This window comes from Mizuhopecten yessoensis, unplaced genomic scaffold (genome assembly GCF_002113885.1).
Source record: "Mizuhopecten yessoensis strain PY_sf001 unplaced genomic scaffold, ASM211388v2 scaffold6625, whole genome shotgun sequence".
In the NCBI taxonomy this organism is placed as follows: domain Eukaryota; kingdom Metazoa; phylum Mollusca; class Bivalvia; order Pectinida; family Pectinidae; genus Mizuhopecten; species Mizuhopecten yessoensis.
This window is the reverse complement of record NW_018406643.1, coordinates 178,587-250,675: the sequence shown is the minus strand read 5'-3', so window position 1 is coordinate 250,675 and position 72,089 is coordinate 178,587. Positions and strand designations below refer to the sequence as shown.

At 36.4% G+C, this 72,089-nt stretch overlaps 3 protein-coding genes across 5 annotated transcripts in view; 2 read left to right on the top strand and 1 right to left on the bottom strand.

Annotated features, from left to right (window-relative positions):
- Positions 1-26,196, top strand: part of LOC110452344 (transmembrane and TPR repeat-containing protein 2-like) — a 71,969-nt gene extending 45,773 nt beyond the window's left edge. The window contains exons 5-13 of the mRNA XM_021500802.1: positions 1,166-1,251; positions 12,179-12,240; positions 12,565-12,687; positions 16,955-17,033; positions 17,624-17,745; positions 18,229-18,310; positions 18,990-19,104; positions 19,594-19,657; positions 20,237-26,196. Of these exons, the coding sequence (XP_021356477.1) occupies positions 1,166-1,251; positions 12,179-12,240; positions 12,565-12,687; positions 16,955-17,033; positions 17,624-17,745; positions 18,229-18,310; positions 18,990-19,104; positions 19,594-19,657; positions 20,237-20,419 (916 nt within the window). The 3' untranslated portion in view covers positions 20,420-26,196. The remainder of the gene's footprint in view (positions 1-1,165; positions 1,252-12,178; positions 12,241-12,564; positions 12,688-16,954; positions 17,034-17,623; positions 17,746-18,228; positions 18,311-18,989; positions 19,105-19,593; positions 19,658-20,236) is intronic.
- A 4,678-nt stretch (positions 26,197-30,874) lies between these two features.
- LOC110452334 (glutamic acid-rich protein-like) lies at positions 30,875-40,439 on the top strand. Of its 2 annotated transcripts, XM_021500782.1 has the most exons (14): positions 30,875-30,978; positions 32,175-32,221; positions 32,394-32,460; positions 32,886-32,923; positions 33,481-33,553; positions 34,051-34,082; positions 34,414-34,486; positions 35,055-35,089; positions 35,340-35,412; positions 35,985-36,016; positions 36,261-36,303; positions 36,509-37,345; positions 37,582-37,624; positions 38,759-40,439. In XM_021500782.1, the coding sequence occupies exons 1-14, from the start codon at positions 30,924-30,926 to the stop codon at positions 38,859-38,861; spliced, it is 1,551 nt and encodes a 516-aa protein (XP_021356457.1). In that variant the 5' UTR covers positions 30,875-30,923; the 3' UTR covers positions 38,862-40,439. The 2 variants fall into 2 exon arrangements, with proteins under 2 accessions (XP_021356457.1, XP_021356458.1); XM_021500783.1 differs by lacking the exon at positions 32,394-32,460 and having other exon boundaries at positions 30,939-30,978.
- Positions 40,440-41,432: 993 nt separating this feature from the next.
- LOC110452343 lies at positions 41,433-70,293 on the bottom strand. 2 transcript variants are annotated; one of them, XM_021500800.1, is made up of 10 exons: positions 70,043-70,293; positions 63,567-63,632; positions 53,283-53,438; positions 51,155-51,267; positions 49,690-49,749; positions 44,813-45,712; positions 44,007-44,145; positions 43,281-43,414; positions 42,576-42,764; positions 41,433-42,178 (listed from the first exon to the last, which is right to left on the bottom strand). In XM_021500800.1, exons 1-10 carry the CDS (start codon positions 70,135-70,137, stop codon positions 41,721-41,723), a joined length of 2,310 nt encoding a protein of 769 aa, XP_021356475.1. In that variant the 5' UTR covers positions 70,138-70,293; the 3' UTR covers positions 41,433-41,720. The 2 variants fall into 2 exon arrangements, with proteins under 2 accessions (XP_021356475.1, XP_021356476.1); XM_021500801.1 differs by lacking the exon at positions 49,690-49,749.
- Positions 70,294-72,089: the final 1,796 nt, after the last annotated feature.

The following is a 72,089-nucleotide window of genomic DNA, read 5'->3' as shown; positions in this document are numbered from 1 at the left end:
TTTTGATTTAAAACTTGGTAATCTTGATACTTTATATTTAGTTAATGTAACAGAGTCTAGTACATATGTAGCTTATTTCGTGGATTCCTGCGATAAAACACTGAAGCCCATACAAGCCAATTGTGACTTTGTCCAGATTATACTGCTGAACAGATTATTACTTTTGAATTATAGCATTTCTGATACATTTATGCCTAGATCAGCAAATACTGGTACAACATTGCATATATAGAATTAATGTTCTGCTATTGTATGACCAATTAATTGTGTTCTTGATAATGATATTTAGTACATTTTAAAATGTTCACTCTTTTGTGTCGAGTTTAACCTCAACACTTGAATGACCTTCTGGCCATGACTTTCATAAATACAAAGGTTTTCTGATAGTATGGCTGAGATCTGTTAATGTACATTTTGAATTAAATTTCACATGAATTTTGATCTACTAGATCTTTATTCCATTCATAGCCAGTAAAGTCCAATTCAGAATTCCACTCGATGTTATTAAAGTGTAAAGTTAATTCTCCTTATTACGAACTTAATACCTTGAGGATTCAAGTACAGAAGGATTTTTACACCTTCTCAACCTCCACTGTTGTCCTTTGAGCAAATTAAGTTATAATATCAAAACGATACATCATAGATACAGTTAAAGAGATTTTATGTGAATATCCCTAAGCAGAATGAAAACTTAAACATTTTGAATTGAAAACGCAATACTTATCTGGTATCAAGTATGACCTTCAGTGACCTAGAGTGGTCCCAAGTAATGACCTTACCTTAGATAGGTCAACTAAGCAGACCCTTACCTTATATGAGCACAGGTATGTGAATTTACAGAGATCCTTATAAAAATATAAGACCACTTCTGTTTAAAGAACATCCTTGATATTTCAATGACATTGAATTTGATATGACGAAACATTGAGGTGGAACACTCGGATGTCATTCTAAGGCTACGGCCTCATTGTGCACCACTTATGTAGATACTCGGAACAAGTGTAAGAGCTCTGGACGTCGATCTACTCGCAAGGAAATATGATGTCAAACTTCAATTTACACCTGTTAGCGGTAACAGACAAAGGCACTCGAATTGTCACAACCAACGGAATCTTGTTTCATGTGAGACATGTTTTCATACTGCCATTTGTTCTAATGTTCGCAGGGGAATTTTATTACAAGACCAGAAGAGGTACGAAGAAGCCATTGAAAGTTACAAACGAGCAATACAGTGTCGCCCTAAACTCTCAAGTAAGTTTGCACACGATCACTGGTGGCCACTTGGGTTTCCAATAGATACATATAGCATGCCTTGCCGTCCAATGGTGGTCAACAAGGGCAAATTTGAATTTGACTTTTTTTTTTTTTTTTTTCTTCAATCTGTAGAATTTATAAGAGTATTTTGTTTCAATCTGTCTGGAAATGATATCATTTTGAATCCAAGGTGATTTTATTGTGAAATTTTCAAGTTTAAAAAAACTTTGAAGAACTGGTGATAGTGATAGTGATGTAACAAGACCATTGTTGTGAGGTTTGATGCGTTTTAGACGGCTTGTCCTAATTATAGCTTTGGGATGTGCGATCTATCACAGTAGGGAATGGGGAATACCAGGAACATTATTATATAGATAATAGGTGAGGTAAATTGAATAATGGTGTCTCCCTAATGACTATGGCCAGCTAATGATGGCGTAGAAAGTCGATGAGTATCACTGAAGATGTGATTCCAGTAAAATTCTGTAAAGAATAAAAATAATGGCATTATTCCAAGTTCAGCTATATTTCAAAATCAATGATATCCTAGCAATTCCGTCAGGAATTCATACAACTGAAATGATTGAGGCCCTAGGAAAATTATTTCCATGTACTTGAACTGAAGTCTAACCCATTCATCTATTGTTCAAGGGGTTTCCCCTGCAGATCGTAAAAAAACATCCAACAAAATTGAAACATTATATCCATCATCAATAGTTAATTTAACCGTAATTAACTGAAGCCAGTAACATTTAATGGCTGTATTATTTGTTGAGCAGGTTGGTGTGTATTTAATGCCTCCAGATTTTCTATATGTTATAATTAAATTGATGTCCTGATATCACACGTCATAGAATTATCATTAAAGTCAGTAAAATAATCACCATAATTAACATGTAAAACACCCATGCTTGGTATTTAGCCTACACTGTCTCCCAGTTTGACGATTATTTGTACCTTTTTGGTTCTATGTCCTGTTCCTCTAGGTATTAGAACAAAATAAAAGTATTGAAGCATGGAGATGACTATTAATTATTTGGAATGCGACAGTTATATTCATTTTTAAAATCAACTTTCTTTACTTTCCACTGCCTTCATTTGGTTTGAACTCGTTATAAGAACACTTCAAGAAATGGTGAAAGTATGATTTTTTGAGCAGTTTTATTTTGATAAGTATCCTATCAACAAGGACATATAAGCAGTTGAATCCAAGCAATAAATAAATAATGTTCAAGGAAGCATGAACATAGAATTAAAAAGATGATTAGAAGATCAATGATGGAGCATAGAATTCGTAAAACACTGTAATAATAAACATGATTGATATGAATTTGATTATTGTGACTTGAAGTGAAATAATGTATATCAGGTAATGTATTCATGATTCAAATCTTGCAAAAAATCTATTCAAAATCAAATTTGTGCATTTTAATTTTTAATTTTTTAACTCCAATTTACTTAATTTACTATAAATATGATTAAAAAGTTTAAGTACAAGCTAATTAAAACTTTATAGAATAGAATTAAAAATGTAATATGTTAAGTAATTAATAGATGAATTGCTTATGACACTTGAAGTAACACTCATTTCAGATATTACATAACTCTAAGCTTTGCCTCAATTTAATATGAAATCATTGATTTCAGTATGGGAACTAATATGTCTTCGGAATCATCTCAATCATATCCAGTACCACGCATGCGTGGTGCGTGGTCATAAAAAAGTGCTCAAACTCCAGATAAATATGCACTAATAAACTTACTTGTAACTGTCTGATTTCTTATGGTGGTATCAAAGAGCAATAATTCAACATGAATGTGTTTACTCGGCCATAAGTTAAACAAACACAAAATATGAAATGATGAGAATTTTTTTCAACGTATTAAGAGGTTCTTCTGGCTTGAATAGTGAACCAAGGTTGAGAATAAAATCTGTGTTTTAATGGAGACAGGCTTTATGAATATGGGTCCATTGAGTTTTGTCAGAAAATTACTGCCACATTCTGTCATAATGTTGCTTTCAGCTTCATTGAAATAATCCATAGCATTTAGTTTCTAGATAATTGAATATCGCTGTAAACAAACTATATGGTGGAACTCTTTTTGTCATTTCTATTTTCAACATGGTTTCGGAAATCGCTTTTGACAGTTTTAAGACTTTCATAGTATTTCCCCAGATTCAACCTTTTAGAGAGAAGAAAGGACTTTAAATCAGTTTCTGCTTTCTGGACGTTATTGAATCCATGTGGCTATAATCATGATTTCTAATTGTGTAATTACCTTGACAGGTCGCTGTGACCTGATAATTATTTTTTCGGATGTTTCAATTTCCCGTCGTTTCGTCTGCACACTGCACTCACGACGGCGGGATCCCAGGAGACAGCGGCAGTGATGCGCTGTGCGATGTCTGGGTCCCTACGCTACGCGTGCTATACGGGGTCGTCGTGTAGTGTTAACGGTGTTGTATCGTATTGATTCCTCATCAAACAAAATTGAGAATATGACAACCTTATAAATTTGATTTCCAGTGTGTGGGTATGCCAGACAGCCAGTGATCGTTTGACAAGCCTTTGTGCCAGGATTGGAATCATGTTGTTATACTGGGCTCAGATGTCACTGTCTAAAATCAATGTTCACCATCATACCCTGCTCCTGTCACTGGCTCCGAATCATAAACATTCTGGTAGAGGCTTTCAAATGTGATACAGAACTTTCAGCTCGATACATGGGTCTCTAACTCGCAACTGGAAATGATCAAAGATTCAAATATAACAATATATTCTGGTAGAGGCTTTAAACACAATACAGAATTTGCTACATTATACACAGTGTCTCCAACTTGCAACTAGAAGTGTTTGAAGATTTTTTTTGGTGGGGGAGGGGGTCGAGGATGGAGAAGGGAGATGATTATTAACTCATTCACCTCTCAAGTCACATTTGAACCTTACCAAATCAAAGGCTGGGCAAGTCCATTTTAAAAATTGTATTCACACATAGCATTTTACCATGATGCAGAAATTACCAGTACATCTAGTCACAAACTAGAATATTGTAGATAAATAGTTGAATAAGATTAAGAAATGATTTGCCATGTACTTTTTTAGCCACTTTCAAACTTTAAAGGGTAAAAGGAAGACAGGGAGGGCTGTCAAAATTAAGGTTCCTTGCTTAGTTGCTGCCAATTATAAAAGATATAAGACCATTACGAGGGTAAATGAGAATCACGACGCAGATCAAACGTCCATCTATCTTTAACTCAAACAAGGAATATTTTTAATATTTTAGAATTAAAAAGATAAAGCTACTGTACGGTTAATTTAGCAGTGTCAAACTCTTGAGAGTTTTGTTCTTGAGGCAAGTTTTTGGGTTTAGATTTTAGACAACATTATAATAGTGTACATGTTCAATAATGGTGCAACAAATTGATGTTGAAATTGTTTATCTATTTCCTGTTATTTACAGCGAATATAAAACCTGTGTGAAAATAAAGTTTTCTATGTGTAACACAGTAAATATAAGTGTTGTGCAGTATATATGTATATATATTGTATACTATAAATGCAGTATATATATATTGTATACTATAAATGCAGTATATATATATTGTATACTATAAATGCAGTATATATATATTGTATACTATAAATGCAGTATATATATATTGTATACTATAAATGCAGTATATATATATTGTATACTATAAATGCAGTATATATATATTGTATACTATAAATGCAGTATATATATATATTGTATACTATAAATTAAAGTAACCGTAAAATATTACCTGGTATGTGTGTTTTAGATTATATATACCTAGGTACATGTAATGTGGTAAATAGGCCTATATGAATATAAATCATTATATATATTACACCTTAAAGGAGATAATATTCTTATAAAGTGAACACATAAATACACTACAATAATAGTCTGCAAAATTTGCCTTTTCAATCTTGAACTTGAAATTGATTGTGTCAGGGTCTAGAATCAATGTTCATCCATTTCCTCACTGTCTCAGCTGATCATAAACATTGACAGCTGCTTTTAACAGGATACAGAACATTCCACTGCGTCATCTGAGTCTCGACTCACAGCCTGAAATATAACGATATATTGGAATCATGTAAGACTTTTTCTAGCAGTTTTGACTTTTCAGGCAAAAGGATAAAAAGTGTGTACTATGGTATGGCTTATGCAGCTTCTGGTATATGTTGACATGTAGACATCTTTTGCAAATGGTTTTTATTCAAGTCTGGTGATCGATATTTCATATCTTGATTCTAGTCGGCTTTTAATAAAATCTCCAGTCTATGGAGTGGGTTTGGCAGTTAACTTTACATTGGTACAGTATCTTGGGCAGATGATGATGGATATTGTCTTTTTAGTGAAATAATGATATCCTTATTTTTGGATGATCTTTAACAGAGTTGATATAGTGTATGCTTCACTATGGCAGTATGTGATAATAGTTTGGACAGCTGTTGCAGCAATGATGCTGAACTTTGACCTCATTGAAATGTTTGCATTGTGATGTCACCAGTAAAACTGTATCCATACCAGCTATAAAGGAATATGATTTCTCATACTGCTCATTTTAATTGAACTTTTTATGTACGTACATAATAATAGCGTTAGTTTTGTTCTTGTAAGCCAATTCCCCCATTACATGATAAACTAACCATGACAAAATGTTAATCTGATATGTTATTGAAAAACATGAAATCAAAGAAAATCTTTCTCTGAAGTGAAGGCTGCCAACATTTTGTATTTCCAGCCATTTTCCCAAGTTGTCTCCCTTTTATACCCCCCTCCCTGGCCTTTAAGGAAACATCTCCTTCAAGAAACATAGAAGTAATTACTTGTAGGGTACAATGAAATAAGTACTGCCATAAAGACATTGTGAAGTTAATAGAAAAACTTAGAAAGTTATCCTGCNCACCCCCTCCTTGGCCTTTAATGTCAATTAAAACTTGAAATTCATTAACAGATATTTTACTCACCGATATAATTCATAGGAGGTTTCGAAAGACAACAAAATGAAAAAATATTGTTCTTGTGATGCTGAGAAGTACATGTAGATCTCTTGAATCTTAGCATGTGGAATCCATTGTGACAAAAGAGTATGTTCTACATAATGCAGGTTTTAAAGTTTATCACAGGTATTAATTTTACTTTTTCATCTTCAAAGATAAAATCAAAGAAACGTTTCAGTAATATACAGGCCCCAAGAGGCTCTTTGTTTTTGTGCATTCTGTAAATATGAAAGGAATATGATTTCATAATTTACAAACATTTTTTGCAAATTGATTCATTCTCCTCCTTTGAAAACGTAACTGGACGTACAGTCGTGGTCTCTAATGTAGATTTATGTATGCGTGATCGTTGTCTATGTGGTCCTGGGGCTTTACTGGTGGGGTGTAGAAAGCATCAATCAGTGCTACAGGGCACGAAATGTGCTGCACATGAATATTGATCAAACACTGGGTATAGAACTTGGGACGCATTATCCCACAATTCGCATGCTAATTCATGTGTTGGACCGGTGGGTTACATGTTTAATAAGGTGTAGGAAGGCTGTGTACAATTTGTCACATAACTCGAAAGATAGGACATCTTAGTGATGTATCAGTTAATTTAACACAGGTCTGTGTGTTCGATAGATATTCAAATATATTTCAATGTTTACACTTACTATGGAACTACACTCTTTTAAAATCCATTTATGAATTTATTCGATTCATTGATGCATGGATAGGGTGCAAACGTTTTTTGCGGGCTGGAAATGTGATATAAATTGATTACGAGATGGGTGTGGACTTTTTGTCGCCGCCAACTATGACGATCAAACATTTAAACCCTGTAAAAGGTATATTACATAACGACATAATATCGGTTCTGTGGGTTTTAAACAGGTATGAATGTACACATGTATGTATATGTAAGGTAACCTAATCTTACGGAAGAAGATCAGAACAGAGCCAAGAGCTAATTAACTGTGGTATCATAGAGATTGCATGACTAGGGGCAGTTCCTGTAGTATGGACAATTATCGTGTGAAAAACCTGCTTATGTGAGATTTTTAGGAATATGTAGACAAGAAGCTAGGATATTCATAGGAGAATATCTAGAATGCAATATACTTAACATATAGTTGTACCTGTTATTACATGTGAATGGGCAGAGAGACACGTACATAGTGTATATTGTGATCTGGGCAGAAAGCACACATAAATGATACAGGGAAAGTGGGCAACGACACCAGTGGTAGACAAAAAAAATGGTAATGAGCACCTGTTACATAAAAACGTGTGCAGAGGCTATTTGTTTTACAGAGTTAATACGGGCACCTGTTTAACAGAGAGTTAATAGGGGGCATATGTTATACAGGGAAAATATGCAGGGGGGCATCTGTTATACAGACAGTTTATTGGGGGCACCTGTTATATAGAGAGTTAATAGGAGGCACCTGTTATGCAGAGAGTTAAAAAAGGGCATCTGTTTTACAGAGAGTTAATAGGGGCACTTGTTATACAGAGAAAGGGTACAGGGGGCACCTGTTACAGAGAGTTAATAGGGGGCAGATGTTGTACAGAGGGTTAATAGGGGGCATCTTTTATACAGAGAGTGAATAGGGGGAATCTGTTATACAGAGAGTTAATAGGGGGCATCTGTTATACAGAGAGTGAAAAGGGGGAATCTGTTATACAGAGAGTGAATATGGGCACCTGTTATACAGAGAGTTAATAGGGGGTATCTGGTATACAGAGAGTGAATAGGGGGCATCTGTTATACAGAGAGTGAAAAGGGGGAATCTGTTATACAGAGAGTTAATATGGGCACCTGTTATACAGAGAGTTAATAGGGGGCATCTGTTATACAGAGAGTGAATAGGGGGTATCTGGTATACATAGAGTGAATAGGGTACATCTGTTATACAGAGAGTGAATAGGGGGTATCTGGTATACAGAGAGTGAATAGTGGCATCTGTTACACGAAGAGTTAATAGGGGCACTTGTTCTACAGAGCGTTAATAGTGGGCATCTGTTATACAGAGAGTGAATAGGGGGCATCTGTTGTACAGTGAGTGAATAGGGGGCATCTGTTATACAGAGAGTTGTTAATAGTGGCATCTGTTACACGGAGAGTTAATAGTGGCATCTGTTACATGGAGAGTTAATAGGGGCACTTGTTCTACAGAGAGTTAATAGGGGGCATCTGTTATACAGAGTTAATAGATGGCATCTGTCTCTTTTACTAGAAAATGTGGGGCATTTCTTGTAGAAATAATAAATAGAGGGCTCGGGCACATCTTATACAGGGAAAGCGTTGCAGGGGGCATCTGTTATACAGATAGTTAATAGATCTAGAGGGGCACCTCTTACATAGAGAAAGCATGCAGGGGGCATTTACTATAGGAGGCACCTCTTATACAGAAAAAGTGTGTAGGGGCAATTGTTATACATAGCAGTTACCAGTTATATCTCTCCTATACTGCTGTTTCCACCAAGTCACCAGATGACTACTAAAGCCTTTATTTGACAGAGCTATGAAGGCTTGTATTGATGTATAACTGAACTTCAGATCCCAGGGACCATTTGAAGCGGAGAACAGTAAAAAGGACAAGCTCAATAAATTGATCTATGCATACCGCTTGCCTTACATGGTAGGGTATAGATTTGTAGAAGTTAACCAATTTGTATCCCAAACTGCTGGTTTATTATGTCCTGGGAGACTCCACGTCCTTATATACAGCTATTGTTGTCTGGATCCATAGCCTTTTTCCCTGGTGTAATTGACCTTTGAAGCTGGGCTTATGTTTATGTAATCATAACACCTACCAAAGAGAAGTCTACCCTCAAACAGAATTAATGATACAAGTCTGTGCTGTAACAAGTGTTTGACTGGCTTTCTTCTCTGCTGCAAAGGATCGTACACTATTATCCCGACATTTCTACCTTTAGCAAGAAGAGTTACATAACAAAATGCATTTAATTAGGTTCTCATGGAGAATTTGATCGAATGCCGGAGAGTACTGAATGTAGATAGATTGATGAATTCCTGCACATTTTAAAAGAATGAAAGTATTTGCTACATCTGAAAACCATGGTAATAATAGTACAGACAAATTCCATTCTTTTAGCTGTGTACTTCAGAAACAATGTAAAAGGAATTACTGATTCCATGTTGTAAGAGTACAGTATAATCTGTATAAACAGGCCCCTTTCTAATTCGGATCCCTGTCTATATCAGATTTGATATTTAGTCCAAGTGAGCTTTTTCCGATCTTTAATTATAGTGTCTATCTACCCTGTGTTAAATCAGGACCCTGTCTACTCGGGAAAAACTGGCATTGTTTTAATGATCATTATGCTTTAATCTTTATTAATACAAAAAATGCTATTTTACTGACATTAGATATGTTATATTTTTGTTTACATTGTTACACTAGAATGTTAAATGTTCTCCCGTACCAGTACCAAAAACTTGTACTACGTATTGGAAACTGTTTATTCCTGCATGACTTTAGCTTGGATAAATCATTTCTGAAAAGAAAGAAAAAAACATACCTTGTTGGAAATTGAGGGGAGGTAACTGTATATTTGAAAAATCGGAGTGCAGTGGGATAGGGATCCCTGTTTACATGTAATATCTGTTTCTAAAATGTTTTTGACATCACTTTAAAATCTGGACCCTGTTTAAAGCGGACAAATGTTTTAGTTCCGATCATGCTCCGTTAAAACACACACTGTACTAAGTAGTGAAGGATTACTTAGTAGTAATTAATAGCTGGTAATATGAAATCTTTATGAGATTCAGTCGTGTTTCTTTACTGCAAACAATTAAAATATGAAAAATTGAATTTTAGATTATCTATATTCTTGATGATTACAATTTCTAGAATTTCTGTTAATGAAACAGATAAGTTTGTGTTTATATTCATTTAGAATTAGGGCCCTCAGAAAATAAAAGGGGCCACACCCAGGAGTCAAAATTCAACATAAAAGTTCAATAGGTACATTATTGTGACCATGTAATTAAATAGCTGTCTGCCAGAAATCTATTTTCAACCTATCATTAAATATAATAATAAAAGTTATATATCTTTTAAATATATTCTGTGAAAAAACAGAAGCTGCATTTTTGTGTGGTTTTAACATTCACACTGCGATATTTTACTGTCGGACATGTTAACAATTAACTGGAAAATTGCAATATTTAAAGATAAAATCTCGACTGCATGCATTTGATATCAGGGGAATGAATCTAGAGATTGTATCAGCATGATATTTTGAATATCTTTACCAATATACCTGTATACCACAGTGAACTTAGACCTAGCCTTTTGTTGGTGAATATATTGGCATACTGGTAGTACAGGATTTCACATGTACAGGATTGAATATCAAACTGTAATGTGATATATCTGAAGATTTGGAACTTGGCTGGTGCCAAATTTTCTCAAAGTTATCATTTCAATTCATTTTTTTTTATTTGAATTTTCTTTAACATTAATGAATAAGAAATTCAAGTTTACACAAGACTATATATGAGAACAGGGAATATGAAAATTCTCATATAAACACTTAAATTCAAGAAAATACTTTTCCTTGGCAAACTGACTTCTGGTATAATATACAAATGTATAGTGGAGCTAATCTTGATAATCCAGTCAGATTTATCTTCAGCAACACTAGCTGGACTATGAGATGGAAGGAGATTTGTATAAAAATATACCATGTATGTCCCTATACTGGCTATGTTTCTCTACAATTATCACCTGTATTCCCTATAGAGTATCTATACGGTGTATAACGTTATGGAGATGGGCAGGTTTCCGGGCTCTTGACAAAAGATATATCATCAGCCAGTGATTGTTTTAAGGTGAATTTGGGGCCATCATAAGGCCCCTTCCCCAGGAAAATTTCTGCTGTATTTTCCCAGTGTCAATAAAAAAAATCACTCTATTTTCCAGAAATCAAGCTTTGTATGTATAGTAGTTTCCCAAAATTACATGCACAGGCCCCTGCAGAAAAGAGGTGGAAAAATCTCATATAAGATTGCATGTAAACTAAAATCCAGTCTTCTGTTTCCCCTAAACTAGCCTATACTTCTGGTTAGATGGTGAGACAAAACTTGATTAATGGTCACACGAGACAAAACATACACAGTAGTGGTGGCCGAATTAATTGGGCTCCACTGTACTGTGCCAGGCTGCTATGGGAATGGATCTCTGTCCTTCTGCATGCTGTCTGAGGCAGTTGTACAAGGATCCTTAAAATATAAATCACAATATGGACTAAGGGCATTCAGGGGCATTTCCGGCCTCATCAGGGATTTAGAATTAGTTATATTCGTAATATGGAATAAATGAAGTACGCAAATATGAAATTTTAAATTCATTTGACAACTGGCTTGGGAGATATATGGCATTTCAAAGAGAGACATAAACCCGTATTTTCATAATAAAATGTCTAAATATCGTCTGCTGTGCGCTATTTGGTTACAAATTGGTCCATTTTGAAGCAAATTCATTACTCTTCAATCTTTGAAAGCCTCTGCATGCACCAAGCAAATAAATATTTGACATTGTCATACCAGTATTCATTCGTAGAAAAGAATTTTTGTTTGTCACATGGGGAGGCTTTCAATTGTGCATGCTAACTTCCAAAAACACCATATTTCGGATATTTTTGCATGTCAATGCAAATTCATTGCCATGGTAGAGTATGATATGTATAATATAAATTGATAAATAAATTCAAGTTGAAATTTTTACTTTTTATCAGGCCAAAAATGACCCACAATGCCCCAGGCCCTTTATTACCGTAGGCTTATTGACTTGTTGATAGATACATGTATATGGATTTATTGTGCTAACTTTGAGAATAATCTAGTCCTAATTTAATTTTTGTTATTTCAGTGGCCCATCTAAACCTGGCTATCATCTATGCCCTGCAGTCGAGGTACGAAGAAGCAGAAAAGGTAATTATGTCTTTATGGCCGCTATTTGGAAAATATTTTATAGATAAATATTTAAATACTAAGGTCTGTTTGTCTAAAAAGCAAATAATATTATCATATATATAAATATACATCTGTGCTAGATATTTTGATGCTAAAAATTATGTCCTTGAAATGATTAATAACATAGTAATACAGTGAACCTGTAAAATATGACCCCTGATCATGAGTATTCCAACATCCTGTGTAAATCCTACATATTGCTGTACTCCCACTTTCTATAAAAAAAACCTGTATATAAATTATGCACCAATTCTAGTAAATGAAGTATCTGTCTCTTTGCAGGTGTACATGCACTGTGCAGACTTGGACACATCAGGTCTAAAGGACCCGCGTCTGCATGAAAACACCAAGATCTCAGCCTTGTATAACCTAGGTCGGCTCTATGCGGAGATGGACAGGAATCAGGTATGCAGAATATTTCTTTGATGTCTCGTGTTCTTTATAAACAGGTTAAATTCTTCCTAAACAACCGTTTACCATATAGAGGAGGTAAAACGTAAAAGAAACCAGTCAAAAGGTCACCCAGGAGGTCTATATTATTTTCCAGCTTTTTTGAGACCTGTTTAGCTGATAGCAATAGGGGCATAACTGGTGTTGGACCCCTTATCATGGTATGAAAACAATATTGATTTTGACCCAATTACAGATTTACTACAATAATAAATAATTGTTAAATGATAAACCAATTTGAAAATCTAGCAGTCAAAATTCTTCTTTAAAAATACAGCTTCATTATGAGTTATTGTCAGGTTAGCCATGTAATAGAAAAGAAATAGAAAATATGTCAATGTTAAAACAGGATACCAGGGCATGCTCGAGGGAGGTGGAGGAGAGATTACAGTTAGGTGTCAATATCAAAACAGGATACCAGGGCATGCTCGAGGGAGGTGGAGGAGAGATTACAGTGTCAGTGTTAAAACACTGCATTATGGTTGTATTATGGGGGAGGCGGGGCTCTGAATAAAAAATGTGGATTGCAATTTAATGTCTCAACATTTCCTCTGTAAGAGAAGAGAATTATATTTATTGAACCAGCATACTTGAAAACCTTCAAGCAACTGGAGAAATTGAATTTTAGTTGGATAAAAAAACCCATAAATAATAGCTTGGAAAAAACGATATATGTGTATGGTACTGAATAATGCTGTAAACCACTTGGTAACATGTAGTTAGCGAGAAATCTACCAGAGAAATCTGCGTTTGCTTGACTTAAAGAAGTTTCTTGTACAAAACTCAATTAATTGCACAAGTCTAGAAGGGAACGTCCTTCATACTGACATCCTTAAAATTAGAACATTAACCCACTCACCCCTAAAGTCACATTTGAGCCTTACCAAATAAAAGACTGGGCAAATCCAGTTGATACAGGCACAGTTCTGAAGTTTTCTATATAGGGAACTGTACAATAAGGTATTAGTAATTCAGTACTTGTCTAGTTAACATTCCCTGAGACTTAATTATATGTTAACGATACGAGACAGACATAAATAAATCATACAGAAAAGTACATATTACACCGTGGTGTGTATCAGATTTATACAAATTCTAAGTCTAGTTGTTCCAGATGTAAGTTATATTAATGAAGTGTACAGTGATATTGTTTCCCCAACGTCTCACCTGTGCATGTTTTACCTGTCGAGAATTCGTTCCCTCCTCATTCCACCAGCTGTATGGTTCACCTGTAGAGAAATTTGACTCTACATTTGTCGGATAGTATTATTCACACCTGTTCTGAATAACACCTCTGGATTAAAAAAAGAAAATTTGGCATGAATATATTTATATATTTTACCCAGTAATAACTTCAAATAAATTCAATTGTTTTTTTCAATTTAAATAAATGTAAATTAAAAACAAAAATTGTTTAACTTCAGATAAAATCATGTAAATTTAAAGAAAACGTATAAAAATTGTGCACATTTATGACTATTTTAGTTACGGTGGCATGCCATTGAAAGGGTAAAATACCTGTCACTCAGAATCTTGTTTGGTCTGGAAATCAACACTTGTAATCTATAAAATGTCCCGTCAGACAATTATACAGTTGTACCATGATGATGCTATTTAGTTGTCAAACATATGTGAAACACACAAAAAAAATTCTGATTCTCTACAACATGCACACAGCTTGATTTTTGAATGTCGTAAAACTAGTATTTCACAAACGCATGTGATACAAAGGAACAAAAAAGATGTTTGACTCTCGCTTGTGCACAAAGGAATGTTTTGAGTGTTGTTGAATTTGAAAGCTACACTAGGCAACATATCTAAAGTAAATAGTTTAATGCCTAAACTGTGGGTGATAATTATTTGCCTGTTGATACGTTAAATGAACGTTGTAAACATTTCGGGGTGAGATAATTAGCTAGTTACATCAAACGGCAAAGTCATCCTGCGTGTATATATAACCTGACTTTAGATGGCTTTTCTCATGATTTTAACAGCTCTCTTCAATTTATGAAATCAGAATTGAAAAATGAAATTAAGATGTTAAACTGTATCGCGAAACAGCAAAGGTAAAGACCAGCTTCATCCATCACCATCTACTCCCGAAAACTGTGATGTTAGGTTCCGTCAGATTAACATTATGTATGGTACAAATGTTGTAAAATCGCATAATACTTATTATTACTTATATTTAACAATCTGATTAAAACACATGATATTAATCTATCACCTATGGCTTTAACGTAGCTGTCAAACCTCCCTCCATTTGACCAAAATTTACCAATCTCCCTTGAAACTCCCTCATTCAAGTGCAAACTCACACAAACTCAAAATCTACATCCTGTGGTCAAATGATCTCCTAGCTACTGCAGGGTGTGTGTAATGATCATAACAGTTGTGTTTGAATCAACTTATTGCTTTTTGGGCTTATTTTGATACATAAAAAGGGAAAGATATATTGAGCAAAGCAGTTTCAGTCACGTTTTACACACTTACTTTAATTTCTCCCTGATCACAAATGAGGAATGAGGGTGATCAAACTCATTGGAGATGAGGAATGAGGGTGATCAAACTCATTGGAGATGAAGAATGAGTGAGATCAAACTCATTGGAGATGAGGAATGAGGGAGATCATACTCATTGGAGATGAGGAATGAGGGAGACCAAACTCATTGGAGAGGAGGAATGAGGGAGATCAAACTCATTGGAGATGATGAATGAGGGAGATCAAACTCATTGGAGATGATGAATGAGGGAGATCAAACTCATTGGAGATGATGAATGAGGGAGATCAAACTCATTGGAGATGATGAATGAGGGAGATCAAACTCATTGGAGATGATGAATGAGGGAGATCAAACTCATTGGAGATGAGGTATGAGGGAGATCAAACTCATTGGAGATGAGGTATGAGGGTGATCATACTCATTGGAGATGAGGAATGAGGGCGATCATACTCATTGGAGATGAGGAATGAGGGAGAGCATACTCATTGGAGATGAGGAATGAGGGAGAGCATACTCATTGGAGATGAGGAATGAGGGAGAGCATACTCATTGGAGATGAGGAATGAGGGAGAGCATACTCATTGGAGATGAGGAATGAGGGAGAGCATACTCATTGGAGATGAGGAATGAGGGAGATCATACTCATTGGAGATGAGGAATGAGGGCGATCAAACCCATTGGAGATGAGGAATGAGGGAGATCAAACTCATTGGAGATGAGGTATGAGGGAGATCAAACTCATTGGAGATGAGGTATGAGGGAGATCAAACTCATTGGAGATGAGGTATGAGGGTGATCATACTCATTGGAGATGAGGAATGAGGGAGATCATACTCATTGGAGATGAGGAATGAGGGAGACCAAACTCATTGGAGAGGAGGAATGAGGGAGATCAAACTCATTGGAGATGAGGGATGAGGGCGATGAAACTCATTGGAGATGAGGAATGAGGGAGATCAAACTCATTGGAGATGAGGTATGAGGGTGATCATACTCATTGGAGATGAGGAATGAGGGAGATCATACTCATTGGAGATGAGGAATGAGGGAGATCATACTCATTGGAGATGAGGAATGAGGGTGATCAAACTCATTGGAGATGAGGAATGAGGGAGATTATACTCATTGGAGATAAGGAATGAGGGAGATCAAACTCATTGGAGATGAGGAATGAGGGAGATCATACTCATTGGAGATGAGGAATGAGGGTGATCAAACTCATTGGAGATGAGGAATGAGGGTGATCAAACTCATTGGAGATGAGGAATGAGGGTGATCAAACTCATTGGAGGTTTCAGAGGTTGACACCTACGTGTAAAACAGAGTGTATAATAAAGATCTGTATTTCAATCAGATTACCCAGTAATATCTTAATGATTAGAACCCCCAAACATGGTAATTATTTACACATATTACTGTATGTCTTGTAAGTTTGTAATATCAAATGTAACCATGAAAATTAGACGAATAGTTTAAACATGATAAAACATTCAGCTCTGTAGCCCTCCAGTCCTAGATAATAAAGGCCAAGCATATTGGTTACCTTAGCATTTCATTTTTTAGGGATTTAGATTTAGATGTATCGAGATTTACAAGGGTGACTTCAACTTATATGTCATCTCACTAGAAAAAATATTGGAATATTGGCTTCTTGTTGTGTTTATATCCCAGATATCAATGTTATTCGTGTAACAGTATTGGCCTGATTTTATTGACAGGATTCTATTGCTATGTACAAGGAGGCGCTAAAGAGGCGGCCAAGTTACTACCAGCCACAGAGCATCTACAATATGATGGGTAAGAATCCAATACAAAGGTCTCAGGAAGGACAGGGGGCAATAAATGGCTGATCAAAATCGAAAAATATTCAGTTTGATTTGTTCGAACTAGTCCATTTAAATATTTATAAAACTGGGAAATGTCCCATGGTGAGGTTAGATGTCCAAACAACTAAATAAATCTAACAAATTGTTTGTACTATTGATGACACAGAAGAAAAAAACATCTGTCTTTTGTTAAATAATAATAGTGTTTTAATACAGATAATCAATCACAGATGATCTTTCATTCTATTGAACTAATCTTTAATTCTGTAACATGCTACATTTGTCTATGTTCATTATGTGTTTATTGTTAGAAGGCTTAGATTCACAGAGAGAACATCACTGAGATAGCCTTAGTTTTGGGCATCCATTCTTTTATCATTACCTCAATAAAAATAGGTGGGGAAGGGATCTACCCTTGATGATAGAAAAGTTGATTGTTTTGGATGTTGTGTTCTTACTAGCTCTAGATCATCATCTCACAAGAGCAGTATATAAAAACGTACCAGATTCTGTTTCTCACTCTCGCCAGTCTGTAAATTCATGGAATGTCGTGTTTTGCAGGGGAAGTGTACCTAAAACTCACTCAGTTTGATGAGGCTGAGTACTGGTACAAGGAGGCCCTAAGGGTCAAGACTGACCACATCCCTGCCCATCTGACCATGGCAAAACTCTTCCAGAAAAAGGTATCTTTTAACTTGATTATCACACAGCATTATGTGTCATTTACACAAGTGTATAAAAACTTTAACACCCAATCTGATCATGGCCAAACTTGACCTGAAAAAATATCAAGGACAACAAAATCTTATTCATTAAATCTATGGATCATTGAGTTATTATACTAACTAGAAAAGTATTGAAGTTAAAAAAACCACAAGAAATAAATCTTGTAATATTTAAATCCACATTTATTTAAAAACCTTTCCATTATAATTATAATGATAAAACATATATTCCAATATTCAAAAATCGATTTTGAAGACAGGAAAATAGCTAGTTCTATATATTCTATCTGAAAAACCTTGAAACTGCAGTTCAATTGTATCTTTTATGTACATATTCTATTGAAAGTTAAAAAAAACATTTTAAAATTGCAAACGCCTTATTCAGTTGAGTTGAAATCATTATGTTCAAAGTTAGATAATTTTTTTTTAAATTTTCTACAGAACATGGTACAGGTGGCTGAGGAATGGTACCAGAAAGCCCGGGATATAGACGCTGGGGACCTCAGTGTTCAGCATCACTATGGTAACACAATCTTAATACAGAATATCTAACCGTTTCCCATTGAACATCATTTATTTTCACTAGTATGACAAAATACTTCAATATCTTCCAGATTGTGCCAGCACAAGTGAAAATATTAAAGAATTTTGCCACAAGAGTAAAACATAGATGATATTCAATGGGAAATCATCTAATTTTCTGTTGATATTTTAAGAACTTATGTTTTAAGAATTTTTAAATCAAGAAAATAAAACTAAAATCAGTGGAAGTGCTTCAGAAAATCGAAAATTCTTTATTTTGTTGGGTGGAACCTCGAGTTTATTGGAACAAACATCTATAATGTCACACCTGACTGTCATCCCTGAACACGCGACATACAATCTCTCTTGATTTATTGGCTTCTAATTCTTATTTTCATTGCTTTAAATATGAGAGAGCGTGATATTTCAAAAGGGATTTTTTTTTTTTTGATACATGTTTTTTCACAGTAGTGAAAAAAACCATTTTCATTAAGTGAATAAGTTCTGTTTAATTTAATATTAACAAGCTTAAAAAGCAATTTACCTTAGACCATTTTTCCGATATCAGTGATAAATACCACAGATTAAATGTTTACTGGTAATGGCTATATTTAGAAACAAAATCATAGGGTAAATTGATAGAGTATAGTCTTACCTATATGTATTGTATATCCTTACAGCTCAGTTTATGGCAGAGACAGGCCGACTGGAGGAGGCCGCCCAGATGTATCTAGCCGCTGTGGAGAGAGCGCCAAATGACTTCGAGGTTGTCTTTAATGCAGCTAACATCCTTAGGTTGGTGACAATTTTATACAGCAGGGATTCTCCTACAAAGGCTGGCTCACTCAAATAAGTTTTTTTCAATACCATATGAAAGTAATTGAATATTATTTACTCTCATGAAAACTTGTAACAGTAACTGCTCAGCCTGTTTATAGCCTGTTGAATTCCTAGTTAAATATGCTCTTCCCAACGATTGAAAATCATATTTGATCAATCTTGACATGGAAGTTTTACATATATAAGTGCAAAGCAAAATAGTGCTATAGCTGTATTTTTACTGCAGTTGAAGTTTATTGTAAAAGGAATCTGAACCCCAAGGAATGCAGATAGTGGTTTGCTTTAGACTACATCTGACTGTGATAGTTCACTAGTGTCCAACAATTATTTGCCAGGATACACTTATATGATCAACAATTTTCAGCCTGTGTTTTGAGTAAGGGTGTTTGTAGTTTACTTACTTTAAAGTGGGTTTTTTCTTTCAACATTTTACATTCTTTGCAGACAAATTCAGGACAACAGTCGATCTGAGGACCTTTATCGACGGGCAGCTCATCTCAAACCCCATGTAAGTGAACTCATGTGTTGTTATCACAAAACAACAGTTCACAAAGCATTCTGTCGTCTGACATCTCTTTTTGTCATCATAACCATATGGTTTGGATTTATTTATTGAGATATGACAGATATGATACTCAGTGTTGATTCAAGATCCTTTTTTTGTTTTAATATAAAATAAGATTTGATGTATTTAACTCTCAAAGTACAGCCATGCTGTAAGCTGCAACATTTTGGGCACTGTCAGTTTTCTATCTCAGGTGCTTTTTAAAGGAAAGCTTGCCTATGTTAAAGTCATTCACCTATTAACACTTATTTACTGCCATATATATTATGCTGATGGTACATATTTTGCACCTCATGTTAAATTTACCTTTTTGCTCAGGGTTGAAAAAGTCAAAAAATGAAATGACAGAAATGTCCTGCCTTACAGTGTACTGTATATGACAATTAACATTCAACAAATGTTGTCAACATCCCACAAACATCCACCCTCCCCTCCAACCCACTTTATATGTTGTTTGTATTCTGTAAAGTTAAACATGGATTGTAAATTAATGAAAGTCAGGAATGATTTTGATTGTTACAGGTTGCGACAGCTCACATGAACCTGGGTGCTATGTTACACCTGAATGGTAAACTGGCTGAGGCGGAGCACAGTTACCTCGAGGCCCTCAGACTCAAACCTGATGACACCACAACCAAACAAAACCTTGTCAAGCTACGCAATCTCATGAAGAAAGATACGAGCAATGGAAAGGCAAAGCGATGACACTGGCCCCAAGTAAACTTTACAAGGGAAAAAACAAAAAGGGCCTTTGAGCATATTTATGAATATTCATGTTGCCAGCTTTAACAGAAAGTGAGAACCAATCAGTTCTTTCGATATATGTAACGTGACGGAAAGAAAACTTTGTCACTTTGCAACAGATTGGCCAAAACCTTTTATGGCAAGGACATAGTCATTGACATCTACAAGAGCCTTGCAGCAGGTGAACAATCCATTAAAACACTTCACACTGGTATACACTTTCATTAGAAGGTGTGATTTTGGATTAATATCGTTTATGAAGGATATTGGTGCCTTTCATTGTCCTATGTACATACTGTATACCAAGATGATTCATGTGGTTGGAGAGTATATCAGCTTGTGTTAGTATGACCATGACAGATATTAATTATTCTGTCATTAAATTTGTCACCTTGTTATCATGGCCTTGCCAAATGGCGGCCCAGCACTACATTCATTATGTTTCCTGTGGGAGCAATGTCGCACTTTTGAGAAAAGAGCTTTTGCTTTTACTTAGAAAAGTTTTTAAAAGCTGATTTTGAGAGAATGTGAGAGTGAGCTGGACAGAGTAAAAGTGTGTGCTGGAGAGAGACCGGCAGAGAGACCGGCAGAGAGTCCGACAGAGAGTCCGACAGAGAGTCTGACAGAGAGTCCGGCAGAGAGTCCGACAGAGATAGAGATACTGTGAGGGAATAACTGTGATGTACTGATGTGTCAGTTATTTTAACATAATATATTTTTAAAAGTCAGATAGACTGTTTTAGAGATGCGAAGTTGTGTCCATGCATCTGTACAGAGAAGGTTTCAGATGAGATGTCAAGTTTTCCTAATTGGTGATAAAATTCGGAAAATTGTACATTAAAGTGTTCAGACAGATCTACGCAGGAAGGGGAATAACTCATATAACCCATAGTAAAATGGTTTTACCCAGATGGTTCTGATAATCTACGGTTGTCTAGAAATATATAGGACACTCTGCTTTAGTGTAAAATTATAGAGCTTTATACCTTATAACAAGGTAAAGACAGCCACCCCTCCCAATCATTTTTTACGAGGGTGACTTTATGGGGACATATGTGCTGAGAATTCCTAGCCCCTATTGGATCTGACTTAAGTTTTCTAATATTGTGTTGTGGTATCAATTTAAGTGCACTAGCTACTACAGTGTGAATGTGTGTGTGTAACACTCGTGGACAAATTAGTCGCCGTGTATAGTCAAAGTCTTTACATGTTATATAGTCACAGCTAGTGAGATGTTGCCAAATTTCTATTCTCTTTAACTCATTCACCCCTAAAGACACATTTGAACTCTTCCAATTGAAAGATTGGAATAGTTCGTTGTGAAATTTCAGGGGTGAATGAGTTAAAATTTCTACCTAGTTGCTTTCAGATGTTTTCTTTCTTTATATATGATATATATATATATATAATTCTTTACTGTCTTTGTTCTTATGTAGAAATTGTCATGTTTATGTGTTACAGTTATTGTCATATTTCTTTGTCGTAGAGTTTTTCTATTATTTCTGTATTGTTTAATTTATTGATTTTGTCTTGTAAAGAAATAATATCGGTGAGATTACATGGGTGTACACTGTTGGCGAACAAATACTTAAAGGAATACTTTAAAATATCTTGGATGTGGACTGAAATTGGTAAAATGTAGGGCTCTTATATTTCCTAGTTGGCCTGCTGATAAGGACAATTGATTGTGAATCGTTTTGTGTAAAATTTAAACCCAGCACATTTTTTCCCTGAACAAAAAAATTTAAGTGAGGCCAATAATTTAATTCAGTTTTACTGTTTATGTTTATTGACATTTTTAGGGGAGGACTTGACACACTATATTGCAGAAAAGTTAATTTGCGTTTTTCATTTTGAAGGATAAATTGATTACAAAATTTGTCTTATGAACACTTACCTGCATGCATTAAGCTAATGCACAGGGAGCCGGAATTATTCTTGTTCTGGCTGAAGGGAAACCTATGTACTAGATATCTTAAGGATTTTCATAAAAAGTGTTATCAATAACGTTTGGAGAAGAAGGGGAGAACTTGAGGCATATCAGAAAAATGTAGGAGGCAATTTACTTTGACATTCCAGGACTTCTCAGGTTTAAATATAAGGTTTAAATATAGATAGCTTTTGACAGAAAATAGGGGGTCACATTATTGGTAGATACTGGGTACAAATGCCCGGGTGTCGGGTGTTATTGACAACGCCACATTTATACTACAAAATATGAAAAGTTTATAAAGGGAGATAACTCTACAAGTTTAAAGTGTAAGGAAGCATGTAAGTCCTAAACCCTAACATAAATAACAGGTACAATATCATACCTATATACAGGTAGAATTAAGTTTCAATTTCAGTTTCGACTTCATTTGTGGCATTTTATATTATCATTTTGTCAAATAGGATCAATGGAACTTAGTATGTGAGTACGTTCTACACATGTTAAAATTCTGCCATGCAGTTTCATTCCTTGTGAGAAATGTTAAAGGTTGGCAAGCAAGTGTAAGGCACTAGCAGATATTCTAAGACACACACACAAGGCTAATACAATATTACAGAAAATAACAGGAAAATGCCAAACTCTGACAATATTGCCAAATTAAAAAGTATTTTCTATGAGATTGTTGTCTCAAAGTGTTTTAGTACATTGGCTTGATACAATATATATTGCCCTCATGAAGAAATTCACTGAGATTAATTGTAATGTAAGAAGGATATTTGATTACAAACCTAAACATAGCTGTCATTGTTTGCATGGCTGTTATCTTCTTTTGAAGGAATTTGAAGTAATATATTACTGATGTGCAATTTTTTCTTATGGAACAAATGTTTAGAAAGGCAGTCATCTTAAGTACCAATGTGATAGGTTTTGATTGCTAATGGTTGAGAGATTGAGGTGAAAGTTAATGTTCAGTTATCGGCTGCATGCTCAAGTAATAGACTTGCTCTGACGTCAAGTCGTTAAGGTATCATTTTTGTATCAGCAGAGTAAACGAATCGTCCGATGTCCCATGTTTTTTCACACATGTAGGGCGGAACTGTGAAAGAAAGTCATTTGAAAAGGTCATTGATAGTGTCATTTTTGTTTGTTGAATAATAGAACATTGTACATTTGTCATTATTTATAAGTTCGTGTGTGATTATGGAATATTTTGATAAGAATCTTACGATTTTATACGCAAGTCTACAACAAGATGCTACATGTTTTGTCTAGTGGACTGTTTGTCCGTTAACTGTTTTTCTGTCCCTAAAATTTAAAATTTTAACGATGTATGTGTTAACACTAGACTAGTCAGAACCAGAGGTTAAATGAATGGTTTTTCCCCCTTTTTTATCGAGCCATAATAATATGTCAACTTATCTGTCCAAGCTGTCAGTTTGGATTCCTTAAAAATCATTGATTTCATTTGTGCACTGTGGAGATATGGTGCTTATACATTATAGGACATTGAGGTCAAGGTCAAACTAACAGGTCAACTGATCTATTTAATTTCAGATCCACTGTAAACTATGGAATAGTGTTGTGCGATAAAATGTTCAGGATTCAAGGTCAAACTAACAGGTCAACTGATGAACGTGTCATTCATTCATTGAAACTCCTGGATGATTGTATTATCACCAAATAGTGTGGCAAACACATTCAGAACTCATTTAGAGGATTTTCCCCCAAAAAATGTACAGTTCCAATACGTTTGAACATTATAATCCATCATGCTTTATAGAAGCAGTTTCCATATACAACTTTCAGGACTCGCATACAAACAAGAGGTCAAAGGTTGAAAAATGTTTTCTCCGTAACCCCAAAATTCTTATTCTTAAGGTTGTGCCTGATTTTGTTAAATATTTCTTGATCAATGGTATAGTGATTAGATTATGTTTTCCACTCCACTTGTAGAATGTTCACCATAAGGTCAAGGTCACAGTTACCTATTAGTAAGGGTAAAATTTTAATCAATGTCTTAATATTTTCATCTGCCCTATCCAAAGGACAAGCATGGGACCTTGGCAAGACACATCAAAACTATTATATATTTACACGACCATTTCCTGGTGTGTTTGGCCTCTGCGGTCTGTTACAAGTGCCATAGCTTTCAATTACATTGACCCTGCTGCAGATGGATCTAGAGGTCATCTACAATATTAAAGGTTAAGGCTAGTCACTTCAAAGCACTGAACATCGTAACAGAACACATTATATACATGCAAGTACCCAGAAGAAAATGTATTTTCTATTGGAACAGTTGTGGTTAGGACTTTATTATCTGTGCTACACAATTTTAAAATTGTTTCAAATTTTTATTGTATTTACCACTGGTTGTGAATTTTGCCTCTTGTGTTCATTAGATAAAAAGTACCGCTTTGAAACATGTACGCTGCACTAATTAAAGTTTTTACTTTAAAAAAGAATAAACAAATAGAAAGAGACGGTACAAGTTAAATTGTAGCACTTACAGGCATGGCACAGATCCAAAACCCTTGGTCAATACACACATATAAGGATCAGTTAAGTTGTGATCTACATGTGCCACACCCCTTTGAATTGTAGAAGTCTTAAATATTACTTTCTGACTTCATTTGGTGATGTCCAGAGTTGATATTGTAAACATGCATACTTTAGCAGTACTTGTATTTCCACAATTTTCAGATCAACTCTGTAGCACTGACTTTAGTCTGTTCCTCACTAGGATCTGTAGATAGTTTCTGTAGAAGTATCTAAAGGTACCAAGGTAATCAGGAAGGATCAGTATACACTGTGATTTGTTTAGACCTATATTTGTATACAACACCTGATCAGGTGGGAATCCGGTAAAGTTACACTTGATAACTTAAATACAACACACATGCAGCTTCAGAACAGGAAATAGAGCGGGGTAAATTTGTGCACCTTAATTGGCATAGTACATCTAAAGAAGTTAGAACAGCAATTGTAAAAATAGTTTTAACATCTGTACTTTGATCATGGTAAAAATGCGTACATCTGTACTTTGATCATGGTAAAATGAGTACATCTGTACTTTGATCATGGTAAAATGAGTACATCTGTACTTTGATCATGGTAAAAATGAGTACATCTGTACTTTGATAATGGTAAAATGAGTTCATCTGTACTTTGATTATGTTAAAAATGAGTTAAATGCTTTGGCTGAAATCCTGTGTTAGAAGAAAAAGCAATTAAGATTAAGTGTTAGCTATTTGATATTGTCATACTATCTTTGTTAAGTTCTTTTAACATTATATTTTTCTTTCAATGCCAAATATATATGCCATGTTAACGTTGCTAATGCATGGAAAGAACAACAATATTTTTCAGCCAGATTTTATAATATCATTCCTATATTTGTTTAAAAAAAATCCTGTTGTGTGGTCTGTTTTACTACTGTTTTACATTCATACATCATTCTACTGCTTTAATGTTATATAAATGATTCATGCTGTAACTTGTATTTATCAAATCTGACCAAATATGGACTAGGTCTGTTGGACCTTTGACCTGACCGAGCAAATCTTCCATTTGTTTAGCCTGATGACTTCATCAGACTGACCTATGTATACAGTGTAATGGCCTATTTGATAGATGACCTGTTTGACCTTTCACCTGTTGTCAGAATCTATCTTCAATACATTATGCAAATTTCAGCTCATCCAGCATTGTTAGTGAATATGTATATAATTGTTGTTATGAAATTTATTATTTTTCGACATTCCTGAAGTTATATTATTATAAGCAATAAAATTTTGCTTCCTTATGATTTGTGTCATGTTTTCACTCACCTGTGTATATAAATTTCACCTGTTAAATTTGTCATCAGCGGTGTTTACTGGTACAAGCACTATACCTATACTGGTACTCATTTACATAAAATCATATATATCCATTTATACCTAGTTAGTAAGTTTGTTATACAATGAAATACAGAATGGAGATCATCATAGGGGAATGCAAGAGGGCCAGGTGGGAGAAGTGACCATTGCTACCTAGTATATCTTGTAGTTGGTAAAGTTCCACTGGAATTGAGGCAAAGACAAAATCAGATTAAAATAGGTTAGAAGACTGAATGAAAGAAAAGTGAAAAGGAATTAGTTTTACACTTAGTGTTCAGAAGGTGTTGGCATATTTTGATGTAGCAATGAATTATAGATCTCAGATCTTTAACTGGCCAGGTGAGCTTTTAAAAGCCATGCAATTTTCACTCAAAATCAACAAAACTATAGCAAAATATGAACAAAACAAACATTAACATGGAGACTCTTTGAGAAGAACAAGAAGATTAAGACCAGGTGTTCTGACACACATAATGTAAATGTTAAATCAAATTCAAGTAATATCACCATTCTCAAAGTGAAAACCAATGAAGTTACCATGAAACCTTGAGGCACACTATAGTTAGTAAAACGAGGCCCATGGGCCTTAACGGTCACCTGAGTTATGTAACTCTTCAAAGTATCAAATGTCATCTCAAGGTTATAATTACAATCAAGTTTATAATATTTCCGATTGAAAATGAACCAAATATACCTAAAAGTATCAATTACTTATACAAACTGTAGTAAACTTAACCCCCTCCCCTCCCCCCCTTTCTATATAACTATAGTTAACTTTACCACATCCCCAGGGGATAAAGCGCTTTAAAACCCTTCCATCTATGTAGATTACTTGTTTCCAGCATATCTTGGTCTGGATAAGATTTTTTAATTTAAGCCAATTTGACCCATTTTAGCCCCGCCCCTCAGCCCTTGGGGGCGGGCCCGGGCCCGGGCCCAAACTGTCAAAGTATCAAATGGTCATTTCATAATTATAATGTCTGTCAAGTTAGAATTATTTCCAATTGAAAATGAACCAAACATACCAAAAAGTATCATATTCCTATATAAACTATAGTAAACCTTGCCCCCTCCCCAGGGGAAAACATGGAGTCTGGGGGTCATGAAATTCTCAATTTTGATAAAGCACCTCCAGACCCTTCCATCTATGACCAGTATTGGTTTCCAGCCTATCTCAGTCTGGAGAAGATGACTGTTGAAATTTCTGGTTATATGCCCCCATCTGGGCTCGGCCCCTTAGCCCCTTGGAGATGAGACAGGGTTAAAAATGTCAAAGTATCAAACTGTCATCTCATGGTTATAATGTTAATCAAGTTTGAATGATTTCCAGTAGAAAATGAACAAAATATACCCTAAAGTTGCATTTTCCTATATTAACTATAGTAAATTTCACCCCCTCCCCAGGGGCTAACGGGGGTCATGAAATTCACAATTTTGATAAAGTACCTTAAGACCCTTCCACCTATGAAAGGTATTGGTTTCCAGTATATCTGGGTCTGGAGAAAAAGATTTTTTAAATTAAAGCCAATTTGACTCTTTTAGCCCCGCCTCTCAGAGCCCCTGGGGGTGGGAACCATATAATTCACAACTTTGGTGCATATTTGACCAAGGAAGGTTCCTGCCAAATATTATTGAAATCGAATCAGCGGTTTCTGAGAAGAAGTCGAAAATGTAAATTGTTTAAGGACGCTGGACAAAAGGCCATGCAATAGGTCACTTGAGACTTTGTCACAGGTGACCTAAAAAGTTGATGTTCATATTGTAGGAAACAGAATATTTTTTAATGATATCATGATGCCATCTAGAAAACCTGATTCTCTCAAAGCATGGCAAGCTCCTGAAGATCACATTAACTGTGACATATTCGGATGTAAGATGTTTCTCATGTTGTAAGTAAAGACTGAGGAAACTTAACTGACGAGGAAGAGTCTGTAGCACGGCTAACTTTCAAGGTCACATGGGTCAAGTGTGTCCAATTTGTGCAAAGACTGCTTCTAAATAACCAAGATGCCCAGGGTTATGATATTTGGGCAGTACCATGCTCAGTTGAAGGGCTACCAAGCTTGTTCAAATGAATGACATTGATTAACCTCCAAGGTTACAGAGGTCAAATGTTAAAAAAAAGTCAATTTCATCAAAATAACTAAAAACCCTAGGGTGATGGCATTTGGTAGGTAGCACGCTGGGAGGAAAGGCTACCAACTTTGTTCAAATGAATAACCTTGACCTACTTTCAAAGTCTATTAAGGTAAAAAGTATTAAAATACTTTAACACCTCAATAACAGCTCTGGGTGATTACTTTTGGCTAGCTACTCAGTTTGTTTAAATGAATGAATTCGACCAAATTTCAAGGTCACCACGGTCAAATGTATTAAAATCTTTGAACAACTTTTGCTCAATATCCAGAAGGTCCCAGGTGATGATAATTGACCAGTAGCATGCTTGAATGAATGACCGTGTTCTATGTTTAAGGTCAAAGGTCAAGTGTATTAAAATCTGTTATCAACTTTTTTTAACTAGCAAAAAAGATATGGTGAAGATATTTGGGCAGTAGCATCACAGATGAAAAGCTACGATCTTTTCTCAGAAGAATGGTATTGACCTACATCAAGGTCACAAAGAACAAATGTTATCAATTACCAAAAGGCCCAGGATTATTATAATAAGCCAGTAGCATGCTGGAATGAAGGACTACTTTGTTCTAACAATGACCTTTATCAACTTTCAAGGTCATAGGGGTTAGCTGTCTATAAATCTTTTAATAACTTCTTCTCCTTAGCCAAGGCCCTTGGATGAAGATATTTGGATAGCAGGCTACAAAGTTTGTTCAAACGAATGTCCTTGATTCACTTCAAGGTCACATGGATCAAATATGTTAAAATCATTTGCAAGCTCTTCAAAATAGTAGAAAGTTATTTGGCCTGCAGTTTAATTTTGACTATTTGATTTGATTTTACTTTGGTTCCCTCACAGACTTGACATTAATTTCAGGTGAGCAATACAGGTCCATTGGGCCCCTTCTTTTGTAGTTTGAACACATGATATTTTTACAATGGAAATTAAAGCATTTGAGGGTACATTACGAATAGATATTTAGGACACAATGATTTAAAAATAGGTTTTGAATAAAGAATGTGTTAATGTTTAAATGAAAGTAAGTTAGACACCACACGGACAAAAATTACATTTTTCTTCTCTGGTAGTCGGGGCAATAACGTCTTCAATGGTAGAAGAGAGATAACTCGTTCTCATATTTAGAATTTGAGAACGTGATATTTAACTGCATGCCCATATATATATAAATTTGATTTTTATAGAAAATGTGTGATTGACCGCACATACATTTAGAAAATGTTACCCAACATTGGTTAAAAGGAAAATTGATAGTGGTAGGACAACGATGTCGGTACCACATGGCCGGGCTGAGCATTATATTTTTTAGACGAACTTGACGAATTCTGAAAAGATCTGGAGTTGAAAAATTGAAAGAAAAAAAAACATGAGAAAATTTCAGATATAGAGGTAATGGTCGACGAAGATCTCAGTTTTTCATCACACATAAAGCAAACCGTTAACAAGGCAAACAGTATACTTGGGCTTATCAGAAGATCCTTCATACATTTAGATGAAATAACATTCAAACAGATTTTCAAGGCACTGGTCAGGCCACACTTGGAATCATCAATCGAAAAAGTGCAGCGTTGAGCAACGAAACTGATACCTGGTCCGCTTTCGTTTATTGCGAACCAAGCAGTTGAACCGGTTGGACCAGGGATGTTCGTTTATAAAATAAGGTTGGACCTAGTAATCTGATGGTTCTTTCAGGTAAGAATTGACAAAGCTTTTCAATGCCTGCGTCAACATTTGCAGGTCCACTAGGATTTATACATGAAAACGTGAAATTAAAATCAGACAAACCGGTTGTTCCGCATAAACGAACAGGCCCCTGGGCTAAAGGACCTACCATACAGTGATCGTCTTAAAAGTGTAGGATTTCCATCACTAACATGTATAAATGTACACAAGCTGATGAACATCTTCTACGATGAACGTCATCAAGACCGCGAGGGCACACACAGAAATTAAAGAAAAAATACTGTAAGACTAGATGTTAGAAAATACTCATTTGGTTACAGAACTATCGATATTTGGAACGGTCTTCCCGAATATGTCACAAATTAAACAAATCTAAGAGGCTTCGAAATGAGTTTAGACAAACATTGGCAAAACCTAGAGCTTAAATACAACCATTTGGCTGGTTAAAAACAGATATCCGAAAGAGACAAATAATATTTTATGATATCCAGATACATTGTAATGTTATAAGATATTGATATAGAGGCATCCAGTGCCTGCGTCCATTACCTTTCCTATTAAATCCTGTTAAATCCTGATCACTACGTCAAAGTAACTGACGGATAACCTAATCCCTGACCCCGCACAAATTAAATATACATTGTATATCGATAATTGGTCTGATATATACTTTTTTAAATGGTTGTCTGAATCGAACTCGACCTCATATGTGTCTGGATAGAACTCGCCCGTCATGTGATCTTGCTAATCACGTGACGTAATTGTTTCTATATCACGTGAGTTTTCGCGGCGCTAAGTTACGAAGTTGGGCGGAAATGGCGAAACATCGACAAAATGAATAATACACGGCATAATTTAAGCGTTCCAAGCGTCTTGTCCTTTTCGGATGGTAAGTAGAACTTATGTTAATCTTAATATGTTAACTATACATTAACGGGAATTAAACAAACGTGTTCCAACAGGAAAGAGAGTAGTGTGCGGAGCCTTACTGCTTCAACCTTCGTAGTTTCAACACAGGGGTTCGTTACAAATGCTTACATGTTTACTTTAGAGCTTACTGAATCCCATATCAGCATATCAAATGTGTATCAATAGAGTAACGAACCCCTGTGGTTTCACAGAAATCATTGTAAATCTCAGTAATGTTTTCGGTGGGGTTTTTTTCATTCTGGAACATGTTCATATTAAAACCTGTCATAAAAATGTATAGGCCTTCCGGTATTTGCGACTTTGACCAGTACACGATGTGGCTGTGACCGATACGTGTGACTAATCATTACCTGTGACCAGCATATATCTGTGACTAGTGCATGTGACTAACCATTACCTGTGACCACCATAGACATGTGACTAGTACATGTAACTGACCATACCTTTGACCAGCATATTCATGTGACCGATACATGTGACTAACCATTACCTGTGACAAGCGGCATATACCTGTGACCGTTACATGTGACTAACCATTACCTGTGACCAGCATAGACATGTGACCGATACATGTGACTAACCATTACCTGTGACCAGCTTAGACTTGTGACCGTTACATATGACTAACTATTACCTGTGGCCATCATAGATATGTGACCGATACATGTGACTAAATATTACCTGTGACCAGCATAGACCTGTGACCGATACATGTGACTAATCATTCAGTACCTGTAATCAGCATAGACCTGTGACCGATACATGTGACTAACCATTATCTTTGACCAGCATAGCCCTGCGACTAATACATGTGACTAACCTTTATCTGTGACCAGCATAGACCTGTGACTATTACATGTGACTGACCATTATCTGTGACTAGCATAGACCTGTGACTAATACATGTGACTAACCATTACCTGTGACCGATACACGTATGTGACTATCCATTACCTGTGACCGATACACGTATGTGACTAACCATTACCTGTGAACGATACACGTATGTGAATAACCATTACCTGTGACCGATACACGTATGTGAATAACCATTACCTTTGGTCAGCATAAACCTGTGACTAGTAGATGTGACTGACCAGAAGCTGTGACTGATTGGTGTTATTTTTTTACCATTTACGCTCTTATTAATTCCAGATACCGTGAAGTTCGAGAAGAGTGTTACAGAGTACGATTGCACAAGGGTAAATATTGAATTATCCCCTTGTACTGAACTGAACATATCCTACAGACACACAAATATCCATACAATACTTATATATATAGCATGTAAACACACATATAATTAACTTTGAATATCTTAATGTTTGCCCACTGATAGAGTAGTAATTAATTAGTTTCTTATTATAATTCTAGGCTTACGTGCCCACTCCGGAAGTACAGAATGAATTGAAAAGAATCTCCGGCAAACTCGATGATTGCTGTAAGTTATGTTTAGTGTGTTAAGTTTTGTACTGGGTGTGTGCTGACTGTTATACTTCTATGTATGTTAAAATCACAGTTAACTTTCGTGTGGAAAACTTTACTGAAATTGATTGATTTTGCTCCAATAGATGTGATTCAATTGTATACCAATTAATGAAATTATTAACAAAAATATATATCACAGAAAAAAAACCCACGAAGTTGTAATTTTAAGATTTGTAACGACTTAGTGCTGTTATATTATAACACATGCGTAATTCTGCTATGTTAATTAAAATTACTGTTCAGCATATTTATAACTCAGTCTTACGAAAACAAAGAAGAAAATATCATCATTTTACATTTTTTTTATTGATAATGCTATCGGTTATTTGTTACTTTCTTTTTAAGCTATTTTATTGATTTTATATTTTGTATGTGTAGTGTATGATGACTACAGACGGGAGATCGACACTCTCAAGGTAAGAACTACTGTTTCTTATAAGAGGTGTTATGAATATCAAATGCAATTTTACAGTTCTTTGCCAAGTTCAACTAAGCTATCTCCATTAAAATGTTTACTCTAAATAAGCATGCTTAATTACATAGCACTGTTTCGAAATGGTAACAAAGTCAATACAAATTTGGCATGATAGAAATTATATGAGATTACGCCCATTCGCGATCGCATGTCATCGAATTTGGACAAAATGTTTTAGAGTTATGCCCCTTTTCATATCAATGTTTGTGAAAACATTGAAGTTCACTGAATACAATTTTGTCTGAAAACTCTAAGTTGTCCTTTATCATCCTATATGTAAGGATCATTTGTCTGCCTTTACACTATATATATATATATATATATATATATATATATATGAGTGTATAGGGGGTCCGTGCATTGATATGAATAATATTTGAAACATGTCAATGTGTCTCGACTTAAGATTAATAATACATGATATGAAGGGCCGTGTCGTTTTATTTCCCCCGATTGTTTTGTATAAACCGTCTTACATTCTGTTTTATTCCACTGCAGCCTAATGTAGAAATTGACAAGGAACTTGCAGCATTGATGACAGCCGAGGAGGATGTCAAACAGTCCAGACGAAGTAAGTTATACCTCGGACTGCATAGGAAAGATACTGAGAAGTTTATTTAAATAACTAATATATTGATAATTATCAGGAAGGACACAAAACAGGCAAAGTAAGTAATATACACGTAGTTGTGTAGGAAATGCACTAAAGCTTTATGATGAAACGTGAAAGTATCATGAAACTAGACTGAATCTAGAGTGTACCGGAACTATACATGGAAGCTGTACTGTAGCTACATGTACATAGGAGTGTATACTTGTATTACAGGCACGGATGCGCTTTTCACTTAAACGAGGCTGTACTATAACACGGAGAAAAAAAAATCCGTTTATTTTCGCGTTTGAACATAAATGTGATCTCAACACCGTGTCAATGTTATTTTTTTGAGAATAAATCATTAAAAAAAAGGGAAAATATTTTTTGGGTATTTAAATCAAAGCACTGTCATGTTTCCTCTGATTTATTTGCTTATTGTTGTTGATACACAGTTCATTTTCTCTCATTTGTAGATCTAAGAAGGAGGGCACAGAAAATTTGTCCTGTAAGTAAACTATTATGTCAAGATGCAAATAATGATTTTCTCTTTCAAAAAAGGGGTACTTTTTGAGTTAAGTTTTAAAGATCCAGTAATGACCTAATTTTGTTTAGAAATAAAAGCATGGTAAGTCCTTCATGGTAACAGGTGTCATTGTAAAACAATGTTAACATCAAAATGAAAATAACGAAAAATGTGTAGCAAAATTTCATTTGAAATTTACAACAACATAAAGCCAAAAAATAATAGAAGAGGTCAGAAGTCACGAGAATTGAATGCATCATTATTTTGTTTTCTTGTTTCTGGTTTCATATTTTATCTTGATTTTATATTCTAGGCAACTGGTCCCACTAAGGAAGAAGAATGTGAATTAAAAGAATTGAACAAAAACTCTATTAGGGAAATGTACGGTAAGTCTACTCAAGCGTACTCTTATAAATTATACATTTTTCTTCTCTTTGACTCCAAAGATGTTTTTGAAACAAACATTTATAAACGATTTCAGAGCTACTTCAGGATGACACAACATTTGTCAAAGAGCGAATGGAACCGTAATATTGAAATTAATAAATGAATTATNAATGAATTAATAAAACCATTGAAAAGAAATCTAGTAAAACCATTGAAAAGAACTCTAGTAAAACCATTGAAAAGAAATCTAGTAAAACCATTGGAAAGATATCTAGTAAAACCATTGAAAAGATATCTAGTTAAACCATTGAAAAGAAATCTAGAAAAACCATTGACAAAATATCTAGTAAAACAATTCAAAAGAAATCTAGTAAAACCATTGAAAAGATATCTAGTTAAACCATTGAAAAGATATCTAACAATCTGAAAATTGCATTAGAATGTCTTAAAAATAATTTGACACTTGATATTCGTTATTTATGGGTTGAGTATAAAGTATTACTCTATTTTGAAACGTAACAAAACTATATGTGCCCGAAATAAATATGTCTATTATTTCTTTTTCAGAATTGGAGGATTTTAAGCGAGATTTCAAAACAAAGGTAAATACTTTTAAGTTAAATTTAATCTAATTCGTCAATTGTATTGGAATCCCTAAAACAATTATAAGCAGGTATATGTTGTATTATGTGCAACCATTGTTTATTAACCACAAATTTGACTCCGTGGTTGGTTCTTGTTGCGGATTTACAGGAACATATTAATCCCACAAAAATATCTGAACTGATAACATGATTTCAAATCTCGATCTGACAGTCCATTATTGTATTTGTATTCTTCGTTTAATTCCAGCCTTTCGTTGCTACCGAGATGGTGGATATGAGTTTAGAAAGGATTGAAGACAACATTCGAAAGAGACAGCTTGGTAAGTTGATTCTGTAATGAGTAATGTGGTTATCTCCCCTTCTCAGTATGAGTGAGACCGTCGGCTTTTCTCTAAACGAGAAAATACCTCCTGGTTTACGGCAAGTGTCGACGGTTACCGATTGATGAAGGTACACAACGTGTAGAAGAGAGGATAATTAACTAAAACGAATTGGAATTTTCATTAGAAATTAACGTAATGGTAAAATATTTTGTGAACCGTGTACTTATATTTACTGAAATAACAGTAATCTCCATCTGTAAACATTTCTGTATTGTACTGGAATTGTACCGAAGCAGAAACTCGATCTTTATTCTCTATCCACTAAGATTGTATGACCTAGCCTAGTCTATTTTTCTCTCATTTATTTGGTAAAAACAAACACACAAACAACAATGTAAAAAATATCAAATCTCAAGTCTGTTATATAAAAGTTCTGCCTTCCTAGCACCCTACTTTTTGAGAACCGAAAGCGAAACAATCAGTACAAAAAAAAAAAATTCAATAAACGAACTGACAATATCTGAGTTTGTATCAATAGTTTTGAATAGTGTTTTCTTGATTATTTCCAGCTCTTCAGACTCTCCGAAGAGAGATCTATGAGGTAAGCAGATACTACAGGAAATATTTAGGATTTAGCGATGAAGATTTATTTTTTAACTTAAAATTTAAATTACGTCTGCATGAAAATATGTTAAACCTTTATTAAACACTGGGATGCTCTCACGAACGTTGTATTACCAGCCGACTACGTCGATGAACTTTAAATACAGAAATATAGCCGAGGTCCGCATGTGTTTGGTCATTACGATGCTGTTTGGTAATACCATATTTTTTCTCTATTGCAGGCTTCCGTACTCCGAGTAACGGGGTATTATATGAAAGACAAAGGTATGTATTAGTTTTAGTAATCCTTTATTATAATGATTGATAATGTAGTCACATTTTTCTGCAATACCGAAAAATTGTTATATGACTTGAAACTAAATATAAGACAATGATGACATCATATTTGTTGTTTTTATAGAACTGTCAGTGTCATCAAAGACAAGATAATGTTGGAACAAAATCGACACTTTTTTTTTTTTAATTTTAGTGTCGAAAAAGACGTCTACACAGAATTTGGTCAAGTCGTCCAAGCATGCCTCCAAGATTGCTTTACAAAAGTACAAACATGCATTCGAAAATGCTTTGGAAAATTCCAAGAATGCACTCGAAACTGCCATGGGAAAATCCAAGCATACATCCAAAACTGCAAGGGAAAAGGTCAAAAATTCCTCCGAGCATACATCTAGGGTCTACAGTGAACGTCACGCAGAAGAAGACGGTTCTTACGCCAAGGTAAAGGAGATATACCGAGCCGAGAGGCAGCGATTTAAGAACAATCTCGAAATGTTTAATGGACGGCTGCAAGAATTTCTGGACTCTCATCAAAACATTCAAACGGTCGAGAGAGTCTCTGGCAATACAATGAGGAAACGTTATTCCGGTGTCAAAAAGGTCAAACTCGATATCAAAACGGTCAAACCCGACATCAAAACAGCCAAACCTGATGTTAAAAGGGTCAGATGCAATCTCAACACTGTCGAATCCGATTACAAGACGGCCAAATCCGTTGTCGAAACTGATAAGCCCATTGAGAAAACAGTGAAGAAAAAGAGACCAAAAGAGTCTCGTCAGGAACGAAGACGACGAGAGTTTAGCGAGAAGAGTGGGCTTGTCTCCCAGCATGATTCTCAGGTGGAGGGTAAACCTCCGACTGGCAAGAAAGAAAGGCGGAGGAAGAGGAAGTCCCGTTCTACCAAAGAGGAGAATCAAACTTCCTGTGACCATGAACGGCCAATGAGTCTGGGCGGAAGTGACGTAGAGGTTACAAAGGAACCTGTGATACTGCCCCTGCCTACACTTGACCCTATGCCTGTGTATTATGACAGTAAGTAAGCCCTCTTTACCCCTTCCCCATCCCCATATCATACGGTACCCATGCATCCGAATGTAATATACAACTATTTGTAAAACTTACAAATAAAAAGTACGCAGGGACGAAAATGGTATATTATACTTGTAACCAAAAAGATGTATTAAACATCGCTTAATCAGATATCTACAGTTTCCGTGTAATAAAACGTATTTGTTCGTGTTTTCAAGACTAACCATCTTAATTTACAGATTTCCAAGCAAGCTGTGCACTGACTCATCTATTTTCCAGCAGGTATGTTGATTTCGACTTAAAGTACTAAACGCTTTACCGGATATTTATCTATTTTTACAACAACAAAACCCAGCTACATGTCTTTTAAAAAATCTTTCAGAATAACCTGAATTTGTTGACAAGTTTCTCCATCGTTACAGTTAAAAATAGTAACTGGGTCGATTGGTCTTCATTTCGTAAATTGATACCAACGAAGTTACACGTGGATTGCTGAAGGTGACAGAGTACGTACCGTCTTAGTCAGCAGACATTCACTCTTAAACTTCCACTAGCTTACTCCCATAACATGAGAGGCCGCTGGTCGGCCTTTTTTCTATCGGATATGATTTTGCCGACTGCGACCTCTCATTTCCGAAGCGCTTATTCTTTGATGCAGTTTCCGCCCGAAATCCGGGCGGAACAAAATCGGCTTGAAAAACTCACTTAAGTGGTTAACAGTTCATGACAACGATGTCTACTCACGGTTTATATAATAAAGATATCATATGTATGTCACAGACACAAATATATAGTATATTACCGAATAAAACACTCAAAATACATGTCCATGTCGTTGTAGCACATCTCTGACCTACATTTAAAACATGGCTTCCTGGATTAATACAAAATAGCAGGGGGATTTCAAACGGAACGAAATGATACGTAGTTTGTTTGTATTCCGCTTGTGAAACATTACATGTAATCCATTTTTGTGTTAACCGGAAAAATCATGGCAAATGCTGTCTGCTTCGCTTCGAATGAGGAAAAACTCCTTATTTATGTCTTTGACACGAATTTTTTTCAAATAATCATGGTTTATGGAAAGGAATATTTATTGGACCCTTTTGACCATTTAAATGTATGCAAACACGATAAACTCTTTCTAAATCCGAACTTTGAAAATGTGATCGTCAGCATCGGGAAAATCAGCTATGGGCAGTTAGAGGTTACGCGGCGCCTGTCAAAAGTTTTTCGCCGTGTAAAACCTCTAACTCTGTTGGAGTACCACTAGCTGTGTCGCTCTATGAGCCTGTATGTAAATCTTTCTCTGAGGGAAATGTATCAAAATATCTACCACGCCAAATAATTATACATTATACAATACATTTTATATACACATTGATGGTAATTAACCGTGTTTGTTGTTAATTACAGAGATGATTTTGATGAGGACTTTGAATCGGATTATGTGATTCTCCTTACGAAAGTGAGCGAACGGTTTACACCGGAAAGCAGCGGAAAGTCTACAGCCGTCTGAGCAAACATACCACCGGACGGAAAGAGCGCCGCTAACTATATATCAGGAGTTCAACAGTTCAGGAATCCTTCAACTAGTAAAACAAAGAACATTTCATTGGAAATTTGTTTTCAGAATGTTTACACTGGGAAAAAAATGGCATTTCGAAATTCAAAATTTAGATTTAAATTTGAAGCATATCTTTATTTTACACGAGTCATATATTTCGGAATTCAAAAGATTATCGTAAAGGTTAGATTTTAAAATTTAAGTAGACATAAATCTTTTTTTATATCTTTAAGTTATTGTATACTAGTACATCTCTTTTTAACAATGTGCCTCGAAAGCTCACTATCAGTCAGTATATTGATATTTCTGTCTTGGAAGAATTTCTCTTTGGTGATTATTGAGGCGAACGTTTTTAAGAAAACAGTATCGGTGAAGATTTTTACCAACTTTATTATATGACTTTAAGAATTTTTCATTTTGTAAGTTTCTTTTACAAATTTACAATTGTTATATGAATTTTTAAAGTATTAGATATCTGTTGATATTTGGAGTAATATTTGGTTGTTAACAGATAGTACATGGCGTGTACAATCTATTTACCTTTATGATATACATACAGGCCTGTAATTATGCAGAAGTCTAATTCACATTTACAATTGTTATATAATATTTTAAAGCATTTTAATTGTGTTTTATTGATAGTAACATTTATTGGTCAACAAGTATTACATATATTTTACATTTTGTACATAAACTGTTTTCATTTTCCGTCCAGGGCCATTTACGAAGTTAACAAATTCATTTCAATACAGGACACTATGTATTTTGATGTTGATAAATATTTAAACAAACGTATAAATAATGATGATGGAAGACAGAATATGATACTTTTTATATAATTGAATTATTCTTGGCCGGTAAATAGTCTATTTGAAATTTGCGATCTTTTGTGATGTCATGTATAATTCCGTATAGAAAATGCAAAATTGTTGGTCTAAATTATGTCATTCAAAAATACTTTCGGCAATTCATTTTATTATTTTTAATCTGATTTCCATGATGAGACAGATTCGATTGGGGGTCAGATTAATTTAAAGTTCATAACTTTAAATATCATACAAATTTCAGTCTGTAGGACCTAGAAGACAGATTCTATGGGAATGCAGACCGTGGGCTTTTTTGGAACCGTTATTAAAATTAGATAGACCATTTCTAAACTGAAAGAAGGACTCTTAAGGATAAAGGTAATTGTAGTTTAGAAAAGGAGAGTCCGGATTTTTAGTTTCTAAATTTAGGTTTAAATTTATATTCATTAACTTATTCGATGTATACAATTTTGCATAATTCTACCACGAAGATTCAGTAAATAATGACGGTGTTTATTTTACAACTACATGTACATGATAACCTACATTTATTGTTTTATTATACAATGTGTTATTTTCGGTCTGGTTTTCTGATAAGCGTTAGGCAAGAATATATGAACCAGAAAATGATTTTTTTTAGTCTACAATAACACTGACTGTAAGTTATTATTTTTAGATAAGTATTGTGTAAGATCATTTATACTAGGAACATGACGGTATACACAGCAATAAATTGATTGTGAATTTGTTTTCTTGGTTTATGTTGTTTTTCGTTTGATTGAAGTTGTCTTTTAGGTATATTGAATTATCATTCTATAATCAGTATTCTAGTGTGTTTAATTTTATTCTATTTTTCTGTGTAATAACAAGAGCGCGTGAGCTTATGTAGTGACGCGGCGCTCGTCAACTCCGTCTTAAAACAGCTGGTAGCGTCCTTGAAAGGAACCCAAACTGCAAAAATAACGACCATGACCTACAATTAATGCAACAGAGGTCAAATATATCAAAAACTTCAAATGACTTCACCTGATGAACCAAAATGCATTAAGTCGTGATATTTGGATTGTAGCTTCCTGTTCTGTCCAAAATGACATACTGTTATGATAACAGGCTAGTAGCTCCTTCATATGGAGTCAAGACAAAAAGCTACAAAAAATGACATTGACGTACTTTAAAGGTCATGGGTCAAATGCGTTAAAAACGTATTATGATATTTGGCTAGCACCTTCCTGGGATGGAGCCTTACACAGATTGCAAAGGAATAACCTTCACCAACAATCTTCGTCACAAGGGTTAGCAACTTCCTCTGAATAACCAAGTGGCCTATAGGTGGTGATGTGTTGCCAGTGACATGCTGAAATGAAGGGCTATCAATTTTGTTAAAATAAATTACACTAACCCATATTCAAAGTAACGAGTAATATCTGTTAAAATCTGACGAAGGGCTATCAAGTTTGCTGACATAAATTGCTTTTATTAAAATTTCAATGTCATTGCGGTCCAATGAAATGTTTAAACGATTTCTTCTTAATAACCAATGAACCTATATGAGGATGATGCTATTTGGCTTATAGCATGTTGTCGTGAAAGGTCTTGAGTCATGATATTGAAGTTCATGACATTGATTAACTTTCAAAGTCGTATGCGTTAAATGTTTTAAGTCTTGAAAATGTAGTTTTATCATCAACGTGAAAAATATATAAATAAAAACTACGTGTTTTTTTTTGTGAAATTTTATTCAGATGTAGTCGGTGACATGTACAAAACAAAAGTAGAAGAAGCTCTATAGTACAACTCTTTATGACGACGCTATATATAGCTTACAAAATACTAGTTTCCTACCTTAAACGTCCTGGGACGTACAACACACGTTACGGTCACGCCATGGCGTCAAGTGCTGGTAATCTGTACACTGCATAGTGAATAATGTCACGTATTATGGAGGAAGGGCCGACAAGCATCATTTTTAACATGTTAACTAAGTATAATTTTAGAAAGCAAGACTTTAGATGTCGGATACAACTCCCTTCCTGTTTGTTCCGTCAACCCGTTCGTACGCCTCGTTTTCGATATTGTGACGTCTGAGAGACGATGGACTTCCGGTAATTTTTTCACCCTTCGCTTCCTCGTATGAGATGTGAGGGATACCATGTGTAACCTCGTAAACGGGTGGAGGAACCCCTATTGTGTAGACACCGTCCAGCAGTTTTGGCTTCTCTGGTTGTCGCTCAATATAAACCTTTTTCTTTATTCTTCGTCTGCAGCAGATGCACAAGAGGGCGCTGAGGAGGAGGATGACAGAGGCAAGACCGATAGCCGTGCCTATGAGGACGGGAAGGTAATACTCGGGAGCGAGTTCCTCCATCTGTATGTCGTGTGTGTGGTGAAGAGTGTTCGGGTCAGTCGGATCTCTGGTGTCAATGGCACTGGCGGCATCAGGAGTGTCTTCCGGTTGGGCTTGATCTGAAAAACAGGAACCGGAAGTGCAAAAATAAAATGGCAATAATCTTGCTATTAAATGTGTTGTAACTGTATATGTGTAGTAGCAATGTACAAATATATATGAGCCCAAAATCAGGAATAATTTGGATAAACAGGAAAACACTCCCATTTGGAATCCCTTTCTCAATGCTTAGGCAATATCTTGATAATATATCGCCTTTTTTCTTGTCAGCTCATTTATTTAAGCACGCCTAGTAATGACCTTTTATCCCGTAATTAAAAGTCGCCCAGAGTTAGGCCTATGCCCCTTCCACTGATGATTAAAGCTAGAAAATAGAAAATGTGCAGTGTCGTGAAAAATTTGTCATGAGGTGTTTAAATGACTAACATTTTTATCATTTGTTAATTTAACTCTTACCATCATCATCATCAACATCATCAACTGGCGTCTTGGGTTCCTCGGTGGTGACCTCAGGTTTAGGTGTGGCGGTAGTGACGTCATCAGCAGGTGTAGGTTGTGGGAGGGGCTCTAGGAGCTCCAGTTTGTGATGTACAGAATCCGGGCCTGGTTGGATCTCACCCACAAGACGACTCTCAATGGACTCGACTGTAACAAAGAAATGCATCATCGTTATGTCGGCCTATAAAGCATTAAATTTCAGTTTGCTTAATTTGCTCAAATCTCTGAGGTAAACCTTCTCTTAAGCGGTAATACCACGGCGTTTTAGTTTTAAACATATTTTACTGCCAGGATACATAAAGCAAGTGGATTGGGCACAAGTTACACGAACATTTTGGACGCCCTTCCCTATGTAAAACAATAATATATAGCAAATTCTATTTATAATGTGAAATACAAGGAGACATACAATCAATCAACAAACTCCTGCCTTCAGACAGACAAGCAGACAGTTAGACCGACATGTCAGTCCCTATTCCTAGTACATCTATGAATAAAATGTGTTGAATTTACTACAGTGTATTGTGTTTTATTACAATTTGAATTAGATCCAATAATGTATTGTATTAAAGTGCCGTTTTCGACAAATCGAAGCAAGAAAAATATACGTTTCCCTAAAAACCGGAGTACCCCCCAACCCTCTACCACATTTTCCCGCCTTACGTTCGTGAAGGCGACAGTCCCGGTTCATTTCGGCTAAGGTTTCAGCCAATGTGCGCCTGACCAGGGCCTGCTCAGCGAAGCTTGAACAGGGGCGGAGGTTACCGACGATACACTCGGTTATCATCTGTTTCTTCCTGCAAATAGAGAACCACATTGCATGTTAATAATGTTATATTATATATCATTGTTGTTTGGGTCTCTGGGTTTCTGCGTCCACCTCTTGCTCTGTCCCGAAAGATTAGTGTGATATTTGGATGGTATAATATGAATCGTCATATTGAAAGAAAATTATTTCCTAGTTTCGATTTTCTCGCCAAAATGTATAAGTTGATATTGAATTGCACAGGGATCGGTGTTTATAAGGGCTATTTGTAATACCCATTTATTAAGCATACGGCTTTTTATCTGGATATAATAAATATAAACTATGGCCATAGATTTAGATGAGATATTCATTGCAAAGTATTTACCATGTTATAAGCCAACCATATTCAGTATAGTTATTGCGTTGATTTTGATTATTTTGTCATTTATTTACTGATGTCATCCAAACGCATATCACTATATGCATATATTAAAATCATTAGAAACTAATCCCCATAAACATAATTGCAAAATATAATACTTCATGCATGTGATTATGCTTGAAAAGTTATCGAGAACGATATATTTTTAAAGCCCGAGTTATCGCCCTTTATTCAAAAGTTTGAACCCGCCTTTACTTACTCGCAGACACCTCCTTGGTCGTAGCTGGATTTCCCAGGCAGGAAGTTCTGCGCAGCCGGAAGTTCTACATTGGCATCCTTCAGACATTTCTTCACAATTTTTACGTATTCTGAGAAGCAAGACTGTGGCGGCGTTGGGGCTAAAACAGGTAAATTATCATATGCTGTAACTGTAATTTGTAAAAAGCTTCGGACTAACAAGGGTAGTCTTTTATAATCTAGACGGCCGGACTAACATAACACGTTCTTTCTAACATAAGGGTTTTATCACACTCCGAACTTTGCAGTTGTCTTCTAGAAAACTGTTTATACCAATGTACTATACCTGAAGGTGACAAAAATGTGCTATCTTTTCCACTAATTTGAAAATACTATCCGACATAATGTGTGAAACACATAAAGTAAAACAGAGGGAGAATACATATAATCGTATCAACATACAACTCCAACTCGGCTAATAGGAACTGAGGGGACATCAAAACAAAGGGGAAGGCAACACTAGGAAATGCGGAGATGCTAAAACAAAAAGAAAGACAACATGGACCCTCTTTGAAACCTATGCGAACTAAGATAATCTATTTGTCAAATATTTTGAAATTTATGCCACTTCGAATTCCTTCCAAAATAGTTTCTTAGTAACAATTGTACTGTAAGGAAAGAGTATTTGACACAATTCAGTAACAACAGACCAGATAGCTAACTTCACTTGAAGGGATAGGTGTTAGATATTTTCTGTCCAGGAGTAATGACTTAGGTATATATCTATATCTTTGACTGGAGAGGTCGGGAGTCGCCTCCAATACTTACTGTGGAATGGTGAGTTGGGTCCAGGCTGTACTTGGACTGGTGGCATCTCTATTGGGAACCTGGGCAGTGTAGGGAAGCGGACAATGTCCAAGTTTGGTTTGGGACGAAGTTCGTTGGCCGATATATCGGGAATGGGTGTGGGTCCATCCCCTTTGGAGGACATCACACTGGGGAGGAATCCGCGGAGGAACATGCCAGGCGGCAGTCTACCCATAATTGTGTTTGTCTGTGGCAATCCAACTTCCGGTTCCCGTTTGGGGATTTCTGGGAATGGTTCAGGTGCTGCAGTGTTTTGTTCAAGGTTTTTGGTGATAATAATTCTAGGTTTTTCCGTCTTCTCCACTTTTGGTTTCACTGTTCTGATTATATGTAATAATTTAAGACCTTTGGGGATCATGATACTTCTGAATACGTTCGGCGGCGAGAATGACAGTCTCCCCAGCATCATTTGTCTGTTTAGATTCCTCATCATCATGGCTCTCCGCTGAATGAGTCTTTCGGCAGCCTTTAATCCCATTTGCATTTCACGAAGGTACATAGCACGAGGCGCCCATTGCGCCATAGAGTTACCGTACTTGGCGAGGGGAGACTTCCGGAATGTGGACATCATACGTAACCTGTTGTTCATCGCATTGGATGAGGGGTAGGGAGTCAAATCTTCCAGACGCTTTCGAACCATTCTCTGTTCAGGTTGTTGCATCATATCCTGGTTTCGAAGTATAGACATTCGGTCTGCCATCTGGGACGCTGTCATCTGCTGAGGCAGTATGGATGGTATCTGGGGTGGCATTTTGGGGGTTAAAGATGGCATCGGGGGCATGGTGATTGCGGAGGCACGAGACCGTGTCGATCCAATCTTCGGCTGTAACGACTTCTGTATAATTAGTTCGCCTTCATCGCCTATAAAAATGAGGAAGGAAATATGAGAAAAAAAATCAATGAACTGTTTGGTCAAAAGACCATTGCTCAAAATAGTGTTAACGTGTATGTATTAGTAGAAATCATTTTTAAAAGATTGTCGATTTACCACTTAAACGGGATTTTGTTTGTCTTATCAATTATCCCTTAGAAAACAGCATATGAGAAACAGCCGACTTTTCAGGAGTCTCGTATTAGTCTACTCTTTCGGTCATGCACTGAGAAAAACCGATCAATGGTCAATGTGTTACCCCTTAAACTTACAGAATACAGTTATGTACTTTTATAAAAGTTGTACGTGCTACGACATTGACTCTTGAGGGAAAACAACATCGCAGGGATTCAAGAAAACGAATCAGTCTGCTCCTTCCCACTACATGATTGTAAGAGGCGACACTTGTGTGGACAATGCTGCAGAATCGAATTTCTTTCATGTGTATGTTTCCTCTGTCCCTATGCAGGTTCTGGGAAATAAAAGATCTTCTTTATCCCGCAACATGTGTTGTACGAAGTGGCCAAATTAGTATGCAGTCCCAGTACACTGATAATAAGCTATTACAACGTATATCCATTTAGTTTTACTGTTTTTATCATTTCCATAATAGCTCTTTTGAAAACTATCGTCATATGCCGTTATTGCGACCATGTCTAAAAATGATCGGAACCATTCGGGCTTTTCCGACTAGCGGAAATGATCGAGTGTTTCCGGCTGATACTAAATAAAACTGTAAATGGTGATCCAAATAATTATATTTAAAATGATATATGTTCAAATGCATTTTATATACAGTGACATATATTTAAGATTTTTGTAAGACCCATGTCTTCCTTTGGGTGAGTTTAACACCCCATCGATCTGGAATACTGGCTATCCCGACATTGATGAGCAAAATATGTTTTTCGGTCATTATAATTCAGGAAATAAATGTGTCGACATAAAAGAGATTCCACTATCGACGATTTTCGACATACATATGTGCAGAATAAATGATTGTCCTGACTAAATCGTGTAACAATGTGCGCATCCCATGGTGTGGGTTAGCACTTCTATATCATGTTCAGGATGTGGTCGGGAACACTTTTGTCCAAATATTACATATAATGTAAGTTAAGCATTGTAAATACTCGTACGGACAACCCGTACATCGACCTTCGTGTACTCCCGACATGATTCAGGTAAAAAAACAGCTAATAGAACAAGCTTTATCAATTATACTTCTTATACAGTAAACAAGGGCGGTTTCTGTATACGCTGTTCTTAACATTGTCAGTATTGTTACTTATTTCTCATTGTATATCAAAGATCAGTAACGATAAAAATACGGTATAAAATATGATAAATTGGCCGTAACATTTCGTATAAAAAAGAAATCCCTAACGTCTGACGTCCAGTGTGGAAACTGAAAACTCAAACAAGTTGTTACAGTTCTTACGTCATTACAATAAACCTGTCGAGTCGTCGTTGGATTAGTAAAGATGAACAATAAATAGCAAGTTATTTAGTCTGTATATCATAAATAAAACGGAGAAAAGGCATAATAAGGAGATAAATTATAATTGGAGATAAATTATTGATAAATAGAGATAAATTGTAAAGAAATAGAGTAATACCATAGGTAAATTGATAAGTTATAAAATAGAGTTCAATAAATGCTTAAAAGCGATGAGCCATAAATATAATAGAGTTAAGTCATAAACATATAGACACAAATCATGAATCAGTTAAATTAAATAGTTAATAAATAAAGATAAATTGTAAACCACATAAATAGAGATCAATTCAGTATAAGTTAAAGAGATAGATATTATATAAATCATAGGAGGACAGACAGTGAAGCTGTTTAAAGGACGTGTTCCACGCTCCCGTATACGTGCTGTATGTAACTGTGACAGCCTATCCGCATCTAAGGAGCTGACCGACCTTAGGGCGTGACCTGAACGGGCAAGGGTATTTAAAATCACCGAGGGCCCGGTAAGCTGGCGTCTTACCCCCTCAAGACGACAGAACACGGGCTTCGCCCGTGAAAAGTAGTCTATAAACCCATCAACCAACCAACCAACCAACCAATTATATAAATACTGGAAGTAAAACAGCTTTATGGTTTTTTTACCGATTTAAATGAATAAATAGATAACGCTATAACTGCTCATTAGTATATCTTTAAACTCATTATCAACAGATAAGTGCTAAGGTACAATAAAATCCAGTCTTTAATTCACGTGAGCCCTCTGTATGTAGATTTCGTTAAATGTGTGGGCGAACACCTGTTTCGCTGTTAGATACAAATGCCATGCTTATGTAGTCTGATAAACACACAAAAAAACAGATGATTTTTATATCTGTAATAACGGCGCATCACAAGGTTCGGCAATCCGATTAAAATCATCTGTTACTGCCGCGGTCAGGGTCACGTTCAAGTGACCTTTAGATGAACCAATCAGAGGCGCGCTGGCAAAAGTTTGCCAGCGAATCGGAATATCATGGTTGATTGATAAATAGCGAGAGGTATCGAACAGATTAGTTTTCCAAAACAAATCTGGCGGCGGGAACTGACGTTTCTACGACGCCAAGGAAAACGTACCCATTGGGTAATAATTGCGTAGGCAACACCGCCATACAGTCTTTCTTCTCTAATACAGCTTTGAATATCTTTCTGTTCGGGTTTCAGACGATCAATCTCAAATAACTTCAGAACTTTCGCATCATTCTCATCAATGTCCGCCATATTTGTTACAACTCCGAGCGCCCTTTTGAAAGAGGGTCTGTGATTGGTCAAAATTTAATGAGTATTTATAAATATAAAGGTCACCTGAACGTGACCCTGACCGCGGCACACTCAGATGTTCAGTCGTAGTACGAAGTTAACGAAGCCATGTAACATATGATTTTAATCAGATTGAAGGTTCGGGTAATTTCTTGAACAAATTTAAAAGTAAGTCAATTATGTGAACATGCATAGAAACCGTATGACCCGGTGCATATTACTTGTAATTTCAAAATGTGTAGATATTGTCTCATATATTGTCCTCCCACTGTTTTATTCAATCATATTAAATTCATAGCAAACAAATTATTATACGCATATTCTAAGCAACTGCGATTTAAAAATACACATAAATCAGTGTACGATTGAATAAGATTTGTTTTAAAGTCCGGGAAATTAACTTGTCGGTACCTTCAACATCGGGGTTGAGATATGTAAATTGAATATATTGAACTGGACTTGCATGTGATGTAAGTTATTAAAATGATATTAAAAAATTAAGTTAAGTATGATATAAGGCATTGAGGCTGATGCATTGATTTGTTACCGATCTAAATGTTACGAAATGACACCTTTTCTGAAGTTCATTTTAATACCTGTGTCAATCGAAGCTTAATGTTACTTGTAACTAGATGTGGAAGGCATGCTGGCCTCTATTCAAGAAAACTGTTGCCAGTTAGATCCAAAAAGTGGTTATAAAATGTCTCGGTAACACATTTTAATAGCATGTAAATGTTAAAACGAGACTCATGTGACCTACAGATTAATTAAAGACCTCGAGACAATTTGTCATTTCATAACATTTGATGTTATAAATGATCTTGACATGGTATAAAATTAGTAAATTGAAAGCACTATGTAACGTTTGTAATATGTCAAGGTCATTTATGATAACACTGCTTTTATGAAAGGACACGTTTTACAACTTTAATTGAATAATCTAGGTCAAACGAGCCTCGGTTTCACAAACATCTACAGTTAAAATACATTTTCGGGACAATTTGACCAGATTTGTTTGTTTAACCTTAAAAGTTCATGGCTGAAAGAAAAAAAAATTATCTCTACAAGTTGTGAAACAAAACACAAACACACACACAACTAACAATCTTAATGAACACTTTATATTTCGAAATGATTACATTTCAAAATTGAAGTTTGAGCTAAATTGCTAACCGCACTGATACAAAACGTTACCTCGTGCAGCTAACTGTCGAATGCGCGTCCAGATTGACGACAGCACGTGATGCATGCATGCTGAGAAAGGAAGCAACACAAATCTATATATAAATATACAAAGTTACACACAAAATCAGGCAGAACTCTGTTATCTCGAATTTTTGTTGACATCTCGAGATCAATGTCGAATTTTTTATATGACGAGATTTAAATAAATTTAAGAAAATTGCATTAATCTGATTCCTGTTTTACGAAGATTTCTTAACTCGACAAAACTCCTTTACTTTACTTAAGATATTTCCCTTAACTTCAAAAACGTTTTCTTAGAGAAAAAAAGGTAGTTTTATCGTTACTTGGGCGAGTTTTTAACTTCAGTTGTTCAAATGAAATTTTAAACAAAATCAAAAAAATATGAAAAAGTTGTTTTATCTTTTTCATGACAGTAAGTCAAGGACATTTTCATCACCAAAACGAAAAAGAAAAATCAGAAATGAAAATTTATGAAAATGGTAAAAACACCAACTGTTTGTATTAATTTCAATATCAAAACATAACGTTTCTCCTCTAAATGACAACAGGGAAGCATCTTGATAAAAAAGATGTAATATATCAATCATAACAAGGGAGAAATTTTGTCAATGTATTGCCGTATGGTTGAAGATCATGGCAATAGTAATCGAAATACATGTAGCGTAACGAATTCGAGAAAACGACGAGGTCCAATTATACAACAAAAACATATAAAGACAATTAAATCATGAGCATGTGTAAATAGAACAGTATACAGATAAATATTTATATATAAAGCATTGTCGACGGATTCGTTATGTATGAATATATATATCGGATACAGTTGACGAACACAACCATTCAGAAAGAGCAACACCCATAAAAAAGCAACGTTGATATACTGATCACGAGCCAGACACAAACATATTTCGATTATGTTATCAAGTAAGGTGTATTTGTAAAGAACTGTTCAACATATTGACATGCTACCTCAAGAATTAAAAATATGTTATTTGTATATAGAATTATCTCCCTTAAATATGATAATTATCTCCCTTAAATATATGTTATTCATGGAAGCTTTGTGTACTTTCAACTAATGACAAGATTTTATCAAAAAAATTACAATGTATAAAAGTTAAAGAATTGTATTTAGTGGTAACGTTTTTGGTAAAGCTGATACTTTCAACTCGAGGGAATAAGGATTGTTTTTGGTGAAATTGTATTTCGTGATGACGGTTTATTGCGAAATGAAAGTGTCTTCGAAGAGGATAGTTTGCACTTTGCAGCAAAGAATACATAAGGTAAGTAAAATCCCTAAATATCATCTAAATTTTGATACATGAGTGATTGCAAACTCCGATGTTACATACATGTACATACACTTTCATACAAGACAGTGATCCACGTGCTTGCGTTTCTTGTGATCATGCTTTGTGCGTGCAATGTGATAAAATATAAGCTTAATACTTACGTTTTACGCATGCGCCAGAAGAACTTCGTTTCCAGCCGGGACAGCAAGTAGGAACACGCATATACTCGGCCCGTGGAGCGCGGACCAGCCCCTGACAGACCAGACCCATGGGACTGAAAAAGACACGGTGAATCATTAGAAAAGGAACGTTTTGATACATTTGGTTTAAAGGTTAAACTTCCACATCCGAGTTAAATGTCAAATTTTCAAATCGGCCAGAATTTAGTGGGACTCCGTATATGGATTAAACTGTATTTTGATTGCAATCATGACAGTGTATTGACATAATGAACAATTTTAGTTTACATTAAACTGTAAGACGTAAACACTCCCTTTAAGACACCCAACGTTTATTCACAATGGTTTAAATCAAAACAAAGATTATATTTTTATTAATATTAGGAGTGACCGCTTATGAAATATTTATGTTCACTCATGAAAAAAATGTCTCCCGATTGAGATGGTCATCATATAATATATCATGCAGGTGAAACATATATGGTCACAATGGAAACGTAAAGTAGCATCTCGTGTAAGGCAAGTATATTTGGAATAAACATTATAATTTTATGAACGGAAATTTTATAATCAGTTCATCATAAAGTTCCAGAATTGTGAACAATCGACGAGAAAAACCCGTTGAGGTGTTTTTTTGTAATCTGCTGAATGGAGAGCCCTACGGTATATTGATATTTACGACAGCATATCGGGATTATACTGTCGCAAATTGAGTTTCACTTGCAAAGCGGACATTTCTACAATAACACGCTAGCAACATATTCTAAATTTCGCTGAATAATATTTGTCAAAAATGTATGCATTCCTAACTGATAAAACTTATATAAGATAATCTGTATTTTGTGTGTGATCGACGGGATACCGCAACACAGTGTTAACAACAACTGAACTCGTCTTTCTACAGGGAAAACAATAGAAACAATCAACAGGGCCCACTGTGTATAGGTTTTTCCAGCAGCCTCGTTTCTGCAAAGCATTTCTATTTTAAGTATCCATTTATAGCGATATGATTTCCCCATAATATTAATTGTCCATGGTGTTTGGAACTATAAGATTTATTCATCAAAATCATTCTCAATGCATGAAGCACTATCAAAGTTTCTTACAACTTGATGAGAAGTGTGGTAATATTGTTTTACAAATAGTTCAAGTTTGTCGTGGGTTTTTTAATTGCGACCACGCAAGTGCTTCTGTTACCTATTGTATCACCGTGAAAACGTAAGGACAAAGGGAAATACATTCATGAATAAATCAGTCGAAATACCGCATCTGTATACTAAGCATGTACCACCAGTCACAAACCTTCCATTCTAAAAATGCTATGACCCTGAGCGATTCTATTTGCAGAGTTTTACTGATGACGTTACATAACACACGCTAAGACCGCGGAATCGTCATCGTCATGAAAGCGCTTCAATTAGAATAATTGTTAAATTTAAAGTCATCTTTGCATTTCCCTTTACATCAATATTTGTGTTCCTTTCAAATGTGTTGCCAACTTTTGGTCAACTCCAAACTACCAATCGTGAAAGAAATATTACATGTTTTCATAGAAACATTAACAATTATGGTATGGAAGTGATTCTGTCTTCCTTCTTTTGAAGATATTTTCATATTGAATATGGCGTTGTTGTATTCTATTCACTAAACATTGAAACCCGGTTTGACACGCGATAATAACTTGAAGAAAATGAATTGACTTGGCAAAACTCTTTGAATTCGCAATCGCCTGTGTGTTCAACACATCATAATGTGCAGAAGATATCATGTTTAAAAAATACTGAAAGTATCTAGTGAAATATCCTCGTGCCCGGCAGGGTTGGCGGGCGTACGGTTACCTCAATGAATTCGCCGAGGCAGTGTCTGTTTTCTCTCCAGTATTGTTTGCGTTTGTCACAGCCAAGGTCGTGTAGTCTCCCTTGCCAGGTGTCGCTCTGTATGTGTAGGATATATATACAGGGAGTAAGAAAATAGTAACCATAGCAACGATCTCCTAGCAACACCAGACAGTGCCTCGGTGTGAAGTGCGACAGGTTGAAGGTCGAGTGCTGGGTGTGTGCTTCAGTGAGTGAAAACTTGCATTGACCCTCAATCGTGCAACAGTACTTACCTTTGGCGCGCAAATTGTGGTACAACTCCTGGTATTGGCCGAAAGCATGGGTAGGTGACAGCTTGCTGTCCAACCACGGTCCTGCGAACAAGTGACGTACATATTCCTCGAAGACGGGACTGTGTGAACGAAAATGACGGCTCTTGTTGGAAAGACCTACGAAGCAAATAAAAAATACAAACTGTTGTATGAGCTTGATTGAAAATTCTCGTTCTGACGTCACACAACGGAACAAGAGAAATGAACAAGTCAAACTTTAATTTAGAGGCAATACAACATGCGTTCTACAACGCTCTTAAGACGATATACCAATGCAGTTGACATAATAATAAGACTACAGTGTATAAAGGTTGCTTGTGTGCGTGTGTATAGTCTTGGGATATCATAATATTTCACGGTATTATTTTTATTTTCGCTGTGTATTTAATTTTGCGCAATCTGTGATGATGAAAATATCGAAATTTAATCGCTCGCAAATAATACCATTTACACAGTACAACTGGATAAGGGTCTTTTCTTACAATATTTAGTAGTATACACTGACAAGATGGTATATGTTTATTGAATTTGAGAGAGGGTGACCTAGAACGCGAGTGAAAGAAAGTGAGAGAGAGGGGGAGGAGGGGGAGGGGCGGAAGTTATACTGCTAAACTATTTTCCTTGTTTGCAATATATAATATCCTATGCAAAGTTAGGCATCATCTCTCTCGGTCAGATGCATACGAGATTATATAGCAGTAGTTGGGTGAAAGAATGCAACAGGACATTGACCGAATCCAGTCATAATTTTGCGGTGTGGCTTCAAGCATTTATAAATTAAATTCTGTAATTTATTAATAAATTTCGCGGCGGTGTCAGTTTCATGTAAATGTAATACGTAGTTAAGCAACATTGCATACAAACAATTTCAATTAATTCAACAATACCCGAGGATGTTTTAACTTAAGATCCGAAAAAACCCACCGAGTAAAATATTTAACTATACCCTGCAATGCACTATACACACCCTTTGACGTATAATACATTTATTTTGTTTATTTACTTAATGAATCAAAGTTAAAACTGCTTGTGTAGATTCAGGTTTCCGGGCCTTCTAAAACTAGAAGTCCATTACACTGGTGAACTTGACCAGGTGTCCGGGCCTTCTGAAACTAAACGTCCATTACACTGGTGAACTTGACCAGGTGTCCGGGCCTTCTGAAACTAGACGTCCATTACACTGGCGAACTTGACCAGGTGTCCGGGCCTTCTAAAACTAGACGTCCATTACACTGGTGAACTTGACCAGGTGTCCGGGCCTTCTGAAACTAGACGTCCATAACACTGGCGAACTTGACCAGGTGTCCGGGCCTTCTAAAACTAGACGTCCATTACACTGGTGAACTTGACCAGGTGTCCGGGCCTTCTAAAACAAGACGTCCATTACACTGGTGAACTTGACCAGGTTTCCGGGCCTTCTGAAACTAGACTTCCATTACACTGGCGAACTTGACCAGGTGTCCGGGCCTTCTGAAACTAGACGTCCATTACACTGATGAACTTGACAAGGTTTTCGGGCCTTCTAAAACTAGCGGTCCATTACACTGGTGAACTTGACCAGGTGTCTGGGCCTTCTGAAACTAGACGTCCATTACACTGGCGAACTTGACCAGGTGTTCGGGCCTTCTGAAACTAGACGTCCATTACACTGGTGAACTTGACCAGGTTTCCAGGCTTTCTGAAACTAGCGAACCATTACACTGGTGAAGTTGACCAGGTGTCATGGGCCTTCTGAAACTAGCGGTCCATTACACTGGTGAACTTGACCAGGTGTCCGGGCCTTCTGAAAGAAGACGTCCATTACACTGGCGATCTTGACCAGGTGTCCGGGCCCTCTGAAACTAGACGTCCATTACACTGATGAACTTGACAAGGTTTTCGGGCCTTCTAAAACTAGCGGTCCATTACACTGGCGAACTTGACCAGGTTTCCGGGCCTTCTTAAACTAGCGGTCCATTACACTGGTGAACTTGACCAGGTGTCTAGGCCTTCTGAAACTATAAGTCCATTACACTGGTGAACTTGACCAGGTGTCCGGGTACTTCTGAAAGTAGACGTCCATTACACTGGCGATCTTGACCAGGTGTCCGGGCCCTCTGAAACTAGATGTCCTTTACACTGGCGAACTTGACCAGGTTTCCGGGCCTTCTGAAACTAGCGGTCCATTACACTGGTGAACTTGACCAGGGTTCCGCAGCATGAGTTCAATGAGTCATCTTTCATCCCTTTTTTAAGGTCCTTCGTTTTTCGCTGATTGCTTCCCAGTAAAGTATGTGCATCGGGCTGGAGTGCTTTGCTTTAATACACATCAGTAGTTAGTTCGAATCTACGCTCTCTCGATCAGTAGTTAGTTCGAATCTACGCTCCCTCGATCAGTAGTTAGTTCGAATCTACGCTCTCTCGATCAGTAGTTAGTTCGAATCGACGCTCCCTAGATCAGTAGTTAGTTCGAATCTACGCTCTCTCGATCAGTAGTTAGTTCGAATCTACGCTCCCTCGATCAGTAGTTAGTTCGAATCTACGCTCTCTCGATCAGTAGGAAGTTCGAATCTACGCTCTCTCGATCAGTAGTTAGTTCGAAACGACGCTCCCTAGATCAGTAGTTTGTTCGAATCGACGCTCCCTCGATCAGTAGTTAGTTCGAATCTACGCTCTCTCGAGCAGTAGTTAGTTCGAATCGACGCTCCCTAGATCAGTAGTTAGTTCGAATCGACGCTCTCTCGATCAGTAGTTAGTTCGAATCTACGCTCCCTCGATCAGTAGTTAGTTCGAATCGACGCTCTCGCGATCAGTAGTTAGTTCGAATCGACGTTCCCTAGATCAGTAGTTAGTTCGAATCGACGCTCTCGCGATCAGTAGTTAGTTCGAATCGACGCTCTCGCGATCAGTAGTTAGTTCGAATATACGCTCTCTCGAGCAGTAGTTAGTTCGAATCTACGCTCCTTCGATCAGTAGGTAGGTCGAATCTACGCGCGCTGGAGCAGTAGTTACTTCGAATCTACGCTCCCTTGATCAGTAGTTAGTTCGAATCGACGCTCTCGCGATCAGTAGTTAGTTCGAATCTACGCTCTCTCGATCAGTAGGAATCCTGCTGTCCCTGTGGGGTCATTTTAAAACAAACTTTTCTCAATCGGAGTATTAATATTTGTTGTGCTGTCATGCGGCCTCTGCATGTAGTGACGTTTTCCGACATTAATGGGCATACCGGTTTATATTACTGGGGCATCAGGGTCGACATTCTTATAGAAAAGAGTCCAACTTTATATGCTGCCGTTTGCGCAAAGCACCAAGTTTTGGGGAGGGGGTTTGGTCTCTTCTAATAGGTAAGGGGATTTTGGGGGTCCTCTCCAACATTTGGTTAAAAACACTTTGTGCTCTATGCTGCATTCTGTTCGTCTTACCAATTGTAGTTAGCTTAGCAAAACATCCACCATGAAAAAGAAGGTGTTTTCTGTATTCTAATTATATCGACGGATTGACGGATTAATGATAATTAAATGAAATTTGTTATGAACGAAAAAACTGCGAAATGATGTTGTAACGCCATGCTTTGAGAGAACATTAATTACAAGAGCACTGTATGTACTTTTATGTGCCTCGTAAGACAAGTATGACTCCATTTCAGTACTTGTAACATGTTGTAAATATCATTGTTTATTGTGATGTTGGATGTTCATAGACCGTTGAATATCATCAATGAATTGGTTGACATCGTCATTTCCCTGAAGCCAAAAACATCAATGGAACCAATATCCGAATACTGAAGGTTCCGTTCGCTTTGCTTCAATGAAAACGGTGTCCAGGACTTAACTTCGAGACTGAAGCTCGTGTGTGGGTATCGATATAATTGAACATACATATTCTAATTGATAACAGCAACCAGTCACGTGCCTTCACTGGTAACCAATGGCAGCCATTCTTGGTCGTGACGTAAAAGGACATTTCCCACCTACACCCCGACAGTAGCCTCTGGTACTTCCGTGTTATGAATGGGTAAAGCTGTGGTTTGTTTATGATCAAGCGTGTGTTCATCAATGGGGCGCTGACACCGACCTGACCGATTTAAATTAAGGATCCCTGTCGATCTCATTGCACTGTGGTTTTTCGTATATATACAGTAAACCTCATTCGTTGGTTTATATGATATGACTGTAGCATTTGGGCCAGTTCAACTTCATTGACCAGTAGCTAATTCGGTTGAGCGACAGTATAGCAATCTTGGAGTCCTTGGTTCATTTGGTCTAGTCCCGCTTTATTGTTTACAATGATTATATTTTGTTTATTTCACTCTATTTTTCAAAGTCCCGCTAGGTATGGTTTTCTTTTCAGAAATTAATCTATTGAAGAAATTGCAATACTATGGAAACAGTTTTTTGGCAGTGGTATGGGGACCCTTAAGCTGTGTACAACAGTTCTCCACATTTCATTTGATACGTATGTAAAGTAAATGTGTTGGTTTACTGCCGAACATTCGCTGTCGGCTTCCATAGAAAATTCGCCTTAAACGTTTTCATCCCTCACCGCGCATGTGTGTACCCTCAATTAACATCGCGTACGGCCGCTAAGAGTGTTTCCACACGGATTCGAGCCAAAATTTCTCCTTATAATATACAATCTTGTTTGAAAGGACGCAAGTCCATCATATTGTGTAGGTGACGAACACCGACCGATACATGCAGAAATACTAAACCAATACCGCCAAAAAAAACTTTTTGAATGTCGGAAGACACCGTATGCAAAAACGGTTCTGTAAAACCACTTCGACCGGCTCCCGAACACTATCAAATGTTGATCGATATCGTAGCCGAATCTAAGACGCAAAATTTGTCAAGCTGAGCTATCTTTCTGACAGAATACAGTTATTTATGTAATTGACAGATTTCTAATATATTCCACTTTTAGTGTAGCTTTGGAAGGATATGAGGTGCCACTTTTTCGGGAAGTCTAATATGTATGCTTCTGCATTCGGGCGTGGTTGCTTTTTGGCGGAGTCTTTCGGTTGTCGAGTCTTGGATGCGTTTTAGTTAACCCAGTCTGGTGTGTAAGGTTCAAGATGCAAGGTTGAAGATACAGGCCATTTTAATTGAATTTATTTGATTTTTTGCAAAGCCAGGTTAAGTTCTTATTTGTCCTTAACGTGGAGTGTCGGTACTGCCTTTTTCTGGTTTCTTATTCTCCCGTTGTCATTATTATGCTGAGTGTCACGTGTAACGGCATGCTACCATGATCACATTTTGACCTTTTAGTGAGATGACACTTTAAAAAATGGCTCTTTAGTGACGTCATCAACTAAGCTGTTACGAAGATAAAAGATTACCCACCATTCTGGACCGGAAATGACTGCTGTACAGTTATAGAATGCAACATTCCGTCTTGGCGGAAACCACTTTTTCGTGTCTTGGTTACCATTATTGCAGAATCTGGGATGTAGCTTTTCCGGATTTAGTAGACCGGAAAACCAGGAACTCACGCCCTGTGATTAGTGCAGCCTAATGAATCAGTCATTCGTGTTCATGAGGATAATTGTTCCCATACATCACGTGACATGTTGTCAAATTAATGCGTGCGCTTCCGGAATACAAATGAGATCAAATCTCGGGGAAAACTGTGAATAAACCGGTGACATTTACCGGCTGTTGAGAGAAAGAGCAGGATTCTAGAACTATTAAAACTTTTACCTTGCCAAAACTTTTAAGGGGCAGATTGATACATCTTTTATATGTATACGACAAAAGTTCACAGATTCTCAAGTAAAACTAAATTAAAAAAATGATCTTTAGTACTCCGTCTGCCACCTAAAACGAGTCGTTAATATGTCTGTAGTGAATAATTAGCCTACATGTATATATTAACATAAAACCTCGCCAACGGTGAGATTTGTACAACCTGCTACAAATTTATTTAAAATAGTTGCCATCCTTTTCATTAGTTTTTACTTTTACATGTTTAAGTTTTGGTAACAATTACAGCGTTGTTGTGGCACTCCGAAATGGACTCCGGACTCTCGTTTATGTACTTCCTAATATGCCGGTATCCAATTATACCGCTTGGTTGACTGAAACAAAGTAAACTGATAGATGCTAGTTGCTGTCAGCGCGGATCGAACGTATCGGTATTAGTTTATATAATGTGAAGGCCTAAATATAATTTTAACAATTCCAACGGCTGGAGCATTTCGTGTGTTGTGTTTGCGATTCGTCAATTCAACGATAAAACGTTATTGATGGAATAGCAATCCTACAATCGTAGTCATTTGAGCGATTGATCCAGTGCTATTCGATATATTATTTGAAGCGGAATACCAAGCGTCATATTGACAAGAATAAACCAGCGTCATCACCAAACCACGTGCTAATTTATTTTAAAAAAAATGTTTGTTTGATTATTTATTTATTTTTACCTTTAATGCTGCTTATATTTAAACCTTTACTTATTTGATAAAGTGACATGTTCATTTGACCTTTTGCAGGACTTGATGCTATTAGTTCATATAGTTCGCAAATCAACGCATATATAAATATAAGTTAATACACCGAATGCATGCCGTTTTGACATTAGTATCAATGATTTATAAATAGGGAAATAGTTTTTACGTGTGTTCGAACTTTGGCTAATCACACGGCTTCTTTTTAATGGCCACAAAATATGCTTTAGACGGAGTCATAGCGTTCACGGTAACTCATGTTCTATTTATATACAGTATGATGCAAATACATGACTTCCCTGCAAGACCTCAGAGGTTCATAGGATTACGGGCAAAAAAAACCTCAAAGTAATATTAGCAATTTGCATCAAAGATTATCCTTATTTGATTTATAACGTTATAATTAGTTACATAATAAGTCCTACATGTTCACTGGTGCATGAGAAAGAAACAAACTGTGGTCATTTTTTTTTTATAGCGTATCAAGGTCAGATTCTTTAAAGGAAATTTAATTAAAATATTCATAATATTGTTTCATTTTTTTTTATTATTCTGAGTAATAGCACTACACAAAGTCAACAGATCGTCACTCCTAAAAAACTCAAAATGGATTTCCTCATTCCTTCCGCAGTTTCTACAGATTCCCTCGCACTTCCAATAACTACAATAGGTTTCCTCATTCCTATCGCAGTTTCTACAGATTTCTTCCCTCTTCCCATAACTACAAAGGGTTTCTCATTCCTTCCGCAGTTTCTACAGATTTGCTCGCTCTTCCCTTAACTATACAGCGTTTCTTCAATCCTTCCGGAGTTTCTACAGATTGTCTCGCCCTGCCCATAACTACAAAGGGATTCTTCATTCCTTCCGCAGTTTCTTCAGATTCCCTCGCTCTTCTCATAACTACAATAGGTTTCCTCATTCCTATCGCAGTTTCCAATAACTACAATAGGTTTCCTCATTCTTCCCTCAGTTTCTACAGATTCCCTCGCTCTTCCCATAACTACAATAGGTTTCCTCATTCCTATCGCAGTTTCTACAGATTTCCTCGCTCTTCCCTTAACTATACAGGGTTTCTTCAATCCTTCCGGAGTTTCTACAGATTCTCTCGCCCTTCCCATAACTACAAAGGGTTTCTTCATTCCTTCCGCAGTTTCTACAGATTTCCTCGCTCTTCCCATAACTACAATTGAATTCCTCATTCCTCCCTCAGTTTCCACAGATTCCCTCGCTCTTCCCATAATTACAATAGGTTTTGTCATTCCTTTCGCAGTTTCTACAGATTCCCTCGCTCTTCTCATAACTACAATAGGTTTCCTCATTCTTCCCTCAGTTTCTACAGATTCCCTCGCTCTTCCCATACCTACAAAGGGTTTCTTCATTCCTTCCGCAGTTTCTTGAGATTCCCGCGCTCCTCCCATAACTACAATAGGTTTCTTCATTCCTTCCGCAGTTTCTACAGATTTCCTCGCTCTTCCCATAACTACAATTGAGTTCCTCATTCCTCCCTCAGTTTCTACAGATTCCCTCACTCTTCCCATAATTACAATAGGTTTTGTCAGTCCTTCCGCAGTTTCTACAGATTCCCTCGCTCTTCCCATAACTATAAAGGGTTTCTTCATTCCTTCCACAGTTTCTACAGATTTCCTCGCTCTTCCCATAACTACAATAGGTTTCCTCATTCCTTCCGCAGTTTCTACAGATTTCCTCGCACTTCCCATAACTATAAAGGGTTTCTTCATTCCTTCCGCAGTTTCTTGAGATTCCCTCGCTCTTCCCATAACTACAATAGGTTTCCTCATTCCTTCCGCAGTTTCTACAGATTTCCTCGCACTTCCCATAACTATAAAGGGTTTCTTCATTCCTTCCCCAGTTTCTACAGATTTCCTCGCTCTTCCCATAACTACAATAGGTTTCTTCATTCCTTCCGCAGTTTTTTGGGGGGAGATCCCCCACACCCCCCTTACAGGATGGGGAAGACACCCTCCCGTACCCTCCCCCTACTCGCGCTACGCGCTCGGCAGCACACCGTTGACTTTTGAGAAAAATTTCTCGGCCCCCCCCCCCCTTTTAGGAAATCCTGGATCCGCCCCTGTATTCCCCCTCTCATAGGCAAACCCCAGTCTAGACAACAACACATTACTTGTCTCACAAGCCATATTCAGAAGCATAACTTGAAGCCGGCAATGAAAGTGTTTCATTTAGCCATTTACAATTCATAACAACAAAAGATATATGATATCTATGTTTAAATACTTCTCGTAAGCAGGAAAACCTCATTTAATTAAAATATAACGCGTAATAATGGTAGATAAAACAACTTATGATGTATGTTTATCATTGTTCGTGATGGAAAATGCTTTCAGGTGTCTGACAAAATTATGTACGATCTGTTTCCTGTTGGCAGTAAGTTATGTTTGAAACTAAATTATGCACGTTTCGGTGACATAAGAGCCGACATTAAATTAGAGAAAACTTAATTATTTCAAAACAAACGCTTAAATTTCTTTTGTTACTTTATAATTTACACATTCTATCGTAGTTTTTTTGTAATACTTATCCCTCTTTATTTTAATAAGCAGCACATGTGCGTGTATCATGATATTGTATACATGGTATAGTATATATTGAATATGTAACGAGGATATCGACGGTAAGAAAACGGGGGCGGGGGGGATATGTTTATTATCCGTCCTGGGGGGCAACGTAACCTAGATAATACAATGCCTTATTTCAATCGTCAAAAGAAAATTATATTACTTTTTTTGTGCATTTGGATTATATAGAAAGAAAGAACGAACGAAAGAAAGACTACCTTTTTATGTTTAAAACAATGTCAGTAGTTTGACCAAGTCTGAACCTTTCGCAGCAAAGAAAGTATTCTATATCAGAATAGACAGTTCTACAGTCGACTATCGGGTGTCAGTCAACAGTGCAACGAATTAACTCCTGATATGGTTATTTTCCGGAATTCGATTATAAATGTCCGTAATTAATATACACCAGCTAGAAGGACTCCAGTCTTTCGAATGAGTGCTTCCCTATGTAGACTCGGACAATCGGTGTAAATTAGCTTTCAAATATAACATAACTTATAAATTCAAAATACATGTTGGTACTATTATAAAACTCTTTTAAAAGGGGATTAAAATGTCATAGTAAAATCATAAGATATATATCTTCACCATTTTGTTTAGACAAGCAAGACATTGTCCTTGTTGGGAATGTACAGGTTTACGAACATAGTGGTCGAGGTTGACCTTCCCATCAATCAGTGGAACAATGAACGTCGAAATAATTGCATCATAATTCATATTAAACTTGTTTGAACCCGCGAAGTTTACGGGGTTCATTTCGGGCCTCATTGCTCTCCCGTCTCACGTGACCTATCACCAGACCGGAACCCCTATGTCTCGTGGAGAGTAAAAATTGGTCGTAACCATGAACGATGTATTTAATTGATCGAGTGTTTATTTGTTTGTTGTTTGTGTTTTTGGTAGGCTTCTTCACAACAGATAAGGTCATACGACGATGGTGATTAGGAGTTTAAGCTATTAGCAATGTATATACCTGTCTGACACAAGGAATACGTAGTCAATATCGTGTTTATACGATTACTTATATACATTTCAATGAGTTTCCGTTGCTATAAGAAATAACGCAACTCTGAATTAATTAAAACTGTTGAAGTTTTCAATATATTTTCAGATTTCTGACTTGTTTCTTCTTCAGATTTAAAGTTTAGGATATAAACTTACAAATCGATATGGTTGTCAAATAGATTCATATAGAACTTCAATTGTTAATTTTAAGTGATAACATACCCGTACGACAGAGTCATCCCGGAACGGACTTTATTTGCTCCATCCCTTTTCACAGAAGTTGTATGACTGAAAAAGAACAAGAGACGTCCCTTATTTATGTATTGTAGCTTACAAAATAAAATAAAATATTATCTGATTAAAACAATAACTAGAAATGTTTCTGTTTAAGAAATGATGCCCCGCTCCCACACTTAAGAGTTATAGCAAGGTCACAGAAGCCAAGGTCAAAGGTCAAGGTTACAAAAAGTCCTGAAACGTGCTGTACCAAAATCTGGCACGTCATTAAATGACCGTAGCTGTTAATAGGACGTAAAGCACAAACAGACAAACGTGTGAAGTTACTTGACCCTATAACTTCAGGACTGACCTAAACGCAAAATAATAAACAAGGTCATAGAGGTCAAGGCCAATGGTCAAGGTCACAAAATGTCATACAGCATGTTCTACGCATAAAGATGAATCAGCATGCGAAGCTGCGTGACTCTATACAGTAGCTCGCTACTTCGTCCATAACTGACCTTGACTCAACAATTCAACCGGCCGGAGGTTCGGACAACGGTTTTACTGAAGAGGATTGAACTATTTTGGAAGAAGCACTATAGTATTCGAACTACAAATCGACTACACCCGTAAAATAGTCCGGCGCGCTGTCCACTAGACTATATCACCATACATCTCTCTGCAGAGAGAGGTCAAGTTCAAGTTCTTTATTACCTTCATGGTCCAGAGGTATGGCGCTAAGTTGTTAGACAGCAAGCTTAAGTCACGCACAAATTGAAAAAGAAACTCGCATACATGTATTTGGAATATGCAGTCCCGCAGTTGTAGGGTTATTGAATCTAGATGATACCGACATGCCCAACTTTAAATAGCTAATATTAAATGATAGTGTACGTTTTTACGTCATAGATAAATTAGGGTTGAGTAAAGTAGTCTGACCTCTTGACCTTTCGTAGAGCTAACATGTAGTTATTGCTATATCTACATATCAATATCTTAATATCTTTACACATATTTCCTTAGCATAATATGAAAGCGTGTTTCAACTTTTGATGAAAAGCTGAATTCGAATCCACTTTAAGTTTGTAGATTTTAAATTTAAATTAGAAATAGCTAAAAAATGTTTAAATATTAAGATAATGAAATTTGTTTTGTAAAGATTTCAAATAGTTATAAGAAGAACATTTTGAATTCAAACATATTTTCGATTTTAGGATTATTTAAGCTGAAATAATCAAAACAATAAATTGATTTTGTAATGTTTTAGACATGTAATGCATGTATCATAAATAAAACATCAAAAATAAACAAATAAAAAAGTTGGATTTGTTAAGTGTGCCAGGCACTGTGCTTACAGTTAATATTTATGACTGCAATTAATGAAAATTGGTATATAATAAGCGATTGGGTCTTCTTTATCTAACAAACCTCGAGGGCAATCTTAATTTTCTCCGTATTGTGTTTGACGTATACCTGTCACAGGAAACCTGGAGAATAGTCCATCAACGTCACACCATCACTCATGATGAACTCATTATACGATCAGTGAGAAATCTGTATGTATTCTACACTAACTTGTTTCTGTATAATAATACAACGAAAACCTTGAACATATATATTAATAACAAAAAACTGAAAATCATTGTCTGAGACATTTTATATGATCCACGCTAATGCCCTTAGTTATTGTCTCGTGATACTTAATATCATATACTAGTACAAATAATAAAACTTCATACTTTGAAATTGTACGCAACCCTTTGAAAGCGCGTAGTCCCTCTGAGCGTTGCATTTCCTCAAAGGAATCATTTCTTTTTTTAAATTAATTTCCATAAACAAAAGTTTGAAAACTCATCCAAGTGATCAACATTTTTAGAGTTTACTTTTCCCCCAAAACAACATCCATATTCACGGAGCATGTGTGTATCCTATACTGGTGTATCCCACTGGAACGAGGGAATGACGCCAGCCTTCATAGATTATTGATTTTATTGGTGCATATTTACACATCTGGGTGACTGGATTTCATAACCTATTCTTGGTGGTGGAAGATAAATACTGAGTGTACATGTTCCGAATTTGAAACAACAAATGTACCTGTCACCGCATCACGACACTCCTTACCCTAAAAATTATCTTAGATATTCTTAAATGTGCTAGAGCTAGATTTTGTTCTATTCTATTTCATTCTATTTTCTAATTCTTCCATTGCTTCAAGACGATTTCTAAACATAAATTCATGCATATTTAATTGTTCCAACTGTCATTTGAGGAGGAAATATATAAAGCCCTTATCAAAGACGTTCGGTGGCCTATTAAGTCACGTGACCTGTCTCTCCGTCACAACAACAGGCGCTCGTCGTCGTCTTTAAACGTCACTCCGGCCCATGACCGGAACAAGAAGACATGCCTCGTCAATCACAACGTTGTTGACAACTGACCAGTGTCCAGTTATGTCTGTCACTCACAGCATTAATGAGACTCCTCGCTTACCTCTATATGTATATATTGTACTACAGGACATCCTAGTGAGTGCGATTTCATGTTTTAACTAATGGGGATATACGTACATAGATGTCGTGATTTTTGTTACGACCGTATATGTACTTACCATATTTAGTAAATACAGAAATATTATGTACATAGTTGATAGCAATTAGGGTAAAGTCTGTAGTCGTGATATGTCAGAAAGCTGTTGTGTCATAGGACAAAGAATACCGGAAAAACGAGCTTATGTATACCTGATATGCACAATCGGCCAAAACAATAATTATGAAAAAACACAAATGAATATATAGGTAAATTATATAGGTACTATTGCCATCCTGTCTTCGTGACGTACCGTAATCATTCCACTAATAGGTCACGCGATGTCAATTACAAACGAGAGTGTCACGCCAACGGGTAAGACAATACTGATACCGTTTTGATTGTTTATATATCCGTATTTTTATCCTGACTTTACCACTATCCCGTTATCGGGTTTTCCCGTCATTTCTCGTGAAACATTACGGAAAGCGCCGGATCTGATAAAATGTTTTATTTTTCCAAAGCATGTCGGAAAGGCCTGAAAATCACGGACCCATAGTCAGGATATAATTGGTCGACACAGTGCAATAGGTTGGTTTTCTTCAGGAGCTTATTTGTGTTTTGGGGGCGCGGAAATCTTGAAAAAATGATCATCATCACTCCAGTTTTATACAGTTTTGTCAATCGTTGTCACAACGGTATCCCAAACACAGTCGTCAAGATTTTGTTACGTTAAATCACTTGAGAGAGATATGACCATGTCACTTTATTTGCCATAAAACCCGACCGTAGGCAAGTATTCAGCCCCAGGGTCCATCCAGGTTGATAATAGCGCCATAGAAAACAATCACATGCATAAATAACGGCCATTTGTCTTTGTTATTATGATCACAAAACAATACTTAATGTTACTGTGGGGTTAAAAGTCATAAGGAAAAGTGAAGCCGAACCAATAAGGAGTGCACCATATCCGTTCAATAACACCTGACGTCACGGTGAGGTTTGAAATACGGATACTTTTCAGGACACAGATAAACGTATGATTGTATATTATGTGTCTAGTATTCACAGGGCTTTATAAGTCCCAGTACCTGCGCATGTCCATCATGACGTGTGGAGTAGGACTTCGGCACATATGATCAGGAGAATCTTGGGCATTGACACCTGAGTTTTTGTGAAAATAAACCGCTTGATATATCAAGCTAGTATTTTTCTATTATATTTTCTTTCAAAATAAAGGCAGAGAAGAAAGATTACATAAGGAATCAAAGCTGTTTGTTTGTGTGGGTCGTAACGTCCTTGTAACAGACAGAGTCCTATGAAGAGTTAGACGGGTGTCTAGGGAAAAGAAAGAGAGAGAAAACAGATCCAAAATGTTGCAATTTTGGCCTCTTCAAAGTCCTCCATGTAGAATACACTGAAGAAAACACCTGATTCTACATTAGGGGAGGGAGTGTTCAGTACTTCGGGTAGAGATCCTGTAGGGTATAGTTGTACTTAGGGGGAGGGGGCTATAAAGACAGGGTTTCTAAGGGGTGGGATACCAGATGCGGTGATTCCTATGGGGTTTGGAGGGGGAAGGAGAATGAGTACTAAGACTGGGGAGAGGAGAAAAGGGGTAGCGGTACAAGGATGGTGAAGTGCTGTGGTAGGATATATAAAAAAACAATGGATGGGAAGATAATTTTAGAGGGTGACGCACTGTGGGTCGGGTTTGTGGGGGTAGGGATCCAAAGAGAATCAGGACACTAAGCGTAAAGATACCGAGTTAGACAGTAACAGGGGGCGGGAGAATTGGGTGACGGGAAATACTTAGTGGTTATGTAAATGTTCTACCAGATGCAGTCATGCATATAATAGTTGATAAAGAAGCTTTATGATTTATGGATATGTTAATTCATAATTACATATACATCAGTCAATCACGACATTATGCTGGGATAATCAGCCCTCTGTACTGTCACCAGGCCGTTAACGTGGGGAATTCGAGTTTGACTTAGTATATAAGAAAGCTGTCCATTGTGTGCTTTAATGACAAAGGGTTTATAATCCAAGTATCGAATATTCATACGACCAATGGCTGGTTAATGAAAACATATGAAAAACAGGTGAAATGTTGAAAGTAATTTAACAGCATTGTCGTCGAACCACTTTTTATGAATTATCGTACGTTCGATTTAGAACATGAAATCCCGAACTAAAAAAAGTCATAAAATGCTTTTGTATGTGATAATTAATAAAGATGAGTTCAGGTATCCGAGAGTCCGTGCACTCATGTTTCCCAATCGGTATTCTGCCTATCAAACCTTCACTGGATTTACTCCAGCACTGGGAAATAGCCATTATTCAGTCCGTTATTTCCGATCCCGACCTTTCCCAACCCTAACCCTTTCCGTTCCAATTTCGCGAAATATCAGGCAGCCATGGACACTTCATAAATTCATTTTATGAAAAACCTACCACAGTTACAAAGACTACATTTTTCTAATGAAAACCAGATCATTTTCCTGGGATCTCATTTTGAAAAATCGACAGCTGTTGTTTTTAACTTGAAAAGAATGTTTAACAGGGAAATTAAAAGGAGCAAATGAGTACAGTAATAATACACTTCGCGTGAATTTGAATGTCTGTTGGTCATTTTGACCGTACATGGTACTTGTGCAGCACAAAAGTCGCCATGCCTCGTCAACAATAAAATTAGTCACGATTATGTTCTTACGGTCACATATTATCAGATATATTTATCACACGATTCGACGGGTTTAGATGGGGATGGGGGTTTATATTGTTTAGCTAGAGAAAACAAAATGGTTCGAGATCTATTAGGATATACATTCAAGCATGAAAGAGGACGGAACCACTCTTTTAAAAAATCCTGGATCCGCCAACGAGACTATTCTATTATGTGTTCACGCCAACTGCAAAATGTATTATAGGGACTTTTATTGAGTCAATTTGTTTGTTTAAGGATGAACAGCACATCTACGATAGAAAGTGGGGTAGGACGGTAGATGTACCTTCAGTAGAGAGACGTAGGTGCAGAGGGGATAAACGAGAGGGGGACCTTATGCAAGTCTAGGGGTAGCAGCAGAGTTTTGTTTAAGGAGGGGATTTGTTATGTTAAAACTCTCTGGTGTTTTTTTGAGGCCTACGCTGAGTGTGAATGTTTTTAAATAACTTTCTTATACTAGTATTGCTTAAAAGTACCATTCTAAAATACAGTGAATTGTTGTATAGCGTCACTAGAATTATGAAATCGCTGAGCATGCCTTTTACGAGAAGGTGTTGCAAAGCCATTGAATTCAAACAAGTGCATTTGAGGATTTGTATACGCACATGCTATTGCATATTTGCTTACATGGCATATATATGCCTGACGCCACCTTCACTTACAGACCCCTTCCAAATGTTACGAATCCTGCCCTTGTGGTAAATTATATATATTTCAGCTTGTCAGTTGTCATCTTCTCAACAGTTTAATGAATCGGACAAAGAAATGTTTATTTCTCTACTATGCCCGTTGTTATTATTTTTGTTATTAATATTCTCCATTTTTTCGTGTTCATATTTTATTATAAAAAGTCAACTCGTACAAATAGCGTGCCTTGTTTGCTGTCACAAGAAGATGTCGTCCTTTTTTCGGTGATGATGTCACACGTATCGCTTGAGTTGGTTGAAGATTATGCATTTTACCGTCTTTGTCATATGCTCAGTCATGCGTATCACGTGTTCCCTCAATCAAATATCATCAAGAGGATATAAAAGATATTAGAATGACAAAAACAACATTATTATATGTTTATATGAAAGAAAATCAACCAAAATTTCTACGTTGAAAACTGCATGGCATCTCTCGTAAAGTCTCACATATGGTCAACAGCTTAATGCAAAATATCAAGAATGTATATAAATAGAAATTATTAAGGCGGATAAAATTAACGCCTTACCTGTCGTGATGATGGTGATGCGAGTGGGTGTGGTCAGGCCCATGGGCCCTAGATCCCAGCACCACAAACAAAAGGGCGATAAGAACGCGCACCATATCTTTCTAAAATCCCATATATAAATGTAAAAATATCCCTGGTAGTCCTGTCCACGCTTATTGTGTAGGACCGGAGCGAGCTCTTGTCTTTAAGTCTGTCAAAATACCGAATGTCTGTTAGCCTGCCTACCTGTGCTTGTCGTGACGTCACATTGCCCCGCGGCGACGTTAGAAGACCATCCATCATGGCGTACAGAGGTACATGTATATATATACGAGGATTATAGACACACAAACACTCTCATATGCGTTTATTGTCAAAACATGCAACTATATTTTTCTGTCTTGACTCACTCGGTAGTTTCGCTTGACCGAAGTGCACATACATCTCGCGCGCTTGACTAGTAACTCGGAAGCCTAAGGCGATTTACGTGTCGTTAACTATATACTTTATAAGGTACTATCACGGACTTAAACAGAACACAGTACCTATGATCCGAAGGGTTTTAAATAGATNCAGGAAGGCATGGAAAGTGTAAGAAAAGTGGTCGTGGATTTAGCAGGAAACTGATGTCTGCAAACAAAGATATGAACCCTCCCCATCCCAATCTTCTTCAGTCTCCCCTACTCACATCACTGTGCTCCATCAATCTCCTTGCGAACACGTGAGCCCCATCATGGCAACGGTGACCCTTTTCATGATCCAGAAGATGCCTTGCCTAGATCCTTTCTCCTATATCTCTGTGCCCTTTCGACTCTCGTCTTTGCTCACGACGTAATCATCGACACAAAAATAGCTTGAAGTACTTTAGAATGTGGACGTGGTGGCCTTTAGTCGTGTTAAATTATTAGCAATTTTTTAAAGTAAAGATAATTGAGGTTTTAATTAGAGAAAGTGGTGACAAACAGAAGCCGGCTCAAAACAACCAAAGCATATCCTGGTCACAAGCACCAAATAGACCAATTCTATAGAGCACAAAGAAATCACATGACCATGGTATTTAAGCGTACTAAAACGAAATGAGCTTACCTGATTTAAAATTAGTGTTTTATTTAATCATTTGTAATGCATAACAACAAAGAAACAGTGATAAAAGCCCTTAAAATTGAAAACATCTTTAGGTTTTATGAAGAGGACAGCACCTACATATTGATTGGTCTTTCGTTGTATCTAAAGAGGATCACGAATATGATTAAAGCAGACCATATTATCATTGTAAATTATCTTAATAATATATATTAGCACTGGATACCGTAATAGGAGAGATATCCAGACCAGACCACAGTTCGAATCAGAGACCCTCCTTCTTGAAAAAACAGCGATCACGCTCACTTACACTCTCTGCCACTGCTATTTCGAAGACGGAGACCTGCGATATCTCGGAAATTCTTCGCTTTAATGCAAACTTGATACAATTAAAACCTGCTTCATAACTCCTTAAAATGTGTTCGCCCCCTAAAATCAGACACCAATCATAGGATCAGGACACCGTTTTGTAACAGGGGCGAGTGTATAACGTGCTTTTTTTGCGCAACCAGCTATAGGGTCGAACATTCTACCCCTTGAGCTAAAAGGATATTCTTTCTATCTTGCAACCGTGATCATATTTCCATTTAAACATGCCACAATATGGGTGTTACAGTAGGACATTACTGCAAAAACGTGAAGTACGATGTCCATTTAATTTAATTACAACACTTATTCAATGAAGGTCTACATAAGGAAAGAATCGTTGAGGCTATAGCCAACATTGCTATTGTAAACAGGCAAAGTCATTGTCAACCGTCTTAACATTCAACGGTGACAGATTATACACACTAAATATAGCAAACGGAAACAAATTTTAGTGTGACAAATAACAAAATATCGTCCCAAGGTCATAACTACTGAATGTCCGACACAAACACACGCACACACTCACACACAGACGGTATTGTCAAAACCAAGCGTAATGACCACAACCATCATAGCTGTCTACTGCGACGGCAATTAAAACTATCTTAAGGGTGTA

Excerpts from the sequence above, each read along its gene's own strand:
- LOC110452334 (XM_021500782.1), top strand. The coding sequence starts at position 30,924 with ATGAATAATACACGGCATAATTTAAGCGTTCCAAGCGTCTTGTCCTTT. Across the intron at positions 32,924-33,480 it reads GGGAGATCGACACTCTCAAG|CCTAATGTAGAAATTGACAA; the intron begins GTAAGAACTACT and ends ATTCCACTGCAG. Across the intron at positions 37,346-37,581 it reads TATGCCTGTGTATTATGACA|ATTTCCAAGCAAGCTGTGCA; the intron begins GTAAGTAAGCCC and ends CTTAATTTACAG.
- LOC110452343 (XM_021500800.1), bottom strand. The coding sequence starts at position 70,137 with ATGGTGCGCGTTCTTATCGCCCTTTTGTTTGTGGTGCTGGGATCTAGG. Across the intron at positions 63,633-70,042 it reads CATCACCATCATCACGACAG|TCATACAACTTCTGTGAAAA; the intron begins GTAAGGCGTTAA and ends GTTCTTTTTCAG. Across the intron at positions 42,765-43,280 it reads GGACTGTCGCCTTCACGAAC|TCGAGTCCATTGAGAGTCGT; the intron begins GTAAGGCGGGAA and ends TCTTTGTTACAG.